General features: G+C 32.4%; 5 protein-coding genes and 1 long non-coding RNA gene across 7 annotated transcripts; 3 read left to right on the top strand and 3 right to left on the bottom strand.

The window, feature by feature from the left end:
• Positions 1 to 21,152: 21,152 nt before the first annotated feature.
• Positions 21,153 to 23,531, bottom strand: LOC139898424 (uncharacterized). 2 transcript variants are annotated; one of them, XR_011777009.1, is made up of 4 exons: positions 23,221 to 23,531; positions 22,796 to 22,903; positions 22,497 to 22,702; positions 21,153 to 21,665 (listed from the first exon to the last, which is right to left on the bottom strand). It is a non-coding gene; the product is annotated as an uncharacterized lncRNA (long non-coding RNA). The 2 variants fall into 2 exon arrangements; XR_011777008.1 differs by having other exon boundaries at positions 22,796 to 23,530.
• A 244-nt stretch (positions 23,532 to 23,775) lies between these two features.
• LOC139901970 (ninja-family protein mc410-like) lies at positions 23,776 to 26,806 on the top strand. Its single transcript, XM_071884630.1, has 3 exons — positions 23,776 to 23,903; positions 24,498 to 25,854; positions 26,114 to 26,806. Exons 2-3 carry the CDS (start codon positions 25,074 to 25,076, stop codon positions 26,563 to 26,565), a joined length of 1,233 nt encoding a protein of 410 aa, XP_071740731.1. The 5' UTR covers positions 23,776 to 23,903; positions 24,498 to 25,073; the 3' UTR covers positions 26,566 to 26,806.
• Positions 26,807 to 29,517: 2,711 nt separating this feature from the next.
• On the top strand, positions 29,518 to 33,583 carry LOC139898422 (probable lactoylglutathione lyase, chloroplastic). The gene is made up of 9 exons (XM_071881154.1): positions 29,518 to 29,713; positions 30,578 to 30,782; positions 30,875 to 30,999; positions 31,337 to 31,401; positions 31,674 to 31,886; positions 32,031 to 32,078; positions 32,591 to 32,698; positions 32,791 to 32,931; positions 33,136 to 33,583. The coding sequence occupies exons 1-9, from the start codon at positions 29,575 to 29,577 to the stop codon at positions 33,175 to 33,177; spliced, it is 1,086 nt and encodes a 361-aa protein (XP_071737255.1). The 5' UTR covers positions 29,518 to 29,574; the 3' UTR covers positions 33,178 to 33,583.
• A 1,903-nt stretch (positions 33,584 to 35,486) lies between these two features.
• LOC139898421 (probable RNA methyltransferase At5g51130) lies at positions 35,487 to 38,449 on the top strand. Its single transcript, XM_071881153.1, has 8 exons — positions 35,487 to 35,648; positions 36,085 to 36,199; positions 36,306 to 36,353; positions 36,874 to 37,129; positions 37,246 to 37,333; positions 37,437 to 37,502; positions 37,594 to 37,662; positions 38,135 to 38,449. Exons 1-8 carry the CDS (start codon positions 35,514 to 35,516, stop codon positions 38,222 to 38,224), a joined length of 867 nt encoding a protein of 288 aa, XP_071737254.1. The 5' UTR covers positions 35,487 to 35,513; the 3' UTR covers positions 38,225 to 38,449.
• A 277-nt stretch (positions 38,450 to 38,726) lies between these two features.
• Positions 38,727 to 41,264, bottom strand: LOC139898420 (putative aldehyde oxidase Art an 7). Its single transcript, XM_071881152.1, has 3 exons — positions 40,719 to 41,264; positions 40,131 to 40,294; positions 38,727 to 39,915 (listed from the first exon to the last, which is right to left on the bottom strand). The coding sequence occupies exons 1-3, from the start codon at positions 41,262 to 41,264 to the stop codon at positions 38,727 to 38,729; spliced, it is 1,899 nt and encodes a 632-aa protein (XP_071737253.1).
• Positions 41,265 to 61,092: 19,828 nt separating this feature from the next.
• LOC139901969 (uncharacterized) lies at positions 61,093 to 62,280 on the bottom strand. The gene is made up of 2 exons (XM_071884629.1): positions 61,485 to 62,280; positions 61,093 to 61,253 (listed from the first exon to the last, which is right to left on the bottom strand). Exons 1-2 carry the CDS (start codon positions 62,278 to 62,280, stop codon positions 61,093 to 61,095), a joined length of 957 nt encoding a protein of 318 aa, XP_071740730.1.
• Between the last annotated feature and the right edge of the window lie 9,809 nt (positions 62,281 to 72,089).

The raw sequence follows: 72,089 nt of genomic DNA, 5'->3' as shown, positions 1-72,089 counted from the left end.
ACCTTTCGGACCGACTTACTACATGCATACGTTTCGTATCGACTTTTACTGCTTATTCACTGTGAGTTATAGCTTCCCTCTTTACTTATACTATTTTTGGGACTGAGAATACATGCACTTTTTATGTTTTACTTACTTGACACGAGTACTTAAACTTTACATATGTGTAGGTTATATAACGGCATAAAGATTCTCCTTAGCACGGTAACGTTTAATCATTGGTTTTGAACTGGTGAACGTGAATATTAGATATGGATCCATAGGGTTTAACATCCCCACTCGGGCTAGTCGCGCTAGCATTTAACGGGTGTTTGATACTTCGAGGACATACGCACTCGCCAAGTGTACTTTTAGGGGGTATCACTATTACGTTAAGTTAGTTACCGGGTGCCCACGGATAAGCATATACTTTTCATACTGTTTTGAATACGATAACTCGTGGTCTATACTACTTTACTGATTACAAACTATATGTGACGACCCCGTCAAAACACTTAACGGATCCGTCAGTTGGTCCCATAGCTTGATCGGACTTAAATGAATTAAATAAACAAAGTTGCATTCTTTTATTTCAAAATGTTCCCCAAAAAGGAAACAAACCAAATTAAGTAGTTTGAAAACCAACCAACCATAATATTAAACCAAAAGTTGACACAAAACATTGCCAACAAACCCACAATTTAAATTATCCAAAATAGAATGCAAACTTAAGTTTCATAAATTGTTTCATAAAATCTGCCCAAATGCATGCAGACTCTTCTAACGACAGCGGAAGCATCAAATAACTCAAGTACCTGTGAAAACATGCAAGTAAACTGTCAACACAAAGGTTGAGTGAATTATAGGTTTAAATAAATAAGTAAACTTTAGACCACAAGATTTAAAAATGTTAGAAAACATTAAACATTATTCCATTATCAATGAGCCACCTGGTAACCACTTAACCCTTTATTTACCCTTGCCAAACACAATAAAAATATACACTTGGACAGTGTATCTACAACAAATTACGAAGTACTAAACATTCCGATTATAAATTGCTAGCGCGACTAGCTCGAAATGGGGTTGTCAAACCCGATAGATCTATCCGTAGGATTCGCGTTCACCGGTAGAAACCAATGATTACAGTTACCAGACTAGGGAATATTTTTGTCCAACTCACAATGAATAATTAAATTTAACTGTTACTTGTGTCTAAACGTAAATAAAAATCTGCATGTAATCACATCCCAAAAATATACTTTGAAAAGTATGTAAAAACGGGACTATAACTCACCTTAAATAGCAACTGAAGAAATCTCACAAACACGCGAACAGCAAGTAAAGTAATGTGATCAAGAAAGATCACAACGCCGACCTATAAATAAAGCAGGTCGAAATAAATAACTAACTTAGGCCAAGTCTTAGTATGATAGCTATTGTACATGTTGCAAGTAGGCATAGAACATTACTCAGCAAGCATCGGTTTGATTGGAACAGCATAAGGACACACACTTTCTATTTTTAGAAAGTTTCTATTTTTAGCAGGTTTCCATTTTTGGAAAGTTTTCTATTTTAGGAAAGTTTCTATTTTTGGAAAGTTTCTATTTTTGGAAAGTTTCTATTTTTGGAAAGTTTCTATTTTTGGAAAGTTTCCAAATTTAGAAAGTTCTATTTTTAGAAAGTTTTGAAGTTAGGAAAGTTTCCTTATTTAGAAAGTCAACAGAAGTCAACTGAAAGTCAAAGTCAACCGAAAGTCAACTCAAAAGTCAACCTTGGTCAAACATAGTCAACATTAATTTTAAAAGTGTAAGTTATAATAATAACATAGGTTATAATGTTATTTAAAGTCAAATGTGTATAATAATGTCTTAACATAAGTTTAATTAAATAAAATGAATTATTAAAGTTAATATAAGTTGAAATGTTATAATTAGTATAACATAAGTATTTAATTAATTAATTGAATATCCATCATAATATAAATATTATTAATTTATAATAAATTTTAAATCATATCATAAGTATTATTAATTAATAATGAATTATTAATCATATCATAAGTTTCTAATTAAAATTATTAAATCATAAGTATTTAATAATTAAGTCATAATTAAATAATAATTAAGTCTTATAATAATTAAATAATTATTTAATCTTTATTATAAGTCTTATAATAATTTCTCATAATTAAATTTAATACTTATCATAAGTATTTTCCTTTAACAAATAAAAGTGTTATTAATCATAAGTTTAATTAAAATATTAATTAAATCATAATTAATAATTAATTAATATAATAAATAATTATATTAAAACTCTTAAAATAAAATAATTACTTCTTTAACATAAGTAATTTATTTAATAATGAAATCCATAAATTTTTATCATAAGTTAAATCATTAACCATAAGTTTAAATTTTAAAAGTTCGCCGGGTCGTATCTTGAGCCCCGGGTGTCGGTTTCGGGCAAGCCACATATGTAACTTCACCTACTCAAACCACCCGACACATTTATGAACTCAAGAACACTCCAAGAACAGTCCCTAGGTCGTGGATATCAGCCATGACATCAATTGGGAAAATCATTTTACTCAAACAGTAATTCGGGCAAAACGGGTGAACCGTGGCTCGGATTTAGGTGACCCGAACATGAATATTCGTCTCACCATCAGTACTAACCAAATGAGGCACCCTAAAGACACCAAGGATGGTCACAAAGTCGGACCCAACCTTGTTCATGCCAAGAACACCTTTCAATCTTTAACAAAAACCAAATTAAGCATATCTAGGGCTCCGGGAATCGAAACGACATGAATCCGGAGTCTAAAATTAATGTCTTGATGAGAGGAACTCATTTATGTACTTTATTTTAACATTCATATCAGTTATATAGTCAGAATATACGAATCAAACTGCTGTCCAAAATTTACAAACCGAAAACATGTACAAACGAGTAATTCTACGCATTCAAACAACAATACAATAACTTATACACATCATACTAATCATATAACATATAAAATCAGTAAAATAATTGAAAATTCAAAAAGCTAGGGTTAGGGTTTATACCCTAATCGAGAAACAAAGTAGATGATCGCGTAGAGAACGAAACAAGGAACGCGTTGGTGTTAATTGATTTATGATCCAAGCTTTAATTTTGATTGATGAAGATGATGAATGGTGGTGGTGGTGGCGTCAACTAGGGCAAGGGAGGAAGAGAGAAAAATTGCAAATTAAGTTTAGGTGGAAAAATAAAAGAGATAATTACAAAAATAAGGAAATAAATTAGGAAATGGGAGTATTACTCCCTCCCCCCCCTTGGGTCGGCCGAACATGGCATGGGGGTGGGCCCCATGGGTCCAAAATTGTTAAATGTTAATTTCCTTGTGGCCCGGAATCCCGAACGAAGCCCGAAACGCGAAAACACGCTTACGCGATTAAAAATCCGGAAAGATAACAAACGCGCGACGAAAAATAAATATAAATACACCTATTAATAATATGACCTTAAAATATCATATTTAAAATATTTAGGATTTAAAAATCCCGAAAGCTCGACCGTTGGTTTAAAAACCGAAAAGATTCGTCGGATGGAAATCCGCGGAACGTAGAAACGTATAATTTAAAACATGAATACATATATCCACATAACACATAATAATTATTATATATATATATTATTACAAAAATAATAATATAGGTTATGGAAATGACGTGGCACACTAACAGTTAACGGTCGTTAAATAATTAACGGAAAAAGATAACGGAAAAAGTAGGGTCGTGACAGTACCTCCCCGTTACGGAAATTTCGTCCCGAAATTTAAGCAGGCGCAGGGGTTGACTCGGCATCTGAGAACAAATGCGGATACTTCTGCTTCATTTGGTCTTCACGCTCCCAAGTGAACTCGGGACCGCGTCTAGCGTTCCATCGGACCCGAACAATAGGAATTCTGCTCTGTTTAAGAGTCTTAATCTCTCGGTCCATGATCTCAACTGGCTCCTCAATAAAATGCAATTGCTTGTCAACTTGAAGTTCCTCCAACGGAATAGTCTGATCAAAATCAGCCAAACACTTCTTTAAGTTCGAAATATGGAAAACATCGTGAACAGCACTGAGTTCTTGTGGCAACTTCAAACGATAAGCCACCGGTCCAACTCTTTCAATGATCTCAAACGGTCCCACGAAACGAGGACTTAACTTCCCTCTTTTACCAAAACGAATAACACCCTTCCAAGGCGAAACTTTTAACATAACACGATCACCAACTTGAAATTCAACATCTTTCCTTCCTCTGTCGGCATAACTCTTTTGCCGACTTCTAGCAGTTCTCAACCTTTCTTTAATTTGAACAATCTTCTCAGTAGTCTCGTGAATAATCTCTGGACCTGTAAGTTGAGCATCCCCAACCTCATTCCAACAAATAGGAGATCTACACTTCCTACCGTACAAAGCTTCAAACGGTGCGGCTTTAATACTTGCGTGGTAGCTGTTGTTATAAGAAAACTCAGCTAACGGCAAATACTTATCCCACCCATTTCCAAAATCAATCACACAAGCTCGCAACATATCTTCTAATGTCTGAATGGTCCTCTCACTTTGACCATCCGTTTGAGGATGATAAGCGGTGCTCATATCTAATCTAGTGCCCAAGGCTTCTTGCAACGATTGCCAAAATCTCGATACAAATCGACTATCTCTGTCGGAAATTATAGAAACGGGAACACCATGCCTCGAAACAATCTCTTTCAAATACAAACGGGTGAGTTTCTCCATGGAATCGGTTTCCCTAATCGGCAAAAAGTGAGCCGACTTAGTGAGTCGATCTACAATCACCCAAATCGCATCGTAGCCACCCGAAACTCTTGGTAACTTAGTGATAAAATCCATAGTGATACCTTCCCACTTCCACTCGGGAATTTCTGGTTGTACCAACAATCCGGACGGTTTTTGATGTTCAGCTTTGACCTTAGAACAGGTCAAACACTTAGCCACATACGTAGCCACATCACCTTTCAAATTTGGCCACCAATACAGCTCCTTAAGATCATGATACATCTTTCCTGAACCAGGATGAATAGAGTACCTAGACTTATGAGCCTCATCCAAAACAAGTTGTCGCAGTTCACCAAACTTCGGAACCCAAAGACGTCCTACAAAGTACCTAGTACCATCTGCTCGAATCTCAAATTTCTTAGCCATACCTCTTACGTTCTCTTTCACTAAATTCTCTTCCTTTAAGGCTTCTTGTTGTGCCTCAAGAATCTGCCTTGCGAGGTTTGATCTAACTGTCATATTCAAGGCCCTAACCCTGCGAGGTTCAGTCCTTTCTTTACGACTCAATGCATCAGCCACAACATTGGCCTTACCCGGGTGATACAAAAGGTCACAATCGTAATCATTCAACGTCTCAATCCATCTTCGTTGTCTCATGTTCAACTGTTTCTGATCGAGGATATGTTGAAGACTTTTGTGATCTGTGTACACAGTACTCTTGACCCCATACAAATAATGTCTCCAAATCTTAAGTGCAAAAACAACGGCCCCCAACTCTAAATCATGAGTTGTATAGTTCTGCTCGTGAATCTTCAACTGACGTGATGCGTACGCAATAACCTTCTTTCGTTGCATCAAAACGCAACCATAGCCTTGTCGTGATGCGTCACAATAAACAACAAAATCATCATTACCCTCCGGTAGAGACAATATCGGAGCGGTAGTCAGTTTCTTCTTCAAAATCTGAAAAGCATTCTCCTGTTCATCCTTCCACTCATACTTTTTCCCTTTATGCGTTAAAGCAGTCAGAGGTTTCGCTATACGAGAGAAATCCTGGATGAACCTTCGATAGTAACCTGCCAATCCTAAGAACTGACGAATTTGAGTAGGAGTTTTCGGGGTTTCCCACTTTTCAATCGCCTCAATTTTAGCAGGATCAACCTGTATTCCTTGTTTGCTAACAATGTGACCAAGGAACTGAACTTCTCTTAACCAAAAAGCACACTTAGAGAACTTAGCGTACAACTCTTCTTTCTTTAACAAATCAAGCACTAACCTCAAGTGTTCTTCGTGCTCTTCATCACTCTTAGAATAGATAAGAATGTCGTCGATGAAAACAATAACGAACTTGTCCAGATAGGGTCTACACACACGGTTCATGAGGTCCATGAACACAGCAGGTGCATTTGTCAATCCGAACGGCATAACAAGAAATTCAAAGTGACCGTAACGGGTGCGAAAAGCAGTTTTTGAAACATCAGATTCTTTAACACGCAACTGATGATAGCCAGAACGAAGATCAATTTTTGAATAAACAGAAGAACCCTGAAGCTGATCGAACAGATCATCAATTCTCGGAAGAGGATAACGATTTTTAACAGTGAGCTTATTCAGTTCACGATAATCAATGCATAAACGAAAAGAACCATCCTTCTTCTTAACAAACAGAACAGGAGCTCCCCAAGGGGACGAACTAGGACGAATAAAACCTTTGTCTATCAACTCACGGAGTTGACTTGACAATTCTTGAAGTTCAGAAGGCGCAAGACGATAAGGAGCACGTGCTACAGGAGCAGCACCGGGAACAAGATCAATTTGAAATTCTACCGCGCGTTGCGGCGGAAGGCCAGGTAAGTCATCGGGAAACACCTCGGGAAAATCCCTGACAATATGAACGTCATCAACGTTCTTTACTTCCTTACTAGGATCAACAACATGAGCAAGAATAGCATGACAGCCTTTGCGAAGATGTTTTCGAACTTTCATACAGCTAATAAGGTTTAACTGTGTGCATTTCTTATCTCCAAAGACCATCAGTGGCTCTCCAATCACATCAGTAATACGAATAGCCTTATCATAACAGACGATCTCGGCACGGTTCGCGGACAACCAATCCATACCAATAACAATATCAAAACTACCAAGTTCAATCGGTATCAAATCTATCTCGAAATCCCTACCACCCAGATTAATGTTACACTTACGATGTACAGTCTTAGCAGTAAGTTCCTTACCATTAGCTACTTCAATAACATAAGTATTGTCTAAGAGAGTTAACGGCGTTTTGATTCTCGGACTTAATTTACTCGACACGAAACTTAAATCAGCCCCTGAATCAAATAGAACATAAACTGATAAATCGTTGACTGAGAACGTACCAGTAACAAGCTTAGGATCTTCCTCCGCATCCTTAGCATTAATGTTGAACGCTCGGCCGCGTGCAGTCTCTGCAGTCTTCTTGTTGGGACAAGCATCTCGGAAATGCCCCGGCTTCCCACACTCATAACAAACCCTTGGATTACCTCCATTATTCGATTTCCCATTACCGTTACCGTTACCACCTCTATTACCAACATTATTATTATTACCACCAGTCGCGGGAGTAGCAGACCCCGGCAAAAGCACTGTACAATCTTTAGCAATGTGCCCTTGCTTAGAGCACCTCTTACAAGTAACTGTGCAGTAACCATCATGAACTTTATAGCAACGAGGACACACACGCTGATTTCTGTTGTTAGAACCTGAGATATCCTGTTTCTTCTGCTGATTTTGGTTTTGATTGCGGTTGTTATCCCACTTTCGTTTCCCATTATCAGCCTTCTTGACAACCTCCTCACTACTTTCGACAACTGTAGTCTTGCTTCTTCTCAACACCTTGTCATTAAGTTTGTGGGCCATAGTCATAGCTGCCTCAATAGTCTGGGGTTCACTGGACTCAACCCCGTGTTCAATCTTCTCGGACAAACCATCAATGTAAGCCTCAATTTTGCGGTCCTCATCCGCATAAACCCTAGGACACAGCAAAGTTAACTCGAAAAACCTTCGTTCATAGGCATCTAACTCGGTGCCATGCATTTTCAAATTCTTGAGCTCAACCTCTAGCTTCTTAAGCTCACCCCGAGGTCTATAGCGGGTGATCAATCTTTCCTTAAAATCATTCCAGGCCAAACCATAAGCTACATCGCTTCCCAAACTACTAACCAGATTGTTCCACCATGTCAAGGCACTATCCTTGAGAGTGCAACTAGCGAAACTAACTTTGTCCTCTTCACGGACCCGACTGACCCTGAAAATAGATTCGATTTTCTCGAACCAACGAGTAAGCCCTATTGGTCCTTCCGTACCACTGAATTCTTGAGGTCGTCCAGCCATAAAAGTTTTGTGGGAGCATCCCACGTTGTTGTTCGCATTGGCGTTAACATTAGCATTTGCTGCCATAGCAGCAGCAATTCCTTCATTGATCAGACGTTGCATACGCGCTTCAGTGGACTCTCTTGGAGGCATGATCTTCAAAATAGAATAACACATCCGTTAGTACCAAGAATAATACTAGTGTCATAAAGGAATAGATCAAAACACGAAAAGACTAACCATTAAGATATTAGTCAACTAACACTATGAGTAATAACATGACAGTTATGATTGTTATAGAAATAACCATCACATGCATACATATTTTATGATAACATCATACAACATACATAGCACCTAACATACATGAACATATATTACGCATAATATAACATGCCAAGAGCCACAACATCAGAAATAAAACATGATAATGATAATAGATGTCATAAAAATAACCATCCATACATAATGAAAAATATCCCATAACAAAATCTTAATAAAATCCTCGGCAAAACGCCGTACATAACCCAAAATGTATGTATAAAAAGGACATTAAGTCTGATGAAATAGATAATCAATATGAATAATCACATCACATTCGCTTAGAGCGGGTGTGATAAGCTGGTCCAGCATGAGTCTCAGCAGGATCCTCATACTTACGCAACTTCCCTTTCACAACATCCAACTCTTCCTTCAACACACGAACAGTGCTCTCGAGAGCCTCGAACTTAGCATTAACTTCTCGATCACGCTTGCGGTTCGCATCCTCAACCCTATGCTTGAAAGTGATAAAGTTACCCATGTCGGCACGGATCTCGTCCATAACTTCATTATGTGGCAAGGTGCGCAAACAATCACTAAGGGCGTTAATACGTGTCACCTCATTATAAGCCCGGTTCATATGAGTAATGGTAGAAAAATAGTAATGAACAGGATCATCGATCTCCGGTTGATTAGCACGACGTCTAGCAGGAGACGGTGGAGCAGGAGCAGCAACAGAGTTATCGCTCGAAGTCGACATCTGCAAACAGCAAAACCGCAAACCATATACCAAAAGATATGAAAGCTAATAATATAACTTATACGAAATGAAATGCATAATAATGCTATAGCAAAATGGTCGGGCTGTAGACTAGACTCTAATGCACCCTAATAACCACGGGTTGACCACATTAAGACCGCCTAGTTCCCTACAACCAGAGCTCTGATACCACATGTGACGACCCCGTCAAAACACTTAACGGATCCGTCAGTTGGTCCCATAGCTTGATCGGACTTAAATGAATTAAATAAACAAAGTTGCATTCTTTTATTTCAAAATGTTCCCCAAAAAGGAAACAAACCAAATTAAGTAGTTTGAAAACCAACCAACCATAATATTAAACCAAAAGTTGACACAAAACATTGCCAACAAACCCACAATTTAAATTATCCAAAATAGAATGCAAACTTAAGTTTCATAAATTGTTTCATAAAATCTGCCCAAATGCATGCAGACTCTTCTAACGACAGCGGAAGCATCAAATAACTCAAGTACCTGTGAAAACATGCAAGTAAACTGTCAACACAAAGGTTGAGTGAATTATAGGTTTAAATAAATAAGTAAACTTTAGACCACAAGATTTAAAAATGTTAGAAAACATTAAACATTATTCCATTATCAATGAGCCACCTGGTAACCACTTAACCCTTTATTTACCCTTGCCAAACACAATAAAAATATACACTTGGACAGTGTATCTACAACAAATTACGAAGTACTAAACATTCCGATTATAAATTGCTAGCGCGACTAGCTCGAAATGGGGTTGTCAAACCCGATAGATCTATCCGTAGGATTCGCGTTCACCGGTAGAAACCAATGATTACAGTTACCAGACTAGGGAATATTTTTGTCCAACTCACAATGAATAATTAAATTTAACTGTTACTTGTGTCTAAACGTAAATAAAAATCTGCATGTAATCACATCCCAAAAATATACTTTGAAAAGTATGTAAAAACGGGACTATAACTCACCTTAAATAGCAACTGAAGAAATCTCACAAACACGCGAACAGCAAGTAAAGTAATGTGATCAAGAAAGATCACAACGCCGACCTATAAATAAAGCAGGTCGAAATAAATAACTAACTTAGGCCAAGTCTTAGTATGATAGCTATTGTACATGTTGCAAGTAGGCATAGAACATTACTCAGCAAGCATCGGTTTGATTGGAACAGCATAAGGACACACACTTTCTATTTTTAGAAAGTTTCTATTTTTAGCAGGTTTCCATTTTTGGAAAGTTTTCTATTTTAGGAAAGTTTCTATTTTTGGAAAGTTTCTATTTTTGGAAAGTTTCTATTTTTGGAAAGTTTCTATTTTTGGAAAGTTTCCAAATTTAGAAAGTTCTATTTTTAGAAAGTTTTGAAGTTAGGAAAGTTTCCTTATTTAGAAAGTCAACAGAAGTCAACTGAAAGTCAAAGTCAACCGAAAGTCAACTCAAAAGTCAACCTTGGTCAAACATAGTCAACATTAATTTTAAAAGTGTAAGTTATAATAATAACATAGGTTATAATGTTATTTAAAGTCAAATGTGTATAATAATGTCTTAACATAAGTTTAATTAAATAAAATGAATTATTAAAGTTAATATAAGTTGAAATGTTATAATTAGTATAACATAAGTATTTAATTAATTAATTGAATATCCATCATAATATAAATATTATTAATTTATAATAAATTTTAAATCATATCATAAGTATTATTAATTAATAATGAATTATTAATCATATCATAAGTTTCTAATTAAAATTATTAAATCATAAGTATTTAATAATTAAGTCATAATTAAATAATAATTAAGTCTTATAATAATTAAATAATTATTTAATCTTTATTATAAGTCTTATAATAATTTCTCATAATTAAATTTAATACTTATCATAAGTATTTTCCTTTAACAAATAAAAGTGTTATTAATCATAAGTTTAATTAAAATATTAATTAAATCATAATTAATAATTAATTAATATAATAAATAATTATATTAAAACTCTTAAAATAAAATAATTACTTCTTTAACATAAGTAATTTATTTAATAATGAAATCCATAAATTTTTATCATAAGTTAAATCATTAACCATAAGTTTAAATTTTAAAAGTTCGTCGGGTCGTATCTTGAGCCCCGGGTGTCGGTTTCGGGCAAGCCACATATGTAACTTCACCTACTCAAACCACCCGACACATTTATGAACTCAAGAACACTCCAAGAACAGTCCCTAGGTCGTGGATATCAGCCATGACATCAATTGGGAAAATCATTTTACTCAAACAGTAATTCGGGCAAAACGGGTGAACCGTGGCTCGGATTTAGGTGACCCGAACATGAATATTCGTCTCACCATCAGTCCTAACCAAATGAGGCACCCTAAAGACACCAAGGATGGTCACAAAGTCGGACCCAACCTTGTTCATGCCAAGAACACCTTTCAATCTTTAACAAAAACCAAATTAAGCATATCTAGGGCTCCGGGAATCGAAACGACATGAATCCGGAGTCTAAAATTAATGTCTTGATGAGAGGAACTCATTTATGTACTTTATTTTAACATTCATATCAGTTATATAGTCAGAATATACGAATCAAACTGCTGTCCAAAATTTACAAACCGAAAACATGTACAAACGAGTAATTCTACGCATTCAAACAACAATACAATAACTTATACACATCATACTAATCATATAACATATAAAATCAGTAAAATAATTGAAAATTCAAAAAGCTAGGGTTAGGGTTTATACCCTAATCGAGAAACAAAGTAGATGATCGCGTAGAGAACGAAACAAGGAACGCGTTGGTGTTAATTGATTTATGATCCAAGCTTTAATTTTGATTGATGAAGATGATGAATGGTGGTGGTGGTGGCGTCAACTAGGGCAAGGGAGGAAGAGAGAAAAATTGCAAATTAAGTTTAGGTGGAAAAATAAAAGAGATAATTACAAAAATAAGGAAATAAATTAGGAAATGGGAGTATTACTCCCTCCCCCCCCTTGGGTCGGCCGAACATGGCATGGGGGTGGGCCCCATGGGTCCAAAATTGTTAAATGTTAATTTCCTTGTGGCCCGGAATCCCGAACGAAGCCCGAAACGCGAAAACACGCTTACGCGATTAAAAATCCGGAAAGATAACAAACGCGCGACGAAAAATAAATATAAATACACCTATTAATAATATGACCTTAAAATATCATATTTAAAATATTTAGGATTTAAAAATCCCGAAAGCTCGACCGTTGGTTTAAAAACCGAAAAGATTCGCCGGATGGAAATCCGCGGAACGTAGAAACGTATAATTTAAAACATGAATACATATATCCACATAACACATAATAATTATTATATATATATATTATTACAAAAATAATAATATAGGTTATGGAAATGACGTGGCACACTAACAGTTAACGGTCGTTAAATAATTAACGGAAAAAGATAACGGAAAAAGTAGGGTCGTGACACTATAGCTCATCAACATTCGTGTTGACTTTTAAGCGTGTATTTCTCAGGTGCTTAGACGATGTTGCTTCCGATGTTAGACTTGCTGTCTTGGTGTTATAGACTTGCTGTTATGGACCTGCTGTGTTAGATTTCCGCTGCATTACTTAGAGATGTCTCAATCATGGAACTTTTATCTTGCATTCGTAACTTATGTTATTTTCAAATAATGACTTTGTAACGACCTTTGTGTCACTTTATCTTTTGTAAACGCTATCTTTTTATGAATGCAAAACTGGTTTTCAAACAGCATGTAGTATTTGACCGTGTAAAGATCATGTTGTGACGAATCATACACGATCGTTTTGTACGGGGCATCACAGATGATGTTCGCGGTGATTATGGATCTGGCGGAGCTTGTGATGTTGGAGGTGCTGTTGATACTGACGATGTTGATGGCACTGACAGTGCTGGTGATGTTGACGGTACTGTTGATACTGTTTGCATAACAAGTATAGTTTGTAAATCACGTACCATTCCTGACAGGGTTTCTACTCTACCGTCTCTGTTCACTCATCTGATTTACGATCAGAATAAATAATCTCTAAGACTTTGGAGATTACATAATCGCCGCAAAATATTTCTTCAATGAAGTTATGAAACAATACTTCATCGTTTGTTGTTGTTGTTATTCCTTGGTATCTATAGGGCGTATAACATTGGTGCTTATGGGACAGATTGTAAAGTTGAGGTTTACGACGTGGTTGTGGTTGGTGGTGGTAATGATACTGCTGGCGTTGATGATGGTGGTACCGTTGATGCCAGTAATGCTGATGGCGCTTGTGGTATTGAGGCTTGTGATGTGGATGTTGTTGGTGGTACTGGTGTTGTTGCTGTAGACGTAAGTCTACCTTCCAAATTGTGTACTGTATTTTCCAGAAATTCCATTCTTTCTTTAAGCCTAGCACGAAGCTCTCTAACTTCTTCCACTAATCCTACTTGATTAGTAGTCGGGAGTAGGGGCTGGATTACCAACATAATTCTATGAATGCGTTCTTCGAGACGGAATATTCGGGCAAAAAGTGTGAAAACAGTATTGTGAATTGGTTGACCAGTGAGCGCGTCAAGTTCTCCGATATCGGGAGGTAAATTTGGTTCGTGGTAGGGTTCTCCCTCTTCATTTCTCCAGCAAGTGAGTATGTCTCGAACCCATCCCCATCTCCTCCAGAAAGAAGTGTAGTCAACCAGTTGGGGTACTTCGGTCACACTACCTTCAGAGTCTTTAGAATCGCCTTCAGAATTATATGAATTCGAATTTGGTACAGGATCCATCTTACACGATCAGCTAAAGGATTTTCGATATGGAATGATTTTTGAATTCGGATGATATTCTAATTACATAGAATACCTATATATAGTCCAAAAGATTCCGTAGATTACGGAGAAACTTTCGGAAGTTGTTAGGCAGAGTTTATAGTAATATATATGCTAAGATGTGAGTTTTTGTCTATACACTATATATGCAATAATTGCACTAAAATGTGTCTAGACTTAAGATGATAAGCAGGTAATTTTCGACAAAAATGATAAGCAAAACTTTTGTTATGCAGACACGGTCGAAGTCCAGACTTACTAATGCATCTTATCAACTATCAGTTAGACACACTAATGCAAGACCTGGTTCGCTAAGACCACCGCTCTGATACCACATGAGACGACCCGTCCTATTCCATAAGGACGAATACAATAACATATAATTACATTGTGAGGTATTTGACCTCTATATGATACATTTTACAAACATTGCATTCATTTTTAAAGACAAACTTTCATTACATCGAAAGTTGATAGGCATGCATACCATTTTATAATATCCAACTATAAATGACCTATCTGATATTTGCTTAATCATAATCTTTAATGAACTTAACGACTTGAATGCAACATTTTTTGAAATATGCCATGAATGACTCCAAGTAATATCTTTAAAATGAGCAAATGCACAGCGGAAGATTTCTTTCAATCCTGAGAATAAACATGCTTTAAAGTGTCAACCAAAAGGTTAGTGACTTCATTAGTTTATCATCAATATTCATTTCCATCATTTTTAAGAGACCACAAGATTTCATATTTTCATTTCTCATAAACATCATGCATGCATATAGCCATCTGCATAAAAATCATTCATATGGATTGAACACCTGGTAACTGACATTAACCATAATGCATACAATATCCCCACAGATATCGATGTCTGTATAATAATAATCTCAAAGTACTAAAGCCATCCATAGACATGAATGGGGGTTGTTAGGCCCAATAGATCTATCTTTAGGATTCGCGTCAATTAGGGGCCATTTCCCTAATTCTTAGGTTACCAGACTTGAAGGGCGATATTCGATTTCGATAATCCAACCATAGAATGTAGTTTCGATTACTTGTGTCTATTTCCTAAAACACTTATAAAAGCAGCGCATGTATTCTCAGTCCCAAAAATATATATTGCAAAAGCATTTAAAAAGGGAGCAAATGAAACTCACGATACTGTATTTCGTAGTAAAAATACATATGACGGCATTAAACAAATGCAAGGTTGGCCTCGGATTCACGAACCTATATTAATTATATATTTATATGTTGGTCAATATATGTCTAACAATTTAGGTCAAGTCATAGTGTATCACAATCCTAATGCTCGAGCTTATCATGCAAAAGTCAACTTGACTCAAAATGATTTCCAAAATCTATACGTGTTTATTATATAACCTAAATATAGTCGTTTTATTTATTTAAATATATTTATCAAATTTTATTAAAGTAAATAATAAAAGTCATTTATTAATAAAATTTTATATTAAAATATATGTATGATAAAAATATACTTTTATATATCTTAAGTAATAAAATTTATAAAGTTCACTTAATATCATAAAAATATAGTGGTATGTATTATTAATGTAATTATGTTACGCGTGGTAAAAATATCTTTGTATTACATATTTATTTGATAAAATAATATTGATAATAATAACAACAGTTGTATTATTTTGTAATAATAATAATAATTATTATTATTATTCTACTAATAATAATAATGACAATATTTATACTTACTAATGATGATATTAATTATAATAAATGATTATTCTAATCATGATAATTTTAATAATAACGATATTTTTTTATTATTAACTGTAATAATAATAATATTTTATAAAAATAATAATTTTATTCAAAATGATAATTTTTAATAATAATAATACAAAAATGATAATAATAATAATGATATTTTATAATAACAATGATATTTCTATTAAAATGATAATTTTAATAAAAATGATAGTTTTAATATTAATGATACTTTTAATAATAATAATAATAATAACGATAAAAAAAATAATAAAATGATAGTTTTGATAAAAATATTAATTATTTTAGTAATAATAATAATAATAATAATAATAATAATAATAATAATAATAATAATAATAATAATAGTAATATTGATAATATTAATAATAACCTTAATGATAATAACGATAGTAATAACAATAACAATTTTTAATGATAATACATATATTAATAACGATAATGATAATAATAATAATAATATTAATTATTAGATAATAATAATAATAATGACGATAATAATGACGATAACGGTAACGATAACGATGATCGTAATAATAATAATAATAATATTAGAGTTAACAATAATTCAGTTGACCATATTTTTAAATCCGTTCATCGAAAGCACACGACTTCTAAATGAAAAGTTAATAATTTTTCGACAGCTTTCCAACGACATGCATAACATAAACCTTACATCAGTATTATATGTATTAAATTCGTGATTCACCATATACTAGTTAACGACGAAATAAAACATACAAGCATGCATAATCATATATACTCGAGTACTAGTCAGGGATACATTATTAATATCTAAAAGATAGGATATGAATGCTCACGTATCAATATTGTGATTCAATATTGCAGGAAAGTACATAGACACGACGGAGATGATAAACACTAGTTTTACTCACGAGCTATACCCCTGAACAATACCCATCACCTCCTTAGCTATAACCCATAATTTCCTTAGCTCTATCCCACTCAAAAACTTGTTTTGAAATTGCTCGTTCATAATATCGTCGTAGTATTTTAGGTATAATAATATTACTACTAATAATAATAATACGATTAATAATAATAATATTAATCTTAATAATAATAATAATATTAATAATTATCATAAATATAATATCTATATAGAGAGATTTGAGAGACTGAAGAATAAGATGAAATGAATTCGAATGAAAACGTCGAGCTTTATAGACCTGGCCTATCCATCACTGCCATGCGATCGCATTGCTGTACAGGGCAAACTCCATGCGATCGCATGGACACCCTGTCCAGTACTCGACCATTTTAACTTTTACTTGCCGACGGTTTTTATTATAATTTATATATAATATATTTAATTTATATAATTATTTATATATTATATAATATTTACGTGCATAGTTAGTTCATAATTTTTGTTCCGACGACTCGTACGTTGTCACTCGACTTATGTCCCGGTTTCGGTTTCTCAAAAGTATTTTCGTACGCTAAGAAAACTAGTACTTTACCTTTCGCGACTAGTACCTTTATTAATAATTAAACTTAATTCGCCAATAACTAAATCACTCGAAGTGTAACTTAATCATTTAAGTGTTTTGGTCATTTGCTTCTATAAATCGTCTTCTCGATATTTATTAAAATATATCAAATAATATTATTTAGGATCTTTATTATAAGAAAGATAAATATAATCAAATAGTTATATAATTAAATAAATATTATATTTTGTCACATATATAATATATATATATATTATCGTTTAGAAATATGTATAACAAATATGTATATACTTGAAATGATATAATCCATAGTTTTTCAAGACTAATTATATTTAGAGTTTATAAAGAAAATATAAATTCTAAATCTTTTAAATAATAGAAAATATTATATTAAATAACGTTTATACTTTAAAACTATAGCTAGCGTTATTTTAACTTCTCAAACGTTCTAATTATCTTACTTACTATCAATCGAACAATTGAATGCTACCATCGTTTACTAACTAATTTGAACTATAATATATATAAACACATTTCAAATACACGTTGCAAGTTATTCATATATTTAATTGAATCACAGATCGTTATCATTTATAATTCGTCAAAAGGTTTCTCGAAAGATTCTAAATTTTAAGATGACGTTAAAACCTTTATTCATATTAAAATGACTCGGTAATAATTTGTCAAAAGTGGTTCCAGATATTTATAAAGTTATATTCCTTTTTAAAGAAGACGTGACACTCAAACCATTGTATATAATTTTTAAAATTTATAACAGTAAAAGATAATGATAATAACTTTAATAATTTACTCCTTGACATGTTGTAAAAAGTACAAATCTTTCGAAATATATCGTAGTATGCTTTATATCTTTGAAACCATAATTATATGTACTTTATAGCATAAAACTTTAATTAGAGTTTATATACATATTACATTATAAAACGTTTTAATAATAGAATTCTTTTAGGCTGAAAACGTTTTCGTACATTTGAAAAGTAATCAAATAACTATTATAAAATTTATTCTTCTAAAACTAATTATATTCAGATCACATAATCTATTACTAGAACTTATGTTTATTATAAATCCGTATAAGTTTGTATTAATTTGGTTAATAAATCAAGTGTTACTATATCTATTAATTGTATTCGAAACCACCTACATATAAGCTCAATATACTTTGTCTATATATATATATATATATATATATATATATATATATATATATATATATATATATATATATATATATATATATATATATATTGTGTGTGTGTATGTGTGTGTGTGTGTGTATGTATATATATATATATATATATATATATACACGTTTCACATAACACGTTTTATTACGTAAATGTTTATCTATAACGAATAAGTATAACGTCATACGTTTAATATTTTGCTAACGTTTACAAGTCATAAAATAGATTTCCTAATATATTTACATGTCAATCAGACCGTTTAATGTTTTGTTAATATTTCTCAATTTAATAATCACACATATGTAAATATTCATACATGTCTATTTACACATAATTGTTCGTGAATCGTCAAGAGCAGACGAAGGGTAATTGAATACATAAACATATTTCAAAGTTTTTGAGATTTTAACATTACAGACTTTGCTTATCGTGTCGGAACATATAAAGATCAACTTTAAATTTGGTTGGAAATTTCCGGGTTGTCACAGCTTGAGGGATTCTTAGTTAATTAAGGAACTGTTTGTTTAGACACATAAAGGATTGGACCGTTAGGATAACCGAACGTGTTCATGGAAGTCAGCTTGACTTGGCCATGGTGTTCTTCATGGTTGAACTCTTTTTAAGGGCCTAACTATCTTTCAAACCCAATCATTAACGAAAGCATTGAAACACATCACGTCTCTCGGATATGGTAAACCATATATTCTATTATACTTAAGAAAGTTTAGACCATTGTGGAATGTCAATACGTCACCCAACTGAATCACTCAATTGGATGAGCCGTCTGAACGTGTATGCCTGTAGTCAGACTGCACGGGCGTCGGGGGTAAGGGACGTTGCTGTCTATTCAGAATCTTCAAGCCTAACGCAGTACCCAGTGACATGTCTTATGACAGGGGCGTTTAGGACCAGTGTAATGAATACAAGGTCTCTGCCTGTTCATGAGCCAACATTCCATAATCTCGGCAGAATAACTGATGAAGTCATAGTATGCACTCACTTTAACCTTATCTGAATTACAAATTTTATCGCATTTACTTTATATATCTTATAAATTAGTAAATCCCAAAATTAAGTAACCACTACTCCTTCCTAACTATCTTAGGCTTAAATATAGGTTCGATTCTACTTATATCTCAAAAATACGACTCTAGGTCATACTTCCCTTACTCAGACTAAGGAGTAGTACGATTTAGGTCCCGCTAAATATAAATTTAAAACAGTACCTCCCCCTTGGGTGGCTGATCCTGGCGTGTTGCGGCCCGACGACACCGCACGAATAAAACCGTCTGTTTCGGCCATATCAACCCCAAACATGAACAAGAATCATAAACAACGAAATTCGGAGTTAGAACTTACCAACACTACCACAACGTAGCCGTGAACGAGGTGAACAACTTTAACTCTTGAGACCCGACCCGAATCACTCTTCTTCTTCCCCAAATCCCCAATTCTCTCTCTAGAACCCCCTCTCTCTATAGGGTTTGATGTGTGTGAGGGTGAAGAAAAGAGGAATAAATGAAGTTGGGATAAGGTTTGGATCAGTTTTGTGGTTATAAAACTGTCCATACGCGAAAAGACTAAATTGCCCTTCATTTAACCCTTTTAAAAAAATGCTGAAAAATCATCTGCTGCAGTTATAGCCCGCGGCGCAGCTTAAAACTAGAAAATGACCCCGACACTTTTCAATACCCAGACCTTCAACTCATGTTTTAGCCCGCTGCACGGCTTAGTGCTGTATCTGATTCTGATTCTAAAGTGCAGGGACTGAAATTGTCTGACTCTGATTCTGATGTAAATTCTAAAAATGCATAAGTATAAGTAGACTTTTAGTGGCAGTTTCTGATACACACATTTACCGACACTTTCATGAACATTTTCTGATGTACAAAATTCATGATCTTACATTATTGAAAGTATTGGTTAAATGTATTTGTAATGAACTACGTTTTGGTTCTGTAAGAGGTGTTAAATTGGGTACTTTGAAAACGAGTCACAAAGTGTTAATTGGGTAAAAATTACTCCTTCAGGGTTTGATCCCGGAATGGGATTGGAAGATCCCGGAATGGGATCGAGGGTGATTTTCATGAATTTTGATTAGAACAGGATCCTATAGTAGGACAGTTGAGATCTCATAGTGGGATCTAAAAAAAGAAAAAAAAAATATCGTTTTTAGAGTAAACTAGCTTAAAGCCTGCGAATTCGCGGAACTTTTTTATGGGTTCAATCGAGAATAAATTTGATAAAGTTAAAAGATACTCATAGTATATATTATTTGAAGGGTTGGTAAAAAGTTATTATTGATAACGATAAGCTGTATGATTTAATTACAATGACAACACTCTTCATTATTAATGATTTAGTGACTCGTGAGTTAATGGGTTTGACAAAGAAATATATATATATACGGAATGAATAAAAGTGTCTTCATTTATATTCAAAGATATTACTAATATTTATTTTTTGCTTAAAGGTGTTAGTATTTACTATTTTTATAGTATTAAAAAGTTATTATTATAGTATTATCATAGTATTAATCAATTTAACTATTCAAACATATATCAAAGGTTGAAAAAAATATAAACTTGTAAAAGTTCAGTGAACATGTGAGGTCGGATAAAACTCAGATTGACCCCCTAAGATCAGTTTGATACCACCCATGTTCCAAGCATGTTGGTTCTGACAGATTTTTCTTCAAACCAACTCCTACGGATTATAAACATTTTTTTATGTCAAGCTATAATTAATCTTAATAAAACCTTAGGCTTTAAGCCAAATACAAATAAGTGGCTTCAAGCCACATAGAGATACACACCGAAATGGTTCACCAGAGGCGTACCGTTACACAATACATCTAAATTCTCCACTATAAAATTCATTGCATCTAATGCTATTACATTGACTCGAAGAAAATCTTCAGGATAATTTCACAACACCCATTGGATTTAATTTACAATCTTCCAGACATAAATTATTCCACCTGCTTCGGTTAGATAATCTTTTAGATGTGAAATTACCTTTTGTGCTCATAAGAATGTTTTCCTTTAAAATCGATTTTCGCGAGTCTGAAAGATGCCATATTTTCCATAATAACACGTATCTAGTCGCCAAGCCCATCTTGTTGACTTTTGACTTTCTCTGATTCCATTTGATAACTTATCGCATTCATTACACCATTTGGTATTGAGCCCGGACAATTCCACCAACATATATACATTCTCCAAAGTGGCATTTAAAATCTGCACCATGTAAAAATGTGATCCAAGCTTTATGTATCGTTTATGCAGAAGGGGCATAAGATTGACTCTAAAGTGATTCCACGCTATGCGCAATTTAAATATGTCCATAAACCAAACACACCAAACCTTAAACTCTAAACTCTAAACCGTTCGTGTTAAAAACTCGATCTAAATCCTAAATCTAAACCCTTAACCCTAAATTTCTAAACCCTAATATCTAAAACCTCAACATACGCTCGAAAAACACGATAATTGTTATATATTAATTCTTCGAGCGTTTTTCCGCCAAAATAAAAACATTTATCACAGAGTGTTTTTATTAAATGTTCATATTTTCATCCAATCTATAATGTTCGTGAACAATGTTTTTTCAAAAAAAACGGAAAAAAAAATTGCTTCCCCCCGCTTCCCCCCGATTGGTTACTTCCCTCTTGATCCTACCAATATATATATATATATATATATATATATATATATATATATATATATATACCTGATGGAAGCAATATGAATAATAGCAAAACAACCTAAGTCAGGTTAACTCACCATGCAAGCTAAATAGAAAGATCTTTTCTGTATACTCATTATTCGAGCTGAATCAAATGAAACTTATTGTAATTCATATAAGCAAGCTGGGGTAGTTACATTAGTACCCAGTTTTTGGATTTGTTTTCATATCCCTTGAATGGTTGTACAATTTACCAACATTCACATTTTAATATGCATTAAAGACCATAATAATGTGACCCTTGTGACCATACCATGTGTGTTTTCATTAAGTAAAAGACCCATAAATGAAGATATTGAGTTCGAATCGTAACAAAAACTAACCTGATTTGAAAAACGTGTAACACATGTGCTCTAGCCGAATGCCCAACAAAAAAAATCAAATGATCTTAATCCCATCGAGACTAAAACACAACCATCGGTTTGGTCCTTATAGAATGGCACAGAGGTTGCAATACCGGCACAGTTGATACATATATCCAAACCCCCGTAAATCTCCACATGTTTTTCGAATGCAGTAGCCACTTCTACTGTTTGATTGAACAAATTCAAACAAAATTTAATGAACAACTACTGATAAAACATATGTTCAATTATCTCATTATATATATTAAAAAACTCACCTTTTTTACTTGGATAACATTTTACAAAGATAGCATATGGAACTATTAACCCAGATTCAGACTTGATATTGTCTTTTTGTAAAAGTGATGAAACTTCCTTTCGGATCTCTTCAGAAAAATTGACAGCCGAATTTCAAATTCAAAATTCAAAATGGATAAGAGACAAAAATAACACAAAAAACCTCTCTTTGTAACATTCAGATAAATTTTTCTGTAAAATTTGTAAAATGAAATTGGTGGGAACTTTGGATTCTTTGCACGCCATTAAAGCTCCCCCAAGTAAAATATGTACAACAATCCAGTAAAAATTAAAATCAAACAGAAATAGGAGAAAAGTAAGATCTCACCATATGTCCAAACCAAATCCTACTGCCCATCAGTTAAAAATAATAATAATACTTCGTATATGGTAATCGAAAGCTTACATGAAAACAATGAAAAATAGATTTTAAACCCTAGTCGATCTTCACAGCCTTTGTTCACCACCAGAAACCAATCATCATAGCCTTCGTTACATGTGTATGAAGAGATGATGATGAAGACGGCGTACAAAACCCTTTAAAATGTTACACCTGCAATTACTCAAAGATATATACGATAATATCATTAATTTTGGATGTTTTTCAATAATCAATAATTTTATTGATTGTTAGGATATCTATAAACCCTAAAGAGTTCAAAAGAGAAGATATCGTGAACAGATAATTTTGGTAAAAAATTAGATAATGATAAAAAAAAAGAATGAGGATGATAATTTTGGGGAAAGGTGGGAACTTTGGATCAACACGTGGGTTGGATAAGGGTAATTTGGTAATTAAATATACTATGTCCAGGTCATAATGAAATTTAAGAAAAATGTTGTGGTTAACCATCTATTTTTATTTTTATTTTTGTTATTATAAATATAAAGAGAAAGAGATGGTTCGTGGTCGTTTCAAGTTATAGTGGGAAGAGTATTTTTTTTAAATAATAACACGTGACAAGTATAATACGGAGTAAGTATATAATTCCTATCTTCACCCACGACATCTACTCCCCCGATTGGCACACACAAAACCAGCTTCACCTAGGGTTTGTATTTTCATCCTCAATCCATCATCTATTTCCGGTAACTTCATTTTATATATACTTATATTTAGTAATATTTAATCTCTTTAGTAAAGCTTAATCGCTCATAAGTTATGAGCAGAAACAATTACTGTATTAATTTCTCAATTTGTGGCAATCTTCACTAGTTTAGAACTTTAGATCGCATATTAAACCAATTACTCTTATGTTTTTAGTTAGTGATTACTTTGAAGTATGTTAGTTAATACATATGCGTTTTGTTGTATCATCCGATTAGATAGTAAATTAATATCTTTTAGATTTTCTATGCTCTGTAATTTATTTATATCACTGAGTTATTTAGATTCGCTAAAATTGAATGGAATAGATTATAGATTATACAGTTAAAAGGAAATATAGTTACAAAGTGTTTCTAGTAGGTTTGAAATTTTAATTAGTGTTATAAGTTCAATTTAATTGTATATATCATATGTATATCATATTAACTATAGATAGATGCTAATATACAACTTATTGCATATTGTTACTGTTTGTAGCATACTTCCAAGCTGTGTACTTTTCGAGTGTATTAAACTCACAGTTCTCAGTTATTTTTACTGTATGTAAATGACCTTTTATAACCTATTGTGGTTAGTTTGATGTGGCAGGTCACTTCAGTGAATAAAAAAAACATTGCTGTTTCGATTATGCTACATATAATAACAATACAAGATAAGTTGGATCATGCACCAAGCTTTATTAAGTATAATACACAGTGACTTATCTTATATAGCATGATGTTACTGTCTAGCAGTTTTATGATTTAATAATATCCCTATTGAAGTGTTCCAACATTTCGAAGCGTTAAAGTCAACAAAATCTCAATTTTGAATTGTGCATTTATTCCGAGTGCATAGATGCTGAATCTATGCATCATGTAGATTTAACTTAGGTGAAAATTTGCATCCATGTGTCAAATTTAAATTAAACTGAGTGTTTGTACTGTTCTTGCTTACAGGATCCTTATCCTATAGACATATGTACAAGTATGTGCTATGATCTTTTATAACTTTTATGTAGGTGAATCAGAAGGAGTTGATGATTTGAAGATTGAGGAGTCTGTTTTTATATTTAAAATTGGTTGAAAAGAGACGTGCTGAGCGTTAGGAGTGTGATTGATAAGGGAGATTATTATATTTGGCATATATTATATTATTAATTTTTAAACCATATGGAGGGTGATAATAGGCTTGACCTCAGTTTATCACTACCTTGTGGTGGGCCATCTAGTGATGTAAAATGTAAGACCAGCGGCGGTTCGGAGGTGAGGGTGGAGGAAGCTGATAGGGGCAGCAAATTGATCAATGACTTTAAGAACTTTCTAGATGGTTCTAATCATAAGGAAGAAACGATTGTGGGATCTCAGAGGAGTAGTCAGTCGAAACCAGACGAGAATATTTTTTACGATCTTTCTAGTGGACCCGCTAATGTTGATAATGCTGGCTTATGGACTAATAAGGAGGGAGTTAGCAAGCGTAAAAATGTGTTTGACGAAATGAACAATCAGAAACGACATGATAGAGACGTTTATCTTGCTGGTTTACATGTCAAGGCAACAAGGACACCACACGTTTCCATTACCACTGATGAAGGTTCAACGGCCGAAAACGAGGATGTGGCAGATTCTGAAGCCGAGGGGTCGACCTCAAAGCTTGCTCACCACCGTGATGATCCACCGAAAAGTGTTACCGCGAGTGTTGGTTTATCTGAAGGCTGTAATGAAGTTAGAGTTTCAGAACCGAGTGGTCTTGACTTGCAAGGTCACGGGAAATTTACTATTTCGTCTGGCAAAGAATATAACGTTGGGCATGTGTCACACGGTGTCCTGTTTTCGGGACAACCAGCAAATATCTTGAATATGCCTTACTCTTTGTCAGTCAATGAGTCAAACTCTATCCCTGTCACTCAAAACAATCAAGTCATGGCTTCTGGAAGTAACAATAGGTCGAGAAACTAGCAGCCTGTGATTCCTGCAAACGTGCCGTTGATGTTTGCTTACTCTTCTGCCCAGTTGCGGGCCGTAGAGGCAGGTAAATCTTAGGGTCTTGTTATTAAAACACGTAACGTTTGGCTTGATGGGATGACAGAAGGAATTTGTCAATTAAAAAACTCTGCATTTATCTAAATGATGAAATGAACGTTAATACTTGTCTTATTCCTTCTTAACTTTGTTTTAATGTTTTTTCTGCTACTTTTTCCAAATTATTGTAGCTGCGACTCCAGCAAATGTGCGCAACTCATATGAGCGAGCAAAGGGCGACAGTATACACGCGAAAGAAGTGTCATCTACAGATACAGAAGGGGGCTCGAAGGGTACAAATGGAATTGACCATTCAAAAGAAGAAGCCTTTACTCCCGAATATCCAGCTATAAAGCCTGGTATAGCTGCAGAACTAAAATTTGGTGGAAGTGGATCGTCTCCAAATTTACCATGGGTTTCCACAACGGGTCCTGGGCCTAATGGGAAAACTATATCAGGCGTTACTTATAAATACACCGGGACCCAAATTCAGATTGTTTGTGCTTGCCATGGGTCCCACATGTCACCTGAGGAATTTGTTCAGCATGCTAGCGAAAAACAACCTAATGTATATGGTGGTGGTGATAGCTCCAGTATAGCAGTGTTTCCTAATGGCAACCCTACTGCTTCTGCTCAAAATTGATTGGCATAGTAAATTGGTAAAACCAACTTTTTACTTTAATAGTCTAGTAGGCTAAAAGTGGCATATATAATGCAAAACGATTGCCTATTATTTTGTTACACTGTGTTAAATACTCGCATATCTTAACATTATCTATATGTATAGTATAGTATATCTATTTCTTTTCTTTTTCTAACAGCAGTATCGGAAATTGTATGTAACTTATTGGTATGGTAGTAGCATTTATGTATGGAATGTAATTTTTTTTACTTTGTTAACATCAGGATCTCCTTCTCGATACATCCTCAACAGTCAACAGAGCCACTACGGAGTATATCAGAAGCGAATGAGATTGCTATTTATTTATATTTATTTTGAAATTTTAAAAAGTAGAAGTTACGGAGTAGTAAATAAATTATAAATTATGAGCTTAGAAATTAGTCTGGAAATCTGAAGTACAAATTTAGTTCAGTACCTGTGATAAGGAAAAAAGGCAAAGGCATTTACATATGTAAGAGTGTAAGACCACAGATAACGCAGCGGCATTAGCCGTTTTGCCATCCACATGTCACCACAAATGCTACCACAAACGCCGGGTATGGGCGTTTGTGGCCCGGCGTTTGTCGGCCGATCATGGGGGGAGGGAGGGGCGGTTTGGGGAGGTGTCGAGCTGTGATTGGTGGATGAATTCTAGCCGTTGGAGACTAGCCGTTGGGCCGTTTAATTATCCTATAAATACATACACATTTAACCTTAATTTTCACTATTCATTTCACACTTTCCTCGTACTTTATAAATATCAATCCAATTTATATAAACATAAACATTTTAGTTTTTATCAACAAAAATTTGAGTTTTTAGCCACAAGTCTATATTTGTTATTTGATAGCACCTCGTCCGGCGAAGAGGAAGAAAACCCACCTAGAAGAACTCGGCTGCAACGAAACCCACGACGTTTTATTAATAGACAGGGTCTGTCCCGTGAATTTAGGGGCCCTGAACGAGGTGAAAGAGGGCCATGGCCCTAACAAATATTATAAACTATTTGAAAAGACTCTTTCGACTTTGCTAGAATGCTAGTGGACTTTGATTTCTTTTATTTCTGGGACCTTTGATTGCTGTTTTTGAGTCTATTGTGCTTTGTCTTCGTTGCTTCATTTGAGTCTTCCTAGTTTTCATACTTCTCAAATCTCCGATTATATCTGTATATATAAAAAATGGGCTCTACAAAATCATGGGCCATGAGCGGTCGATCACTTTGCTCCCCCTCCAGACCTCCCTTGTTAATAGAGATCGTGAACAAGCGGGTATTAATTTGTGGAACGACTATTTGGAACCTCCCACCAAACTTTCGTTCTACAAACTAGTCTTTTATTTTTTTAATTAATGTAACGCTTTTTTTTAATGTAACGTTTTTTTTTATTAATGTAACTTTTTTTATATAGTGTTATATTTTATCTTATTTAATAAATAAAAACTAATTAAAATAACCACACATAAAATAAAAAATAAAAATGCTACGTCATTGTCATCCTTTAACAAAAGTCTCCCATAACAACTCATCATTTTCCCTGTCATGGTCCAGTCACTGACTTGCCCCAAAAAGTGTACCTCATCCACTCCACATCACAATCACCATTATCCGTGGTCTAAGAATGCTAAGACCACGAGATTGTTGCAACATCAAATTATTTAGAAATAATCTAAAACCCTATATATCAATTAGAAAGAAGTCTAGGCCAGATATTTGTTGATTTTTAATTATTCGTATGTTTCATGCAAGTTAAGAGTGAAGCTTTTTGGTTGTTTGTATATCTCTTTTGACAAGGCTCTTGTTGAGGAGGTCACTGATCGAGTTAAAAAAGGTTCGGAGCCTCTGAACCTTATTCTTACGGATTGTGTGTGAGGGTGTCTTGCCTCCCGTCATTAACTATTTTAGTTGGTTCCACTTCGTCAAACATTTTAACGTATAGGATTGACAATCGAGTGGGTAAGGGGCTAAGTTGTGACACGGTTGACAGCAACTTGGACAAACCGGCTCAGTAGTTATTTCTTTTCGTTGATTTTTTTTTCTTTTGTTATGTGTTGGCATCTTGATGTGGTTTTGCTTTTTGTCATAGTTTAGTTTAGAAGATGTTAGTTTAATATGTTTTCGTTGGTTTTTGTTAGTGGATGCTATTTTGTTCTTTTTTAGTTTGATTCGGCGTAACTCGTTTGTAGATAGAGGATATGTTCATGTTTTCTAGTTTCGAACTCATCTGTTACACCGTTGCGACTTTGTTCCGTTTTTTCATGTTTCATTGAAATAACCTTTGTTGTATTGTTTTTTAGTCAAAAACTAAAAAATAAAATAAAGACATGTTTCATCATGACACCAAGCAAGGGGTGTGTTTGGGTGACGAGCTTGTTGGAGCTTATGGGAGCTTATAAGCTTTTAAGCTTATGATTTTAATAAGTTCCAAGTCATAAGCTTCGTTTGGTAGATCAAAAAAGTAGAACTTATGAAAATCATAAGCTATGGAAAAATAAGCTACTTCTAGTAGCTTATGAAAAAAAAAGTAGAGCTTATGAATTGGAAAATAAGCTCCAGCTAGTTTACCAAACACTTATGAAAAATAATAAGCTCCAGCTACCAATTTTAAGGATAAGCTCCAGCTTCCATAAGCTCCAGCTCTTAAGGATAAGCTCCAGCTTCTATAAGCTCTAGCTCTAACTACAGCTACAAGCTCCAGCTAGTTTAATCCAAACACACCTAAGTATGATTCTATAGAGCATTGACTAGCAAACAATCATACCCAAACAGTCCATAAATAAGGATACTCCCGATTAAAAGCACCGATACTCCTATAACCAAACACTCCTTAAATAACGATAAACCTTCGCCATACGTCGCACCTTTTTACAACGAATCAATCCTTTCTCCGAAGTCCCAACAAAAAACAAATTCCCTCTCATATCATAATATACATACACACAGCTGTATATTCGTGTGTTTATTTATATTATATTATATGTGTGTAATATTGTGAGATGGTACGGATATTACCGATGGCGTCAACAATTCGTCCTTCGATTTCATCCTTCGCTGCTACTACTAAGCGGTTTACTGGTAGCATATCCGTGGTTAATTCTTCTTCACGGTTCAATTCGCTTCAATTTAATTCCACTGGTATGTATATTTAGCAACTAGGGTTTTGCTGTTTTTTGATGAAATTTGAGCTGTCGAACTGTTTGTCTGTGTTTATGTGGATAGATTATAGATAGGGTTGATATATCATACATATATGTGTATATTTATATCTGGATTGATTTTGTTTAGTTAGGTAAAGTTTCTGTTTCATAGTCGATGATGAGTAGTGCTTTTGTGGTATATATGGATTAAAATTTTGTATAATTGGATTTTGTTTGTTTTACTTATAAGGTTGAGGATATTGTGTCTATGTGGATTGATAGGGCTCTTTGTGTATATTTAGTTTATTGGATAATATGTTTAATTAGGTTAGTTTCTGTTTAAATGCTGAGGATATTCAATATATTCGTGACATATTGTTCTTTGATTTGTGGTTAAGATAATGTGACGTATTCGAGTGAAGTTTTAGGTTGTTTGTGAAGGTAATGATTTGGACAATGAACAAGTTAGAATTTAAGAAAGTGTTTTTCGAATGAAAATTATCTGGATTTGGGCATTGAGAGTCTTGCTACTATTTAAAAACAACTAGAGTATGTGAAATTGCGGGCTGTAAGGCTAAAACTGAACTTGACTTAAACCCCCTAACCAGTGACGAATTCCCCATTAAAAGACCAGATATCTCAATATACTGGTCTTTATCTGAATATTTTTTGTTATGTGAAATAGACTAGGAGAACAGGGCATTACGTAATGTGGTTCCCGTGTACTTCTTTTGATCTTTATTTGTATTTGAACGTGTTTATCATGTTTTAACTCATTTACATGGTAGGATATATTAACACCTATGGGGATCATATGGTTCTAGTATGATCTCTAACTTTATGTCTTTGTATATATGTTCAGCGGGATCAGAGTCTCAACATTTTGGTCTTAAGGCTTCTAAGTTATTTAGACGAGATGGGTGCAGTAAGTCGGCCAGAACAATTGTGAACATGGCCCAAGGAAGCACTGCTACTACACCAGAAAATGCCTTAGAGTGGGTAAAAAGTGACAAGAGAAGAATGCTTCATGTTGTTTACCGTGTCGGTGACTTAGACAGAACGATAAAGTAACTTTTTAAATTATATAGTGAAAAATTTATTAATTTTCAGTTTTTAGTTTTTCATCAATATGTGAATTCTATTTAAAATATGTGTGCAGGTTCTATACAGAGTGTCTGGGGATGAAGCTGTTGCGTAAAAGAGACATACCTGAGGAGAGATACACCAATGCGTTTCTTGGATATGGCCCAGAAGACTCTCACTTCGTGATTGAACTCACATACAGTAATTTATCTTGAGCCTACTTTTTATAATCTATAAATCTGTAACTGTTGTCAATGTTACCACCGAACGCACCACTATATCTATGAAAATGCTAGTGCTTTAGTACGCGTTCTTATCCTTAGAATTCACATATTCTTCACGAACAAAGGAAAGAAGTGGTATTCATAGTTGTGGATTACCTGTTCGTTAATAGTAACATTAGTGATAGTTGTAAATTACCTATATATGGTGTTGACTTTTAGTGCCTGATGCTAAATGTTTGGCACATTGGTTGTTTTTTAGTTCATTGGTAATATATATTTATTGGCTGTTAACTTTTTTGAATTCATGCTACCAGATTATGGAGTCGACAAGTACGATATTGGAACTGCATTTGGTCATTTTGGCATTGCAGTTGATGATGTGAGTGAAATTGATACAGTTTGAGTTCTCTAGGCCCTTTCATATACTTCCCGAACTTCTTTAATGTTCAAACTCAGCATGAATCAGGCTTTCATCTTTTAATGAGTCGAGCTCGATTAGCTCGCAAGTAGTCCGACTCGTTTACAAACCTAGTTTTTCCAATTATTAATAACTGATTATTGCTACCTCTTGGTATCAGATATTCAGCTCCTGAATGCAAATCGAACACCCGTGTTACCCTTGACTTTAATACGATTATGGGGTTTTTGCAGGTTGCTAAGACTGTTGATCTCATAAAGGCTAAAGGTGGCACTGTAACCAGGGAACCTGGTCCGGTCAAAGGTGGAAAATCAGTTATTGCATTTATTGAAGATCCTGACGGTTATAAGTTTGAACTTATAGAAAGAGGTCCTACACCTGAACCACTTTGTCAAGTAATGCTTCGCGTAGGAGATCTTGATCGTTCTATTGCTTTTCATGAGAAGGTGTGAGGTTTGCTTGAACATAAGAATATTTTGGTTATCACATTCAATATGTTGTTTTTTTTTTTAATCACAATTCATGGTCTACATTTTCTTTTTGCACTTAATTTGTATTTTTTTTCTTCTTATCATGTACATATATTTTAGGCTTATGGTATGGAGCTCCTGCGCCGAAGAGATAACCCTGAATACAAGGTAAACTGACAAAAAGTGTATGTGTAATATAAGAGAAAATTAGGTTAGTGTCATCATTTGTAATCAAGCAAAATGCATGCTAGATTCTCTCCAAAGATATGTAAATTTATATCGTTTCTGAGTTTTTACTTTTTTTCCGGATAAAGATCAGTTTTAAATTTGAATAAATCTTAAACTGGTCAAATAAAGACATCTAGCAAACGTTGGAAAGTAGTCTGAGTATAGTTTCGACCTGCGTAGTAAAAGATGACTCATTTTGATCTATACTCGTTTTGACCCATTACCCAACCTGCCCATCCCGCTACCCTAGTTCTGACCGTACATTGCTCATTGATTACAGACAATATCTAGGTTCTTCGACGTATGTCAGGCTGAATTGTCTATATCTATCAAGTTGTGGACGTTCCATTTTCATTATTTTTTGTCTTCTTATAAGAGCATGTGGCAATTATTTATTAATTCCATTCCAATTCCATTCCAATGTGATTAAAAACAATTGGTTAATTATGCAGTACACCATTGCAATGATGGGTTATGGACCAGAAGACAAAAATGCTGTGCTGGAGTTGACTTACAACTACGGGGTCACAGAATACGACAAAGGAAATGCTTATGCTCAGGTCAATAAAGATATGATTTGTCCTTTTTACGTGTTATGGAATATTCAAATAATTTAGCAAATGGGTAATTATAAGTTTATGCTTAATAACAGATAGCGATAGGCACAGACGATGTTTATAAAACTGCAGAAGCGGTTAGACTTTTTGGTGGGAAGATCACTAGAGAACCCGGACCCCTACCTGGTATCAGCACCAAAATTACAGCATGTTTGGATCCTGATGGTTGGAAGACGGTAAACTCACTTACTCATTTTTTATACAAGATTTACAGCATTTATTTAATAATAATTATTTGGAATTGGAATAAGCTCAACTAGGATATAAGTAACTAAATTGTTTGGAAATAATCAATTTACTAGTGGTTGTAAGTGTTTAATACTTTTGACATCCTTAGATGCATCCAGTTTTAACATATTTATTATGCCAATATTCTACAGGTATTTGTTGATAACATTGATTTTATCAAAGAATTAGAATGATGTTCCGGAAGTTCTACACGTTCTGGCCCCAAGTTCAGCAATCGCCATAGGCTTCAAATTCAATCAAAAAGGGCTGTTAAAGGAGTCGGAACCCACCTAAGCGTAGCAAAACCCCCCCATTTTGTAGATAATTAAAAGATGGTTGTAACATGTCATAGATCGAAATCTTTGTAGAATGGCTAATAATGTATCGACCATTTTGTTTTTGGTGAAATTAGTTTGTGAGCAGCCAAAGAAAAGTGAAAATAGCATCATAGAGTTGTGGATATCACTATCAGTTGATTCAAATTACTTTTCATTATTTTTGGGGTGTAACGAGTAGGCACAAAACTATTTCATATTTACATTTTCTTATTTTTTGACACTGATTGACAAAATCTGTCAGTAGCAGTTTTGTTGCAAGGAAATTTATTCGTGATATTCTGTCACGCAATAAGGTACTCGTTTAAATAACTAAGATCACATCGTTTACAACTTTACAAGTTTACATGATGTTAAAATCATAGAGCATTGTATCGGAGCGTTGAGGCATGAGGTCACGACGCTAGAACTCTTCTAGTGGGACTTTTTCGGTGAGTTTTGGCTGGGGTGTCCATGGGCAAAAATTATGCGTGCATGGTGAATGTGTGTATGTTCATATCATCTATCTATTTATAGTTTCTATTATATTGCTAAAATGATGATTTCATTATTAGGCTAATTCCTTTATTAAGAAAAATCAAAAAGAAAAAGGAAAAAAATCTAAGCATAGTAGGTGATGTCATTAATCTAAATAATTTTAAATTAAAATTAAACCTTATTAATTGATTATTATTATTATTAAATCTTATTAATAATTATTTTAATTATTAAAATTAAATAACTTTAAATTATTTTAATTAATTATTTTGAATTGAGTACCAGAAGGTATAAAAGTTAGGCAGAAGGAAACTAATTCTACATTTATATTTTGATTTACACTTTTAAAATAAAATGACAACCAATATTATCTCTTATGATTAGATGTGGATTGTTAAATATGAATTTTAGGTGTTTGATGAAATGTTCAGCTGACGAATTTCTTAGTCGGACTATGTGGTTCCACGGGTCATAAAACTAAATAACTTTAGCATTTACGTTCACTTAATACCTATCATTAAACTGTTTCGTTTAAAGAAACCCGTGGTTCCACGGGTCATTTCACTAGTACTCATAATTCACTTACGGCTACTTTATATTGAAATTTGTGACGTTACGAACACCTTTCATCCTTAATTATAATCTTCTCAAAATTTTGTCACTTCATGGGGTTCACTTTTACATTATGATCTTAAACGAAACTCATTTACAAAACAAATGCACATTCCACTTTTATATGTAGCTATAAAAAGTTAATTACTCATATACGTTAACTTACTACGATAATTTTAATATTAAATTTTTTTGGCATAAAACTAAAAACTTGTATAAAACTTAGACGTTGTGAAAGAGCAATGCAAATACAAGAAACAAAACATTCCGTAATCACTACACACCTGAAGAGCAAACAAATGATTAACCTATCAACTAAAAAAGCAACTAATCTAAATTAGAGGCAAAACAATCCGCAACAGTCAACGGGATAGCAACTGTACAAACATAAACACCAAAACAATCCGACATAGCATAATACACAACAAAAAGACCAAAACGGCACAACATAACATATAAAACCATATACAAACCAATAAGGTCAATCGACGCCTTGGAAGCCTTCTTACCCCTCAAATCTGACTTAAAAAACTTGCTCTCAACTTATGGATAATTGACCGCATTGCCCGTCCTTAACTCAAAATCGTTAAAACGATTTGAAGATCCGTTAGCGTTATAAGAAGAACCCGCCACATACTTTTCTATGACAACATAACAATATTTTTGTGGCGGTCGTGTGGCACATTTAAAGGTATAGAAACAGCGCGATATTCCAACCACCGTTGAAGAAAATCTACTGTTTGATTTAATTTGTTTTACGTCTTTTGTTTGGTATAGTAGTAGAATTACAAAGATTGTAAACCGGAACGAGTAGCTCATTAAGCCATTATAATTATTTGGCCTTTACTAGCTCCTTATTAGGAGGGGTTTTTTTTTTTTTAATTGTAATTTGAGTTGTTATAAAAAAAACACCTAACCGTCTTTTCTTTTCTGTGATATACAAAACGATTCAACAAATAATCAGGAAATTTTACATAATCGGTCCTTGTACTTACACTATATTACACTTTGCCACCGCCACCCTGCCACTTTTTATAAAGGCAGGGCTAATTTTGTTACGGTTGAAACCCTAGAAAGCTTGCATTGAACCCTGGGGAGAGGTGGCCATGGAAGACGAAAAAAAAATTAAGAACAACGACGTACAATCAAATGACACCAATAATCAACAATCCGGCAAGAAGAGAAAAAAGTCTAAGGAAGTTGCAATTTTTGGCAACTACAGAAACTATTATAGTTATCGAGTAAACCCTAATTCCTCAATTATTTTCAATTGTCTTCTTAACTCATAACTCTAAGATATTATGTATGTATGTATGTATGAATTTTTATATGCTTAGGGCTTACTATATGAAATATATAAGGTGTAAATTGTAGCTAACATTAATATTTTTGGTTGTTATAAGGCGTGATTACTTAATACTCAATAGACCTTTTTTTGGATTAACTGTATACAATTTAAGTTAATCTTATTGCTGATTCTGAACTATTTTGAATTATTATTTAAGATGCCTAACTTCATACGTCAGCAATGAGCTTAATTCAAACCATTCTCTTACTCAAACAAAAAAAATGTCTTTTAAAATGTCAAACCCTAAAATATTCAAAGATCATTGAATTATTTGTGAATTGTTGATTTTTTGGCTTCTTACCTTTTTTATCCTGTTGCTGGAGCTGCAGATTGATCAAGGGTTGGAAGAAGATCCTAGAATAAAAGTTTTGAGGAAAGAATGGTTTGAAGGGAAAAAGTGTCTTGATATTGGTTGCAATAGTGGATTGATAACTATTAATATTGGTAACACGATTTTTATACTAATATATATACATATTTTCCACCTCTAGACACCCATAACTAATATAGGTTTTGGATTTGGTCTGTTTGTGATATTTATTGATTGCAGCAAAAAAGTTCTGTTGCGAGAAAATCGTTGGAGTTGACATTGATTCAGGTTAGTGGTTTTGGTCTTGAAGAAAATCAGTACTTAAAATTGGAATCTTGATCCATCAAGTAATGAATGGTTTGATTTGGATTATGATTATTTCAAATGGGTTACCTAAAAACTTTAGGTAAAATGGGAATGTGTTGACAGTCACCTAAAGTCTACATTTACTGTATACTAGTTTTTTTCTATAAAAACATTAAGTGCTACTGTAATACTCGTAATATTGTTTTGTTTAAATAACTAACGCATTAATTTATTTAAAAGAAATTTGGACAAAGCTGGTTATAGGTCAACCCAACCTGAATCAGCCTGTTTAAACCCCCGATATAAATAACCTCCGTTTTGACCTATTACCTGACCCGCCCATCTTTCCTCCTTTACTTAAACATGATGTTATTCTTCATGATATCTTTATTAAAATTATGTTGTAGATAGTGTAGACGAGGGTCATAATTTTACAAACAATTCTTTGAGTCGATAAGGTTGTTTTTAACGTACCAGAGGTTTGTCTGTCTCTGCTTTCCAGCTCGAATTGCAGACGCAAATTGGAATCTTAGGAGAATTGTAAAGTTGAGTGAACTTAAGAAGAATACAGAGGCGGAGGATTCAAAAAATGATGCCAGAACGAATGATAAAACCAGTTCACCAGATAAAACAACGAACACTGTAATATCAGGGGACTCACCTGCTTCACACCTCTTTGACAGAGTCTCTTTCCATAAAGATAATTTCGTTCAGAGTTGGTCCATGCCTGGAGACAAGCTGTACGATACCATTCTTTGGTAAGCTTGTTTTGCTTTATTTTATTTTATATTATCTATTTATCTATTATTATTATTTTATTTTTTAATTTCTTGTGAGCTTTTGGCGTTGAGCATATGTTTTTGCTACCATGCAGCCTAAGTGTTTCAAAGTGGGTCCATTTGAACTGGGGTGATGAAGGTTTGATAACACTTTTCTCGAAGGTGTGGCGGCTTCTTAAACCTGTAAGTGTTTAAATGGCTACAAAATCATCATATTCTTTATTGACATTTCTGTTTTTTTACATCGTCCGTATTTAATGTTTAATGTGTAAATGATTCTAAACAGGGTGGAGTTTTTATTTTGGAACCTCAGCCGTGGAAATCATATGTCAGTAACCGTCAAGTGTCTGAGGTAGATTCAATTATTAAAAAGTGTGTTCCAGCTTGTTTCGCATTTGTTTAGATCAGGCTTGGCATCAAAAGTTCAATATTTATATATGCAGGTAGCATCAACTAACTACAAGAATCTTGAAATATTCCCGAATCGATTCCAGGATATTCTTCTAGACAAGGTTCATTTTTTTCTCTTTTTTTATCACTTTTTTAAATAGAAGGTTTAAAGGAAGTCATCATATTAGTCAGAGTAAGATGATCATATGGTCAGTTTATAGTAACTTCTCATACTTGAGTTATTTCAGACTTTACTCAAAATTTATTTTTTTTATTACTACAAGATAACATATTTCTATAAATCTGGTTATTTTTACCCTAAATGACGAGAATCAGTATTTGACACACACACTCGGAAATGATTATCGCCACCTAAACTTGTAATAATCACTGTAGATGTACACTCAACACCAATTTAACTTGTCCGAAATATCCCCTGAAAGTTTAGAGATTGAAGGATCTAGTGAACCTAAATAGAGTTTTGAGGAGTAACATGTTTAACCTTGAATAGTATAACTGTAACTTTATTTGATAGATGAATTTTCGCGTGCTTTTATAGCTTCATGTTTCAACTGGCAATGTTTTTGATTGCAGATTGGATTTAGGAGAATCGAGAACTTGAGTTCAAACTTATCAGGAAGTAAAACTGGATTTAACAGGCCGATATTAGCTTTATGGAAGTGAATAGCCTTGGCTTTCGGGGATCCGTTTTTGAAGTCTCTTGGATACCCTGGTAATTTTTTGAGTATGAATTATGAATTAATATGGTTCATAGAAAAGGTCATTCATATAATGCCAATATCAATCCTTCTAATTGTTACTTAATACTTATACATTGGATGTTTCTCACGCGTCTTTTAGTGACCTACAACATGAATTTTCGGTGTTTGATGTACCAAGTTTTTTAAGCACAACAATTGTATATAATATAATATAGATTATAGATTATAGATACAACTCAATTGCTTATTGAATACTTCGTGTAATTCTCAATTTCAATACAGTATTCTTAAGGCTTTGGACCGTAATATCACATCTCAACATGCCTAAATATCAGAAAAACTCTAGCTGTTACACTTCTTACGTAAATACTTTAGGTTACATGATATAAGTAAGACTAATGTATATGGTTAACTTTACTGGTTAAGCATACTTCTTTGTAAATACTTGGGGGAAAAAGCGTTTCTTAGTCAATGTGAACCCAAATACCTTTTCCGGGAACCCCTCGGAAATTCACAAATAAAATATAGTACCCTGGCGGAGCAATCTTTCCGGATGGCGGTGCAACGGCGGTCACCATCTCATTAGTCACCGTCTTCAATGGCAAAATCAACAATCTTTGATTCATCGAGAACCCATGTGTCGTAAACGGTGGATAATACATCGTCACCTTCACATCTTGAGGCGTTACTGGACCACCGTTAAATTTCACTACAATCTTGAATTCTTTCCCGTACTTCAACACTTTATCTGAAGGCGCCGGTGCAATCACCGGCCGAACATTATTAAGTGCCGGGTCAAGATAATGAGGGGAAAATTTCTCCACCCGAAGCTCTGTTGGATACTCTGCCTTCAAAAGGTATTTCGAATGTGGGTTACTTCCCGCCACCAAAATTTTCCCGTCAGGTATCAACGCCGCCACCGAATGGTACATTCTGGCGATGTTTGTTGGAGTCATTTCTTTAAATCTTTGACCCATTGGTTTATTGGGTTGATATAATATTGGAGTGAAATTCGGGTCAATCGCGTTTTCCCATCCCGCGACACCCTTATGTGCGCCGTTTAACATTAAAAGATCTCCATTAGGAAGGTGTAAAAGGTCACCCATGCATCTACCCGACGGCATATCTTGTTCCTTGACCCATGCCGAGTTACGATCCGTCAATGTCAGTCTGTGGCAGTCACGAAGGGCCGGCATGAACACCTTGTTTTTCGTATGTTTGCTGTCAACTGATTGGTAAGCTTCCTGTGCGTTTCCACCACAAATCACGACCTCTGCGTGTATGTTCCCTGGGGTGACGGTTAACGGGAGGAGGGCCGCCATACCGGAAGGCGGGTAGTTTCGGGCCCCGCCCGGGAGTTTAGGAAATTGGCGTACAATGGCGCCTGTACGTGGCTGGAAAATGATCCCGCGGTCATTGGCGAAAAGGAAAATGTTGCCATCGGGGATGAGAAACATGAACGGGTACAGGTTGTTTTCTATGAACATTCCCGGTCCCGGTTTTTTAGGTACCGTCGTTTCTTGAAGGAAACGGAGGGTGAATTTCTTTGGTGGGAATTCAAGTTTATTTGGCGGCACAATTTCATAGCTGAACGCGTTTCGGCCGCCAGCTATCACCGCACTTCCGTCTTCTAGAACTTGATTGCTTGAATACCTGCAATAAGTAAAAACAGACTCATTATATATATATATATATATATATATATATATATATATATACACATATATATATACACACATATATATATACACACATATATATATACACATATATATATATATACACATATATATATATATATATATATATATATATATATACATATTTTCTGAATAATTATCTTCTGCGATGATAACAGTTCTACGTACCATCTTTTATCAGCGAGAACGTCTTTCTTTTCAACGAAGTTGGCCTTTGGGTCACTCATAGACAACATTCTAACGGATCTGGTGCCGCCTCTAGTACCACCCGTTGCCACCAAGTCCCCGTTGGGCCACAAGTTTCCCGACGAGCACCATGGTTCTCCATCCATCTGCCACACACATATATACATATATTATGCATTGACTATATATATAATGCATATAACTTTTAGGAATTCCAAAATAGTATTAGTGTGTGCATAATTTTATTATTTTTGTGTCATTATTTGTTTAATTTGCTGAAACTTTCTCTATTCTAGTAATCAAGAGGTCACAGGTTTGCACATTCATGTTTTTTGGTTGTTATGAAGCAACAGACCCAAGTTCGAATCTTGGTAACGCCCAACATCGAACTAAAAATGGGCTCTTGACGGGAGGGGGCGCCAATGTGCGCAATTCACCCTCTGTTACGGGTCTCGTTACCCGGAGTTTTACTCGCTAGTGGGAACCCAATGTGGTTGTCGCTAGGGAGGTTTTTTCTTCACGAACCCAAAAAATCTCTATAATGAGAGAAATGATTGAAGGATTACACACATAAATGGTCCGACTTTGTCCCGTCTCAACATCGTAAGCAATGGCATGTGCAAAGCAATCAGGTTTACCGCCCATCTCTGCGTTTTTCGGGCAGTTGCCAGGTGGACCAAGTTCCCGGGCAGATGGGCCAAGGGACGTTGTATCAAACCACACCGCCTTGTTATTAGGCATCAACTGAAATTGCATGGCAGCAACACCCACATTCGGGTTATCGATAGCCCATGAACCCTTAAAATTAGTCTGTATGTCATTTCCCCCAGTTGCCGGAATTCCTGCCGCCACAGGCGTTGCATTTGCACCACCTTTTTTGCCTCCAGTTGCCGGAATACCTCCGCCGACGGGCATTGCAATTGCACCACCTTTTTTGCCACCTTGGCCCTTGCCCTTACCTAAGGCGATTGTACCGCCTTTTTTGCCGCCTTGGGTGTTGCCCTTGCCGGATTTTCTAGGACCATTACCGCGGTTTGGACCAGCCGCGATGACCGCAAATGCAAGGAATAGAAGGAGGAGGAAGAGTTGGAGGGAGGTGGAGGATCGTGAACCCATTTTTTCAACTTTTTTACGGTAATAAAATTGTGGCCTTTAATAGATGATTTATTAGTCCAAAAATCAGGGAAATCCGTACACAAATCGGTTGGTGGTTGGTTAGATTTTGCGGTTAATGATTGCAAATCTTGGTTTCGTGTGATTTGTTGGAAAATAATAAGACTGAGATTATGTTTTTATTAAAATAAAATAAAATAAAATAATTTTCTTTTAGCTTTTCAAAAAAATAATTTTCTTTTAGCAAGTGTGGAATAATAAAAATAGATATACATATAGTAATAAATTATACGGAGTAGTTTGTTACTTGTTAGATGGTCTAATTTGGTTGTCTATTTTCAAAAGTAGATAGAATAATAAAGTAAGGCTTTTTTTTTATTGCTTTCAAAACGTAAGTTGTCACTAGTTGTTCTTAGTTACTATTTGTGAATGGTGCAATAATAAATATCAGGCATTTGGGCTAGCGGAATCAAAATTTAAACAAAACTTCATTCTATTATTCGTATTTATCAAAACAATTACTATACGTATGTAGTAGTGCTTTATATATATACACGGCAAAAGTACAAGCTCTAATGAATATAGTTCATAATCAAAACAATTACTATACGTATGTAGTAGTGCTTTCGAAACAACTACGTAGTCTTTTGTAATGAGCAATCATATAACGTATGGATTCATGATGAATGATCACCACTCATTATGTCCATAACGATTCCCAAAATTATAAATCGTTTAATCCTTAAGTTGACGGATTGTGTTCAAGAGAACAACACTTAGAAAAATCCACACTATAGCTCCGGGGTTTGTCCTATACACAAATTAAAACATAAGTTTGCTCTACATATTATGCGATATCAACGTAAATAATCAAGAGCTACATTTTTCATGGCAAATTTCGTGTTGAAACTGATTTACAAAACAAAATTACCTTATGCAAACCTACCATATGGAAACGCTCTGTATCATCCTACATGTTACACAAAGAAAGTGCGAAGTACTATAGTTTATCAAAGTCAAGAAAATAAATGATCAAAAACTCAAATAGTCGTAAAGCCTTTTAATTTCCCTCTAACTCCTTGCTAGAGTTTTTGTTAATAATATATATTCCCTTTGCCTTGTAATACTTTTTTTGGTGACTTGCGTTTCGAGAACTTCTGTCAACATCTTCAACTCGTTTTGCGACTATATTCTTGATTTTCACAAGCCTTAAAGAACGTTTTTGTGAATGCTATTGGTGCATATAACAATATACAACTTATTGGACCTTTTCATGATCTAAGATCAAAAAGTTTCCTTACAAGTTTTGCGTATAAATGGAGGGGTTCCCCACCCCATTTATAACAGATTATCGAACACTTTATCACTCACACACACACTTTCTCCCTCTAGACTGTCTCCAGGCCTCAAGCCTTCCTCCTTCTAGAAGCTAGACATTCAGCCGTCTAAGCCTTAAGACTTCATGACTTCAAGACACAGGACGCAGGATACAAGACGCAAGACGCATGACTCAAGACATACTTTTTCATACATGACACGGGCAATACATACATAAGCCCTCCCCGAGATTGACTTAAGCCACCTCGTGGTTTTAAACCATGATCCGGGTCTGCAGGGACTTTGTCTCGAGGGTAAACATCAATCGGCAAACTACCCCTCTTGTAGTACATTCTACTTTGTATTCGTATATATATATATATATATATATATATATATATATATATATATATATATATATATATATATATATATATATATATATATATATATATATATATACTACTTACGTATCACAATTACGTTTCCCGATTTTCGCAAACCTCAAAGAACGTTTTCTCACGCATTTGCTTGTGTTTTACAAATTACAAATTTGCTACTTGCTTGAGGCTTCATGAAACTAATTAAAACGCCTATTATTTTGTATGAGGAATGTTATTATTAATATTAATATATTAATATTAATTGAAAGGAAAATTTATGTATTTAGAGGCATTCCAATCCCTATTTATATACCAGACTAGACTAGATATGTTTTTGCATGTCACATGTTCCATACATCTATGCTTCACATGTTACATTCATACGGAGTATATTGCAAGTTACTCCTATAATAATATATACTACTATCTTTCGTCACATGTCCTTTGTGGTACAATTATTCTCTTATACTCCGTAAGACTGTTTCTAACCCTGCCTGTGACATCATAGGCAGATTTATACTTTTTAGCTCAAAAAGTGCATTTGCATGTGACATGCAGTGTCAGATTTTGACCCCCCAATAACCCCAAATGTCAAATGCCAGTGTCAAATTCAATAGGGTCCATCAGTTTTGTTTTTTTTTTTCAAATGAATTAAAATGGTAAATAAATACAACAAAATAAAATAAATTACATTAAAATGGTAAATAAATACAACAAAATAAAATAAATAACATTATAAATAAAAGATACATAATTAATTTTTGATAAGAATTTAAAAATACATAAATTGACGATTACATAGATTAAAAAAAAATAACTAATTCGCATTGCGAAAAGTCAGTGGAAGGTTCCAAATATGCTCGACTATGTGACAACCCGAAAATTTCCGACCAAATTTAAACTTTATCTTTATATTATTCCGACACGATAAGCAAAGTTTGTTAATTTGAATCTCAACATTTTTAAACTGTGTTCATACATTCATTTAACCTCGACCAATTTCCGACGATTCACGAACCACTATATAAATTAATATGATTATATATGTATATATATGTGTACATATTATAACTTGAAAATGTTAACAAAGTATTAAATGTATAATACTTTACATGAACGTATTTGTTACAATATGTTTATCGATGGAATTAAAAGATAATATCAAATGATTGAATTAACAGATACATTATGATATGATTAAGGTCTCTGTTGTGAGGTCCACTGTGATTTGAGAAATCTATTCTTTTTAACGATATTCAGAATATTTGGTAAAGTGGTTTACAAGTAAGAACAAAAGTGTCATTAACGAAAGTTAGTCAAAAGTTAATGGAGATTCTCGTTTAATTTTCAAAAGCATAGTTTACAGTGATTGTCTCGTGTCCCTTGGTAAATTAATTATTTAATTTTCATATTATTAGAAACTTTATTTGATATAATAACTTCTATTATTGAAACGAGTTTAAGTTATATAAAATGGACTTTGAAATATAATTAGTTTTGCAAAACTAAATATTATATTAAATAAATATTTCAATTATATATATAAATTATATTCCTAAATGAAGATATATATATATATATACACACACACACACACACACACACACACACACATATATATATATATATATATATATATATATATATATATACATTTTACAATGTAATATTAATGCAGTTATAAAACGTTTTGATTTAAGTAATATTTTAAATATATTATTAAATATATTTTAATAAACAATGAGAAGTTGAATTATAAAGAAAAAATTTCATGGTTAGTCCACAAACTTTGTATCAAAAATCAGATTAGGACCTAAAGTTTAAATCGATCATGGTTGGTCCCAAGTTTTAAGCATCATACACATTTGGTCCCAGATTTAACTGAGCACTAATTGAGCGTTTATTAAGTGTTAAAGTTAGCTAGATGGTATTAACACTCATCTTTATCATTACAAATGTAAACCCCGACAAATCAATAGGCAAATCTAGAAAAACAATCAAACACAAAGAGAGAACCTAATCAAATAATAAACAAATCCAGATACAGATACAAGATACATATCTCTTGAAATCCAAAAAAATAATAATAGAGAAATTGATTGAAATCCAAAAAAAATAATAATAGAGAAATTGATGGTGCCGACAATCTCACGAACATATACACAAATCCTTTATAAACAAACCTAAACCTGGTGACAAATCATTTCAGTTTCATTCTAAACTACCAAGTCGTTTAAAAACAAATTCAAGCTAAATCTAAACGACTTTGGCAATTTTAATGGTTCTACATCAACAACTCGGTACCGATTTACAAGGAACAAACTAGATCCACCTATGTTCATAATTAATTTGACGGAGACATTGGCGGTACTTAGTGGAACCCAAAGGGGGTATCCGCCCCACCTGAATTTTACGGAACAAAAAATTTTACATTAAAATTTTTCTTTTTACAAAAAATAAGGTTTTTTTAGTGTTTACCTCCTGCTGACAATGAAAAAATTTATTAAATTTTTACACCGCCCCGTCTGTATCCGAGTTCAAGTTCCGCCACTGTCATGGACGGAGATGATAGTTGCATCGGGGTCGGGGTCCTCGTCCTCGTCGTTGGCACTAAATTTTGAATAGCTACACGATTGTTAACTGGATAATGTTGGAGCTCGTTACGAGTTTAAAGGTTATGATTTTATTTACAGGTTATAATAGGTTAATACTGTAAGCACTCCGATGATGACGAACTTGCGATTGCTACAATTCGTGGTGTATCTGATACAGGGCCGGTCCCGAGAATTTGAGTGCCCTGAGCGAGGCGAAAAAAAGGCCCTAGTGAACAATATAAACTATTTAAAAAAACGCAGTGAACTTGTAAGGATTTATATTTATATTTGGATCGGGAAAAGTCAAGCACTTGTGTAAGGATTTATTTAAAAAAAAAAAAAAGGCCCTAGTGAGCTTGTAGCCTGTGATCCAACCTCAAAACACTTAAAAATCATGTACGTAACAGTGTTGTAGAGCTTTGATTACCCAAAAGAGCATATTAGATCAAACATAAATTATAATAATTATTGTAAAAGTGTACTTATATGTATGTGGTAGTAAGTAGAGGTTTATACATCTGATTTCAAGCTTATTGGACACCAAATAGCTTAACAGGAGTAGACCTAATGATACAAGCATGAAGATAACCCACATCCAGGCTAACAAATATATATTTATACAATACGTATACTCTTAACATAAATAAATATCATTGAGTTGAAGAAATTGGGATTGGTTAGCGTGAATTTAATTGCTTTAGTTTGCCTCAAATTAAAGCCACGAAAATAAATATGAATGTAGATAGATAAGTGAAGAGAAAAGGTGATACAGTAATATATGAGTTTCATTCCCACATCGGTGACCATATAATGTTTTCAGTGGTATTTAATCATTAGTCTGATGGTATTTTGATAATATTACAATGTTGGGCTAGAGTGTTTAAGATCTTAGCCTATTTCAAAGCATGGGCTATTACGTTGTTTGGAAAAAATAGTCCAAACAACAGTCAGGGCTGTTGTTGGGCTTTAAATTATTTTGGACCCCTTAAAAATTTGAGCCCTGTGCAAATGTACAACTTGTACTACCTCAGGGCCGGGCCGGGCCTGATCTGATATAATGAAAAACGAAGGTTCGATTTCCAGTACGAAAAAATACGTATGATTGACGCGTATGGGTGGAATGGAATTGATTTGAATATCGTGTAAATAAAAATTAAAGATCTGGAATTGAATTATGGTGTTATGAACTTCGGAGTATAGATCTAGAGCTTTTAAGAATCCATTGAACAAAAGTGTTCCTTTACTTGTGAAATCAATTAAATGATAATAATCCTATGATTTGGAATTTAATAATCTTGTTTTTAATTATGTTTTTGCTAATTGTGAAATCAGTTGTATGATGTTGTTTTTATTAATAATCTTGATCTTGATGTTCGATGTTACTTGTACTACCTCAGGGCCGGGCCTGATCTGATATAATGAAAAACGAAGGTTCGATTTCCAGTACGAAAAAATACGTATGATTGACGCGTATGGGTGGAATGGAATTGATTTGAATATCGTGTAAATAAAAATTAAAGATCTGGAATTGAATTATGGTGTTATGAACTTCGGAGTATAGATCTAGAGCTTTTAAGAATCCATTGAACAAAAGTGTTCCTTTACTTGTGAAATCAATTAAATGATAATAATCCTATGATTTGGAATTTAATAATCTTGTTTTTAATTATGTTTTTGCTAATTGTGAAATTAGTTGTATGATGTTGTTGTTATTAATAATCTTGATCTTGATGTTCGATGTTATGATGATGATGATAACTTAATTGCGAAATCACTTTCAAGATAACTTATGGTTGGTCCCAAGTTTTAAGAACAATACACGTTTGGTCCTTAATTTAACTGAGCGTTAATACCATCTAGTTAACTTTAACACGTGATAAATGCCCAGTTAAATCTGGGACCAAACGTGTATTATGCTTAAAACATGGGACTAACCATGATCGATTTAAACTTTAGGTCCCAATCTGATTTTTGATACAAAGTTCGTGGACCAACCATGAAATTTTTTCAATTACAAAAGCAAATGACCAAAACACTCAAATGTATAAGTTACACTTCGTATGATATAGTTTATTAATGATTTAAGGCTATATTTTGACAAGGGTACGAGTCACGAATTGTAAAGTACAAGATTTTAAAGCGTACGATGTAACGTTCGAGAAACCGGAACCGAGACACAAGTCGAGCGATAAAGTACAAGTTTTCGAAACTAAAGTTACATGTCATCTATGCTTGTAGATATAATATAATATATATATATTTATAAATTAAATTAAATATATAAATATATATATAATAATACTGTCGGCACAAGAAATCAAAAACGTACGAGTGCAGTCCAGCTAGGCCATGCGATCGCACGGCCATTGCACCTCTGACCCATGCGATCGCATGACAGGGGAAACCAGGCCAAGTCTTTAAAGCTCGAACGTTTTCTCAATTCTGATTCATTCTATCTCTCTCACACTCTTTATATTATTATTATTATTATTATTATTATTATTATTATTATTATTATTATTATTATTATTATTATTATTATTATTATTATTATTACTATTATTATTATTATTATTAATATTAATCATATGAATATTAATATTAGTATTAGTATTAGTATACATAAAATACTACGACGAGGTTATGAGCGAGTTATTTCAAAACGGGTTTTACAAGCGTGGCAGAGCTAAGAAAATTATGGGTTATAGCTATGGAGGTTATGGGTATGATTCGGGGATATGCTCGTGAGTCAAATCTAGTATTTATCATCTCCGTTGCGTCTACGTATTTTCCTGCAATATTGAATCTCAATATTGATACGTGAGCACTCATATCTTATCTTTTATATATTAATAGTGTATCCCTGACTAGTGCTCGAGTATATATGATTATGCATGCTTGTATATTTAATTTCTTCGTTATATAGTGTATGTTGAATCACGAGTTTATTACATATATTACTGATATAAGGTATATGATATGCATGTCGTTGGAAAGCTGTCGAAAAATTAATAACTTTTCATTTAGAAGTCGTGTGATTTCGATGGACGGATTAAAAGATATAGCCAACTGAATGATTATTAATTCTAATATTATTATTATTATTATTATTATTATTATTATTATTATTATTATTATTATTATTATTATTATTATTATTATTATTATTATTATTATTATCATCGTCGTTATTATTATCGTCGTTATTATTATCGTCGTTATTATTATTATCTAATAGTTATTATTGTTATTATCATTATCGTTATCAATATAAGTATTATCATTAAAATTGTTATTGTTAATACTATCGTTATTATCACTAAAGGTTATTATTAATATTAATTATTAATATTAGTTATTAACATTGATTTTATGACTGAAATTATCGTTATTATTAAAAATTAACATTGTATAAAAACTATCATTTTATTATTTTTATCATTATTGTTACTATTAAAAGTATCATTAATATTAAAATTAGCACTTTTATTAAAATTATCATTTTTAATAGAAATATCATTTTTACTACAAAATATTATCATTATTATCATATTAGGATTAATATTATTAAAAATTAGCATTTTTGATAGGAATATTATTATTACTATTCTTATTATGATAATTATTATATATAGTAAATATTATTATTAAGATAATTTATATTAAAGTATCGATAGTATCAATTATCATTTATCATTGTTATTAAAACTATCATTCTATTAAAAATTATTATTATTATTATTAAAAATTATTATTTTTATTAGAATATAATATCATTAAAAAGTATAGAATTTAAAACTTTCGTTTTATTTAAAATTATCGTTACTATCAATTTTATTAGTATTATTAATATCATCAATATTATTACCATTATTATTTATATTAAAGTACTTTTAATAACATTATCGTTATTATTATTATCATTATTATTATTACAAAATAATATAACTTTTACTTATTATTATTATTATTATCAATATTATTTTATCAAATAAATAGGTGATACAAAGATATTTTTACCACACGTAATATAATTACATTAATAATACATACCACTATATTTTTATGATTTTTAGTTAACTATATAAATTTCATTACTCGAGATATATAAAAGTATATTTTTTATCATATATAAATTTTAAAATAAATTTTTATTTATTAATATATGACTTGTATTATTTACTCTAATAAAATCTGATAAATATATTTAAATATATAAAATGACTATATTTAAGGTATATAATAAACATGTATAGATTTCGAAAGTCATTTTGGGTCAAACTGATTTTTTGTTAACTTTTGCATATCGGTCTCGAGCATTAGGATTGTGGTACACTATGACTCGACCTTAATTGTTAGACAGATATTGACCATTATATAAATATATATATACTTAATATAGGTTCGTGAATCCGAGGCCAACCTTGCATTTGTCAATAGCGTCATATGTATTTTTACTACGAAATACAGTATTGTGAGTTTCATTACTCCCTTTTATTATATTTTTGGGACTGAGAATACATGCGCTTTTATAAATGTTTAACAAAATAGACACGAGTACTTGAACTACAATCTATGATGAATTATTATACCGCGTATCCCTTTTTGTTTAGCTTGGTAACCTAAGAATTAGTGAAGCAGTCCACTAATTGACGTGAATCCTAAAGATAGATCTATGGGCCTTGACAAGCCCCAGTCAGAGAATTTGAACTGCTTTAGTACTTCGAGGTTTATATGTTTAGGGATATGCTAGATGCATTTTTGTTAATGTCGGTTACCAGGTGATCATCATATGAATGGATTTTACAGCAGTGAGCAGACCTGCACTTTATTATGAAAATGAAATCTTGTGGTCTATTCAAGTAATGGAAATGATTGTTTATGATAAACTAATGAACTCACCAACCTTTTGGTTGACACTTGTGTAACGACCCGGATTTTTTCAATCGTTTTATACTTATGAGATTAATATTTACATAAATTAAACCTTACTAACATGATAAGCAATCCAAATTGTTGAGACTTGTGTTTTTGAAAAGAGTTTTACACAACGTTTGACCGTCCAATTTAACCGATGATATCACGAACTATATAACATACGATAATTATACGTTTGTGTATATATATGTATTTATATATATTTAACATGATCTAAGGATAGTTTAACATCTCATTGTGTACTAATGACAATGAGTTATAAGTATATTTTGAAACTACTAACTTAAGTTTTCAAAACGATAACTATACGTAACATTCTTTGATATATATACTTATAACCTATAATGCTTATACATGTATCATATATATAATATATTTAATCACTTTTTAAGGACTTAAATACATAAAACAATATAAGTATATTCACAAAAGATAGCTATATTTGAATTCTCATTCCGTTTCCTCAAGATTTCTATACGTATATCTAGGATATATGTACCCGTATCATACCCAGCTTCTATATGTATTTACTATTGTTATATACACATCAAATCAACATCCTAATCAACATTATTACTGCCCTAGATATGAGGTAACTAGGATTTGTCAAGTAGCATGAATTATTAGTAAGAAAACAAAATTAGGAATCCTTTTCTTTCTTTATAAACTAAAAACGTTTTTATGAATGAACACCATTTCTTCACTCCATTTTCTCATACCTACACCCTAATTTCTCTCTCAAAATACTCCTAACTTCATACTTGATCATCTCCAAGCATTTTTCCCATCATTTAGCTTCAATTACAAGCCTTAAACACCATAAGAAAACTCTTTCAAGAACATATCAAAATAACCACCCATTTGAAGAAGTATACTTCCAACCTTTTGATCTAACTCCACCACTCTTTGATTCCAAGATTTTTTCTTATCTCTTACAGTAACTTTGTCCAAGTAACTTGAGGTAGTAACCTTGTTCATAATCTTGTTCGATTCATAATTATATAGCTATCTTATTTTATGTTGTAAAATTTTAACAACAAGAACATAGCTTGAATGATTTCAAACTTGTTTGCAAACTAAATAGATCCTTCTAACTTAACTTTTAAAATACTTCAAGACCTGTAATATATCATAATGATATGCTAACTTAACAAGATATAACTTGGTTTTACAAAGAACACCTTAAAAACTGAATCTACGTCGTCGGAGTGCAACCAGGGGCTGTTTTGGGTTGGATAATTAAAAACCATCTTGAACTTTGAATTGGAAGTTCGTGTTCTGGAAAAATGATATTTCTTATGAATATGTTAACACATAAAAATTTCATGGTTTAACTCAAAGTGTAAGTATTTTTAGAAAAATGATCATTAAATGTTGTTTTTATGATGGAAAATGATCACTTTCATAAGTTTTACCAAAGTTTGACCTATAACCTGTGATTTTGAATACAAACTAAGGTATTTTCAGTTCATATTCTTAAAATTTGACTCGATCCAAGGAAGTGGCAAGTTGAACCAACAAAAACGGAGTTGTAATGAAGAAACTACGACTAAAACAAGATTGGGTATCCGAAGCTAGTTTAGCTACGAAAATATTTGGAGATAAAGTAAATTAATCATATATTTTCTAATTAATATGATATTTTATATATAATTACTTATGATTTGATTTTATATATTTCAGGACCACCCGTAAACAACACGAGAAGATTAATCATAAGACCTCATGATTGTACGCAACACGGCATTTGACAACACGGTACTTTATGTACGCAACACGTCATTTGACAACATGGTACCATGGGTCAAGATTAATTTTGATCAATACGAATACGATGGGGTCTTTATTTATTTTATTGAGCAACTAATTGTGGACCACTAACATCGGACTGCTAACTACAGACTAAGAAAATATTAAAAGTATTATAAGTATATATATATATATATATATATATATATATATATATATATATATATATATATATATATGTAACGATTTCTTGAAAAGAAAATATGTTGATATATTATATATATATGGTTAGGTTCGTGATATCTATCGGAGACCAAGTCGAGTTAAATACCTTCAAGGCAAAAGTGAGTATATAGTCCCACTTTTAAACTCTAAATATTTCGGGATGAGAATACATGCATTTTATGATTTACGTTATGGACACAAGTGATAAAAAAAAAATATTCTACGTTGAGTTGTACCACTGGCATACTTCCCTGTAGCTTGGTAACTACTATTTACATGTGGTATTGTAAACGCGAATCCTGTTGATAGATCTATCGGGCCTGACAACCCCAACCGAACTGGACGACCAGTATTCAACGGTTGCACAGTACTTCGTTTCGGTGACTACACTTGGTACAGTGTAGTGAGATTTCATAATAAAGGGAATATGCGACGTTGATTAAATGTTAAGTATGGTTATCAAGTGCTCAACCACTTAGAATATTTTTATTAAAACGTTTATGTATATGAAATCTTGTGGTCTATATTTATAACGCTGCTAGCATTAAACCTATATCTCACCAACTTTATGTTGACGTTTAAAGCATGTTTATTCTCAGGTTCCTAGAAGTCTTCCGCTGTTTGAATATATGTTAGAGAAACCATGTGCATGGAGTCATACATGTTTTATTCGAGGAAGCATTGCATTCACAAAATCATCACCGTGTATTTATTTTGACTGCATTGTCAACGGAAGTATTCTTGTAAACTGTTATTTACGGTGATTGTCTACATGTAGAAATCATCAGATGTCGAAAACATTGAATTTTAAATATTCATTTATGGTATATCTTTTCAAAAGAATGCAATGTTTATAAAATGTATCATATAGAGGTCAAATGCCTCGCGATGTAATCATATGTTATTGTATTCGTCCCTATGGATTGGGTCGGGTCGTTTCATGTGGTATCAGAGCGGTGGTCTTAGCGAACCAGGTCTGCATTAGTGTGTCTAACTGATAAGTCGTTAGGTTGCATTAGTGAGTCTGGACTTCGACCGTGTCTGCATGTCAAAATTTTGCTTATCATTTTGTGTCGAAAATCATCTACTTATCATATGTAGGAAATTACCTGCTTATCATCTTAAGTCTAAACGCGTCTTACTGCATTCATTGCATGAATGGTGTATAGACAAAATTCATATCTTAGCGTATTTGCTAATTCATATCTACGCGTATCTGTTACTGTAAACTTTGTCTGACATATTCTGTAAATCCCTCCGTAATCTATGAGATCTTTTGTTCTATATATGTGGATATTCTATATAATTAGAATACTACCCGATAGCCGGAAAATCATTTCATATCGAAAAATCCTTTATCCAATCATACGAAATGGAACTCGTCACTAGTTGAAGTTCCTCGGATTCCGATATGGAATACCACTCAAGCTCCAAAAGCAGTGTGAACGGAATGGATCAACCAATCAGTCATCATCTATTTTGGATGGATTGGGGATGGGTTCGTAGCCTCCTCAATCATTGGAGACAAGAAGAAGGTGATCCCTTCCATCCACCAAATTGCCCTCTTGACGATGAACCTGAAGCACTTACCAGCGAACCTGTTCGAGAAACCATTTTCTCTCTCATTTACAGAGTATCTCGTCACGATTATGTACTACATCAAATTCTAGATTTTATTTATCCGCTCGTCAGAACCGACAATCACCCCGGTGTAATAGAAGAAGTCAACGAGCTTCGCACTCGGGTAGTGGCTTTGGAGAATACGGTACGAAGGTTACAAACACCATCAGCAGCATCAGCAGCATAACCAGTGCCGTCAATAACATCAACATCGCAAGCCTCAATACCCTAAGCACCAACAGCATCACCAGCATCAACGTTATCACCATCATCAACATCAACAGGATCATTACCACCACCAACAATCACATCCGCATCACACGCCTCAATATCACCATCCGTACCTCGGATATCAACGTCACACGCACCATAGATACCAAGAAGTACCAACAACAACAAACGATGAAGTATTGATTCATAACTTCATCGGAGAAACATTCTATGGTGATTATGTAATCTCTAAAGACATAGAGATTACCTATTTCTGCCTTAACCATAAATCAGATGAGTGGACAGAAATGTTAAAAGGAAGAGTAGAAACCATGACAAGAATGATGCGTAAGGTACAAGCTAGACTTGTTTTACCAACATCATCAGCAGTACCCTTAGCCTCACCAACACAGTCAGTGCTGTCAACATCGTTAGAATCGTCAGCAACTTTAACATCACAAGCTCCACCAGTTCAAGAATCACCGTGGACATCATCAATAACGCGTATATTGCATCAACGAGTTATGAAGTATTAACTCATTCTTCTGAAGAATTTATATAAATATTTTATATATATATGAATTCGGAAACCAAAATAAATCTTTTCGTACTAAGCTATTAAGTATGAATTGAAAAAGGGTAGATACTACTCGTTTAAATTCATATTACAAATATGCAATGATGTACGTCCTTCATCAGCAACTTAATCATCGTTAACTACAATCCCTGTTTCAATTCAATGAATTTCGTTTTATAATAAACCAAGTGTATTATTCAATAATATGTTTGATTTTACACTTTCATCTTCAATGTACTCGAAGCTTACTGGGAAACAACATTCATATCTTGCGAAGTTAGCAAGAGTTCAATGAGTATCAGCATGATTCACTAAGGAAATATATATAAGAATAAATAATGAAGTATTGATCCATAACTTCATTAATATTCTGTGAAGAATATGTGGTTCCTAATCGTTTTAGAGATTACTTATTCTAGCTCAAACCGAAAATCAAATGAGTCTAATATTATATTGACTTATTAAATTCATGATTACATCTGAAGAAGATATATATGTACATATATTTTCATAAAGATTGTAATAAAATTCTCTGGTACAAAACATTACTTGTGAAATTTTTTTTAACGGGTAGGTAATACCCGAGAGATATATAAATTCACAATTAATATGATTATATTCTTCGACTCTGATTCAACAATCATCAACTATACTCACTACCTTCACAATAATATACATTCTTTCATAGAAATCAAAACAACCATTCTCATCCAAATTTGATTACGACAAAACGAAATCCAAGTCAAGACTTAACAGAAGACATCACTCTTAGGACTCTTACATCTTTCAAAACTATACTTTGACTTCAAAATTATGCTAGAACATCATTCGATTCTTGGAACCCAGAAAAATATTTGTATCATTCAAAGTCCTAAAACATCATATGTATATTAACGATTACAATCTATGATCAAACCCTTCGAAATTCCTGAAGACACTTCAAATAATGGACAATCGATATGATGATCCAACCACACATTACCCGCAGTCTTGCACCTGAAAAGCTCTCGAAACCAAGGACATAATTTAACACGTATCCGCGTTAAATCTTTTAGCATTTATTAGCAAAAATAACTTTGCGATTCCTTTTCAAAATAGAAAATTTTGTCACAGTTTCAGCAAGTCAACCTCGACTTTCCATTCGAAGTAGCCTTATTATAACCTGTAATACATACGATTACCCTTTTGTTACCAGGGAACCTTTTATATTCCACGACATTATCGGCAGATGTACCAGCAACTCGTTACCCCTTTGGCGGAATCAACAATTGGTATTTTGAAATCTTGCAGCATTTCTATTTTGGCAGTTATATATATATATATATATATATATATATATATATATATATATATATATATATATATATACATATATACAACGTCTATCCCCAAGAATTACATATTTCAAATGTGAAGTTTCTGAAAAATGCTCCAGTCTACAAATTAGTGCTATTAAGTTTTGGAAAAGACTGATAAAGTGGTAAAGACAGTAGACAACAATTACGGTCAGAAGTTTGACAATAAAGAATAATAGATTGGAAAAGCTCGAACGAAAAATTTTGTACTGGAAAACGAATTGAGCAAAGTATAAAGGAGGTCGTGGACAAATCACAATGATGAAATCTACCTTCAAAGGATTCAAATGATTCAGTGTCTGCTGAAACCGTTTGTAAACCTTACTCCTTATTCTAAACCTTCACAGACAGATTTTCCGCGTCATTCCCTGATCTTAGATATTCTAAGATATCATCGTATTTTTCATTATAAATATCTCCGATATTCCTGAAGATATATTCCCAACTATCCTCATCAAAAATCATTTATCTCTTCACAATATTTGCGTTACAACATAAAAGAAACTGTGTTAGTTTCTAAATTCTGAAAAATTCGAGTTTAAAATATGAATGTTTTGAAGTAGTGTTGGAAACTGAAGCATGAATTAGTATAATATAATGACACTTGATCAACGTGATTATATTACAGTAATTCATGCTGAGTTTCTAAATGGAACATAATGATTCACAGATCATAACGTCATCATGTGCCATGTTACACAACTCTTACATTCTACCCAATCTCCAAACATATTAAGAACATATCTCCTTGATAATTCTATCTTTTCGGACATTCTGGGAACTTACCAAATCAAGATCGTGCAATTACTATTTCCTTCTTAGAACATTAACTATGTTTATTTCAAAATCCATACCTACGAATTCCGGACCATTATTCGCTTGACTCGAAGTCGGGAAGAGGAAACAGAAGTATGGAACTGTTGAATATAAAAGAAAATATAAAGCTCGACAACAACAAATAAATTACAAACCGTGTATATCAATACATATTGCAACGTAAAGGCACGGGAGAATTAACAATACTATAACCCCAAGGTAATAGTAGAAATAAATAAAATCCTCCGGAGGTAGATGAAAAAGAAGAATGACAGAGATGAAAGTTAAGAGTATATCCAGGATCAGTACTGGATGAAGCATACTGATAAATGTTTTAAAGTATGAATTGAGGGAGGAAGAATAGAAGGTATGAGTTGTAAGGAAATGAAAGGAGGTGGAATTATAGTAAAAGATTCGACAGAGCAATCAAAATAGATGATCGCATTTAAAGCGGATTCTAATTTCCTTGATTATCGAAGAATCAAATCTCATTATGAAGAGTTTACTCCAAATCTCTTGAACTTGGAAATCAATCATATCTACGTCAAAAGATATGACGAATCTATACCTACTCATTTCACCCTTTGGTGATAGCCTCACTCGTACTCTTTACAAAAATCAAATTGCTTTATTAATATTACTTGATGATAATAAAACTCTAATTTCCAACTCGTATACGTCATGAAAACATACTTATCGTCAGCCATGACCATCCCATTCAAATTTCGGGACGAAATTTATTTAACGGGTAGGTACCGTAACGACCCGGATTTTTCCAATCGTTTTATACTTATGAGATTAATATTTACATAAATTAAATCTTACCAACATGATAAGCAATCCAAATTGTTGAGACTTGTGTTTTTGAAAAGAGTTTTACACAACGTTTGACCGTCCAATTTAACCGATGATATCACGAACTATATAACATACGATAATTATACGTTTGTGTATATATATGTATTTATATATATTTAACATGATCTAAGGATAGTTTAACATCTCATTGTGTACTAATGACAATGAGTTATAAGTATATTTTGAAACTACTAACTTAAGTTTTCAAAACGATAACTATACGTAACATTCTTTGATATATATACTTATAACCTATAATGCTTATACATGTATCGTATATATAATATATTTAATCACTTTTTAAGGACTTAAATACATAAAACAATATAAGTATATTCACAAAAGATAGCTATATTTGAATTCTCATTCCGTTTCCTCAAGATTTCTATACGTATATCTAGGGTATATGTACCCGTATCATACCCAGCTTCTATATGTATTTACTATTGTTATATACACATCAAATCAACATCCTAATCAACATTATTACTGCCCTATATATGAGGTAACTAGGATTTGTCAAGTAGCATGAATTATTAGTAAGAAAACAAAATTAGGAATCCTTTTCTTTCTTTATAAACTAAAAACGTTTTTATGAATGAACACCATTTCTTCACTCCATTTTCTCATAACTACACCCTAATTTCTCTCTCAAAATACTCCTAACTTCATACTTGATCATCTCCAAGCATTTTTCCCATCATTTAGCTTCAATTACAAGCCTTAAACACCATAAGAAAACTCTTTCAAGAACATATCAAAATAACCACCCATTTGAAGAAGTATACTTCCAACCTTTTGATCTAACTCCATCACTCTTTGATTCCAAGATTTTTTCTTATCTCTTACAGTAACTTTGTCCAAGTAACTTGAGGTAGTAACCTTATTCATAATCTTGTTCGATTCATAATTATATAGCTATCTTATTTTATGTTGTAAAATTTTAACAACAAGAACATAGCTTGAATGATTTCAAACTTGTTTGCAAACTAAATAGATCCTTCTAACTTAACTTTTAAAATACTTCAAGACCTGTAATATATCATAATGATATGCTAACTTAACAAGATATAACTTGGTTTTACAAAGAACACCTTAAAAACTGAATCTACGTCGTCGGAGTGCAACCAGGAGCTGTTTTGGGTTGGATAATTAAAAACCATCTTGAACTTTGAATTGGAAGTTCATGTTCTGGAAAAATGATATTTCTTATGAATATTTTAACACATAAAAATTTCATGGTTTAACTCAAAGTGTAAGTATTTTTAGAAAAATGATCATTAAATGTTGTTTTTATGATGGAAAATGATCACTTTCATAAGTTTTACCAAAGTTTGACCTATAACCTGTGATTTTGAATACAAACTAAGGTATTTTCAGTTCATATTCTTAAAATTTGACTCGATCCAAGGAAGTGGCAAGTTGAACCAACAAAAATGGAGTTGTAATGAAGAAACTACGACTAAAACAAGATTGGGTATCCGAAGCTAGTTTAGCTACGAAAATATTTGGAGATAAAGTAAATTAATCATATCTTTTCTAATTAATATAATATTTTATATATAATTACTTATGATTTGATTTTATATATTTCAGGACCACCCGTAAACAACACGAGAAGATTAATCATAAGACCTCATGATTGTACGCAACACGGCATTTGACAACACGGTACTTTATGTACGCAACACGTCATTTGACAACATGGTACCATGGGTCGAGATTAATTTTAATCAATACGAATACGATGGGGTCTTTATTTATTTTATTGAGCAACTAATTGTGGACCACTAACATCGGACTGCTAACTACGGACTAAGAAAATATTATAAGTATTATAAGTATATATATATATATATATATATATATATATATATATATATATATATATATATATATATATATATATATATATATATATATATATATATATATATATAACGATTACTTGAAAAGAAAATATGTTGATATATTATATATATATGGTTAGGTTCGTGATATCTATCGGAGACCAAGTCGAGTTAAATACCTTCAAGGCAAAAGTGAGTATATAGTCCCACTTTTAAACTCTAAATATTTCGGGATGAGAATACATGCATTTTATGATTTACGTTATGGACACAAGTGATAAAAAAAAATATATTCTACGTTGAGTTGTACCACTGGCATACTTCCCTGTAGCTTGGTAACTACTATTTACATGTGGTATTGTAAACGCGAATCCTGTTGATAGATCTATCGGGCCTGACAACCCCAACCGGACTGGACGACCAGTATTCAACGGTTGCACAGTACTTCGTTTCGGTGACTACACTTGGTACAGTGTAGTGAGATTTCATAATAAAGGGAATATGCGACGTTGATTAAATGTTAAGTATGGTTATCAAGTGCTCAACCACTTAGAATATTTTTATTAAAACGTTTATGTATATGAAATCTTGTGGTCTATATTTATAACACTGCTAGCATTAAACCTATATCTCACCAACTTTATGTTGACGTTTAAAGCATGTTTATTCTCAGGTTCCTAGAAGTCTTCCGCTGTTTGAATATATGTTAGAGAAACCATGTGCATGGAGTCATACATGTTTTATTCGAGGAAGCATTGCATTCACAAAATCATCACCGTGTATTTATTTTGACTGCATTGTCAACGGAAGTATTCTTGTAAACTGTTATTTACGGTGATTGTCTACATGTAGAAATCATCAGATGTCGAAAACATTGAATTTTAAATATTCATTTATGGTATATCTTTTCAAAAGAATGCAATGTTTATAAAACGTATCATATAGAGGTCAAATGCCTCGCGATGTAATCATATGTTATTGTATTCGTCCCTATGGATTGGGTCGGGTCGTTTCAACTTGAAAGCATGTTTATTCTCAGGTATTAAAGAAATCTTCCGCTGTGCATTTGCTCATTTTAGAGATATTACTTGGAGTCATTCATTGCATATTTCAAAAGACGTTGCATTCGAGTCGTTGAGTTCAACAAGATTATCATTAAGTCATTTATAGTTTGGATATATTATGAAATGGTATGCATACCCATCAAATTTCGATGTAATGAAAGGTTATCTTTTAAAAACGAATGCAATGTTTGTAAAATGTATCATTTAGAGGTCAAATACCTCACAATGTAACCATATGTTATTGTATTCGTCCTTATGGATTAGGACGGGTCGTCTCAGACTAAATCCTCGGTAAGTTGGTTGTGCAAATCTCGATCCCTTATTTCTCTTGCGATGATATCTCGATCCCGTCCTCTGTTTCGTAAACGTTCCATACCATTTTCCATTTCATCGGTAGTGAATCTTTCTTCCCATTTAGAAAGTGCAAAGCCGTTATCTTCAAGTATCATGTTATGTAATATGAGACAACATTCCATCACTCTTCGCATCCTGTTAACTGACATACTTCGTGAAGCTATGCGTATAATATGAAAACGACCTTGAAGAACCCCAAACGCCCTCTCTATATCCTTTCAGGCACTAGCTTGAAATCTTGTAAACTTAATCGTTGGTTCTTCAGTAGGACATGAATATCCTTTAACTAAAGTTGCCCAATCGGGATATATACCATCCGCAAGGTAATATCCTTTGCTATATTCATGCCCATTTACCTCAAATGGTGCGGATGTAAATGTTTCGTTCTTAAGTTTATCAAATGTAGGTGATTGGTTCAAAACGTTAATATCATTGTTGGAACCCGCCATCCCAAAAAAAGCATGCCAAATCCACAAGTCATATGAAGCAATAGCTTCAAGCATAAGGGTCGGTTTCTTGTGATCACCCCTAGTGTATTGTCCTTTTAAAGCAACTGGACAATTCCTCCACTCCCAGTGCATACAATCTATACTCCGGAGCATACCCCTAAACCCATGTCTCTCCTCGTGAGCACTATATAATCTAGCAACATCGTGTTCATTCAGAGATCGCATGTATTCCCTTTTGTACAATGTGATAATACACATACAAAAGTAATCTAGACATAGTATTGATGTTTGCTCACTCATTTTCAAATATTCATCCCACATATCGGGAGCGGTGCCATACGCCAATTGGCGTATAGCCGACGTACATTTTTGTAAAGTAGTAAATGTAGGCCTACCGATAGCATCAACTCGTTGAGAAAAGTAAGTAAAATATTCTGGCATATTATCACTTTGGAAAGTAGTTATACCTTGCACTATTCGGAGAAATAATTGTATTCGCATGCGAAAATGGCGGTTAAATTTTCTTTGTGGATATTTTGGCGTCTCACTAAAATAATCATCCCACAAACGTTGTGCAACCACCTCCCGTTCCCTAGGAATGTAACCTCTAACTCTCGGAATAGATGGTGCCGATTCGACTTCGGAATCATCATCTTCCATTTCTTGAATTAATTGAACAATCCGAAAATCTTCGGAGTCGGAATTAGACCCCCGTAACCTCGAACCCATTTACAAACTAATAAACTTTTGTAAAAAAAAAAGGTAGAAAGAAATAGAGTAAGAATGAATTGTGTGATAAATTCTAACGACCCGTCCTAATCCATCTGGATGAATACATTACAATTGATTACATCGCGAGGTACTTGACCTCTATATGATACATTTTACAAACATTGCATTCGTTTTTAAAAGACAAACTTTCAATACATCGAAAGTTGACGACATGCATACCATTGCATAATATATCCAACTATAATTGACTTAATAATAATCTTGATGAACTCGACGACTCGAATGCAACGTCTTTTGAAATATGTCATTAATGACTCCAAGTAATATCTTTAAAATGAGCAAATGCACAGTCAAAGATTTCTTTCGTACCTGAGAATAAACATGCTTTAAAGTGTCAACCAAAAGGTTGGTGAGTTCAATAGTTTATCATAAACGATCATTTTCATAATTTTAATAGACCACAAGATTTCATATTTCCATTTCTCATAAACATACGTCCATGCATAGAGACAAAAATCATTCATATGGAATGAACACCTGGTAACCGACGTTAACTTTAATGCATAGAATATCCCCAAACAGAACCTCTTGTCTGTATAATAATCTCGAAGTACTAAAGCATTCGTACCCCAAATGGGACTTGTCAAGGTCCATAGATCTATCTTTAGGATTCGCGTCAATCAGGGGCCATTTCTCTAAATTCTTAGGTTACCAGACTTGAAGGGCGATATTCGGTTAATAATCTAACCATAGAATGTAATTTTAAGTACTTGTGTCTATTTCGTAAAACATTTATAAAAGCAGCGCATGTATTCTCAGTCCCAAAAATATATATTGCAAAAGCATTTAAAAAGGGAGCAAATGAAACTCACCATACTGTATTTTGTGGTAAAAATACATATTACGACATTGAACAATTGTAGGGTTGGCCTCGGATTCACGAACCTATATCATTTGTATATATATTAACATATATAATCGTAATCGAATAAATATATATTATTATTAATAATATACCTATTAAATTATTTGTTATATAGATGTAGATATATTTAATTTACATATTTTATTTAACTAGTGTTTATCTTTCATTATAACATATTAATGTTAATATTTTATATTAGGGTTTATATGTGATAAAATATATAAGTATATATTAATTGATATATTTTATATATAGCTTAGTTACTATCTTTTTAATAATAAAATTATAGTGATATGTAATATTAATATTCTTGTAATGTATTTTTATGAAAATATCTATTTGTAATAATACTAATAATAAAATAATAACTATGAATATAACAATTTTACTACTAATGATAATAATGATAATATTAATAGTCATAATCATAATAATAATCATAATATATAATATATATATATATATATATATATTAATAGTAAAAATGATAAAATTAATAATAACCATATTAATAAGACTAATAATACTTTATGATATTACGTAGCAATAACAATAATAATAATAATATTAATTATGTTAAGGATGATAACAATAACTTATCTCTAATAACAATAGTTCATAATAATAATAATAATAATAATAATAATAATAATAATAATAATAATAATAATAATAATAATAATAATAATAATAATAATAATAATAATAATAAATAAAAGATACAGTTTTTAATAATCTCAATAATACTTATAAAAATAGAATGTAGTTTCATTTACTTGTGTCTATTTCGTAAAACAGTTATAAAAACAGCTCATGTATTCTCAGTCCCAAAAATATATATTGCAAAAGCATTTAAAAAGGGAGTAATGGAACTCACCTAATGTATTTTGTAGTAAAAATACATATGACTATATTGAACAACGCAGGGTTGGCCTCAGATTCACGAACCTATATCATTTGTATATTTATTAATATACATAATTGTAATCGAACAAATATATATAATTATTAATAATATACTTGTCATATTATATGTTATATAGATATAGATAATTTAATATATTTAATTCATATAGCTTATATAATTATTATTTATCATTCTTTACTATGTTAAAAATAAAAATCTATATTAGGGTTTATATAAGATATCAATATATATTTATGTATTAATTGGTACATTTTATATATATAGTTTAGTTAATATCATTTTTGTAATAAAAATATAGTGATTTGTAATATTAATATAATTGTAGTGTATCTTTATATAAAATATTTACTTGTAAAAATACTAAAAATGATAAGAGTTTTAGTCATAATATTGATAGTAATATTATTAATAATAATTTTAGTTTTAATAATGATAAACTTAAAAATATCAATTCTAATAATAATATTAATTTTAGTAAGAATAATGGTTTTAATAAAAGTGATATATTCCCTTAGTAATATAATGATAATAATAATAATAGTAGTGTTAATAATAGTAATAATCAGATTTATCATAAACTCCATATTTAGTTTCTAAGCCTATATCTATAGTTTCTATAACTTAAAATTATATCCATATTCATAATCTTGCCATATCAATTTTTATTATAAATCTTATAATATAAATGTTTTCAATATATTCATAATCCTGTTATTAATAATGGCAATACTAATAATGATAATGTTAGTAATAATACTGGTAGTTTTTAAATGATAATGCTAGTACCAATGATAACGCTAATAATAATAATAATAATCTTATTAATCACATTACTATGAATTATTATACTAATATTAATATTAATAGTAATAATAATATTAATATTTATAATACTTATTCTTGTAATATTAATAATAATTGTAACACTAATAATAATAATCCTAACAATAACAATAACAAATCAACAATAACAATAATAATAATAATAATAACAATAATAATAGTAATAATAACATACTTAAAAAATACTTGAAAGGCTACCTTAATGAGATGAGTCTAAAAAAAAATTAAACTGACAGAACTGAGTATCGAACTCGCGACCTCCCATAAACCCGAACCAACACTCAACCAGTTGGGCTGTTGCCCTCTTTCCGAAATATAACAGAAAACGTATATCTTTAACCCGTAATTTCCTGTTTCCATTTACCTTCTTCTTCATTACAAAAACAAAAGGCCAAAATCAATTTTCCAACCCATAACTCAAATACAAAGACAATATTAGATACTTAAAACTTGTTGGAAACCATCAACATTAAGTGATAAAAAAAAATAAAAAAAAATTAAAACAAGTGCTGCTGCTTCAGTGGTTTAACGAAAAAAAATAAAGAAATTGATTTATGGATCGTTTGAGACTAAACTTAAAACATGAAGTAGGTTTTAATCCACTCCTAAAAACTATTGGTAATATCAATTTAACTAAAATCGAACCAGAAAACTCGAATTTGTCTTAAGAACAAAAGTTTGACTTTTTAGAAAAATACCTTTGACTCCGAAATTCTCAATCAATAAAAGGATTTGGATTGTGAAACTTTGTAGATAGATTGAGTGAAAGATTTCGAACAAGACTGCATTATTACTTTTTTTAAAATATTTCGAATTCGAGTTTTCATCAAAAAGTTATACATACAGGGTGTTTGTTCTGTGTTCTTCAGTTTTTTTATAAAAATTAACAAAATTTAAAAGCTAAAAACATGTATTTGTAATTTAGTTGATAGTGTAAGGTTGTCTGATATCACTTATTGTTGAATTCGTTCGTTTATAGATAGGATTGCTGGTCGACAGTTTCTCCATCCGAAACAGAAATAAACAAAAAAAAATAATAAACAAAGTAAAGTTGATATCGATTTCTAACTGATTTTGGATTATAACTATTGTAATATTTGACCTATTAACTAGGTTAGAGATAGAAATAAAGATTGATTACAGCTCATGGATATTTCTAACAGAATCGTGCCTTTTTCTTAATTCATATATATATATATATATATATATATATATATATATATATATATATATATATATATATATATATATATATATATATATATATATATATATATATATAATTAATATTAATATTAATAATTATTATATAAATATATTACTAATAATAATACTTCTAATATTATAAATAATACTAAAATTAATAAGACAAATTTTAATATCAAGTGTATTGATAACTATTAGTAATAGTGTTAATAATAATAATGTGATAACATGATAATAATATTAATAACAATATTAATAATAATAATACAAATTTCAAACAACAAATTTCATATTATAATTTTAATGATAATGCCAATACAAATAATAAAAATTAAGGTATTAACTATATTTTAACTTATAATTTAAATTATATTAATATTAAAATTTATTAAATATATCCCATTTATAACATATACTTCTAATATTATAAATAATACTAAAATTAATAAGACAAATTTTAATATCAAGTGTATTGATAACTATTAGTAATAGTGTTAATAATAATAATGTGATAACATGATAATAATATTAATAACAATATTAATAATAATAATACAAATTTCAAACAACAAATTTCATATTATAATTTTAATGATAATGCCAATACAAATAATAAAAATTAAGGTATTAACTATATTTTAACTTATAATTTAAATTATATTAATATTAAAATTTATTAAATATATCCCATTTATAACATATATTATATAATAATATATATTGTATATTGAATATTTATAAATGTTAAAATATAATAGTTATTAGTAAAAATCTTTTATGTATATATGTATATATCTATATAATATATCTATTTATATATTTTCATTTTAATATTAACTTACTTGTTTTGTTTGTTGTTTTACATTTTCAATTCTAATTGATTAAAGTATATTTTATATATTTATATATATACATGATTAGTTGATCGTGAAACGTCGGGCATAGTCAAAGGGTTACATGAAAATAGTTCCAATATTTTGAAATTCAACATTACAGACTTTGCTCATCGTGTCAAAATAATATAAAGATTAAGTTTAAATTTGGTCAGAAATTTCCGGGTCATCACAGTACCTACCCGTTAAAGAAATTTCGTCCCGAAATTTGAGTGAGGTGGTCATGGCTAACAATAAAAATGTTTTCATGACGAATATGAGTTGATAAATAGAGTTTTATCATCATTGAGCAATATGGATAAAACAATTCGATTATTCGAAAAGTACGAATGAAGCTATCACCAAAGAGTGAAATAGGAAAGTAAAGATTCAGCTTAACTTTTGACAAGGTCAGGGTTGAATTTAGAAAATAAGGTTCGTCTTTACTTTTGACGTCGTCTTGGCTGAATTTTCGGAATTCAAGGGATTTAAAGAAAATCTTGAAGATCTATAAGATTTGATTCTTCGGCGATAAAGGAAATTAAGATCTCTATAATTAAATGTGATCATCTGTCTCGATTGCTTTGTCTGGTATTCCCACTATAAATGAACTTCTTCCGTTCCATTATTTTCATCATTCCTATACTTTCATTCTAAATTCTTACTTCTAGAAGATTGTGAAAATACTTCATCCAGTTCTAATCCTTGATATTTTTCTAATTAACATTTCTGTCATCCTTCTTTTTAATCTTCCACCAGAAGAATTTGTTTACTTCTACTATTATCTTGGGATGATATTATTCTTAATTCTACCGTGTCTTTATACAGTTATACACATTGATGTACACGGTTTGTAATTTCTGTGTTGTTGTCGAGTTTTATATCTTCCCCTATGTTTCGGAGCTCTTTGCCTTTTTATCCTCTTCTCGACCTCTAGGGAAGCGAGTAATGGTCCAGAATTCATAAGTATGGAGTTTCGAATTATCATAATATACAAGGTAGAAAGGAAAAATAGTAGCACGATGTGATTTGTCAAATTACCTGAATCACTGAGAATAGAACTATCAAGAATATATTTTCTTGATATGTTCAGAAGTTAAGCTAAATGAAAGAGTTATGTAACATGGCACATGATGACGTTAAGGTCTGTGAATCATCACGTTCCATTAGAAACTCAGCATGAATTACTGTAATATAATCACGTTGATCAAGTGTCATTATATTATACTAACTCATGCATCAGTTCCCAACATTACTTCAATAACATTCATATTTTAAGCTCAAAAGTTTACAGAATATAGAAACTAACAGTTTCTATATGATGTAACTCTGATATCATGAAGAGATTAATAATTTCAGATAAGATTAGTTATGAAAATATATTCAGAAATATCGAGGATATTTATAATGAAAGATACTATAATATCTCAGAATATCTAAGATCAGAGGATGATAGAAACTACTGTCCGCAAGGGTTTAGAGTAAAGAGCAAGATATTCGCTAAAGACTTTAGCAGGCATTGAATCATTTGGATTCTATGAAGTCAAACTTATTCTTTGTGATTTGTCCACGGCTTTCTTCATAGTTTCACATAATCTGCTTTTCGGTACTAAATTTTCTATTGAATATTTCCAATATAATGATACACAGGAAGCACGAAGAGGTATATAATTTTCGGACGAGATTATTTATGAAAATATCCTCAGAAATATTGAAGATATCGATGAGGATATTTTTGAAATTTCTAAGTTCGATAATTGATGGAGAAAGGTTTTCCGCAAGATGTTAACATGACTTCGGAGCAAGATATTCTCTAAAGATTTCAACGGATCCAGACTTATCGGGATTCTTTGAATATAGGGTATGGTCTTTGTATTTGGCTTTGGTCTCCTTCATAGTTTGCTCAATCTGTTTTTCAGTACCAAATTTTTTTATCGAGCGTTCCTAACATTCCCTTCTTTTTTTATCAAACTTTTGGCCGTTTAGGCTATCTACAATTTTTTTTTGTTTCCTCTGCATTTAATGTTATGATATTTGAGTCATCGATTATTAATCCGAGGTGGTTTCAGGAAAATTGTGTTTTTAGATGATTAAACGCTGATGGTAATATGGTGGAATATGAAAGGTTCCCTGATAACAATAAAAGAGCACGCGTATATATCAACGTTATAATAAGGTTGTTTCGTACGAAAAGTTGAAGTTGTCTTGCTGGAGCTGTGACAAAACTGGCTATCTCGAACAGCAGATGCAAAGTTATTTTCGGTGATAATAACGCTAAAGGAATTAGCACAGCTACGTGTTAAACGTTTACTCAGGTTCTGAGTGTTTTCAGGTGCATAACTATATGCGTAAATCTTTTCTCCCGTAAATGAAGTGCGGTTGGTTCATCCTCTCGATTGAGGTGTTTTCAAGAATCATGTAAGGTTTGAACGCAGAATGTAATCGTGAAGTTACAAATGATGTTTAAGACGAAATCAAGTGGCAACTTGAAGAATTGTTTAGTTTCATATGTTATAATCAATATTTTAATTCATTTTAATTGTCCAATGTTATTAATCCACAGTCGATAGTCCACTGTTGACAGTCCAATAATTCATATATAGTTTAATATATAATATTTGAATTAATTAATACGTGTCGTGACCCGTATATGTCTCAGACTCGATCACAAATCAAAGTATATATATTATTATAGAATCAACCTCAACCCTGTATAGAGAACTCGATCATTACTGCATATAGAGTGTCTATGGTGATTCCAAATAATATATATAGATGTGTCGATATGATATGTCAAAACTTTGTATACGTGTCCCGATATTTAAAGTGCGTAAAATAAATAACAGAAATTAAATGACGATAAATAAAGTGCGTAAAGTAAATAACAGAAATTAAATGACAATAAATAAAATTGCGAGAATATAAATTGCGATAAAATAAATTGCGATAATTAAATTGCGATAAATAAAATGTAATACGGAATTAACAGTTAGCTAAGAACAGTTAGCGTGGATTCTTAACAAAATTTCTCATAGTTAATTTGTTTGTTTGTAACAAATTTTATTTTGTTCAATGTTTTCTTCATTATGCCACTTGTTGAATTCTGATAAATCAAAATCCAAATATGAAATTGAATGAAAATGATTATTCTGTGATGAACGGATTTGTATCTCTGTAGATGTAAGTAGGATAGTAAATGGATGTTGAATCAGATTCGAATAATGTACAGTATAACATGTTAATATGAAAGTTAAATATTTCCTCGGGTATTACCTACCCGTTAAAATATTTTCACCATTAATAGTTTGTACAAAAGAATTTCTAATTACAATCTTTATGAAAACATATATACATATAGATTTTCTTCAGATGTAAATCGTGGATTTAATGAGTTAATATGATATTAATCTCATTTGATTTATCGTTAGAACTAGAATACATAATATCTAAAACATTAGAGATTACTTAATCGTCATGAAGGACGAAGATAATTGATATAGAACGATACGTAGAACGATGATTATACTCGAGGTACGGAATGAGATGTTGAGGCGTGTAATGTTGAAACTTGGGTTGTTGGTGGTACTGGTGCTGTTATTGATGGTACTGTTGGTGCCGGTGATGTTGCTGAAGCTGGTACATTTTGCACCATATTCTTCGAATTGATTATTCGAGCGCGAAGTTTGTTGACTTATTACTCCAGGATGATTGTCGGTCGGAACGAGCGGATGAATAAGGTTCAGAATTGTGGATAGAATATAATCTTGTCGAGTTACCCTGGAAATGAGACTGAAAATGGTGTCTCAAACAGGTTCGCCGGTAAACGCTTCAGGTTCATTGTCAAGAGGTGAATTCGGTTGGTGGAAGGGATTGCCTTCTGCGCATTTCCATTAATTAAGTCGACTACGAACCCATCAGATGAATTGATAATGGCTGATTGGTTGATTCATGCCGGTGACACTGTTTTCGGAGCTTAGGTGAACATCTATGTCGGAATAGTTGTCAGAATAACTATCGGAATAGCTATCAGAATCTGAGGGACTCGAACTGGTTGCAGGATTCATCTCGTATGATCAGATGAAGGATTTTCAATAAGAAATAGATTATAGGATGTAGATTAGTACCCTAAAATACATAATTTACATATGCATATATAATACTAAAATCCCATAAGTTACGGAGGAATCTACGGAAGTTGTCAGACAAAGTTAACAATAATATATACGCTAAGATATGAATTAGCAGATACGCTAAGATACGAATTTTGTCTATACACTATTCATGCAATCATTGCAGTAAGATGTGTCTAGACTAAGAATGATAAGCAGGTAATTTCCTAAGGATGATAAACAGATGTTTTCCGACAAAATGATAAGCAAAACTTTTGACATGCAGACACGGTCGAAGTCCAGACTCACTAATACACCTTAACAACTATCAGTTAGACACACTAATGCAAGACCTGGTTTGCTAAGACCAATCGCTCTGATACCAACTGAAAGGACCCGTCCTAATCCATCCGGACAAAGTCCACATCGATTACAAACGATTCACAATAGTTGGTTACAATCGCGAGGTACCTGACCTCTATATGATACATTTTACAAACATTGCATTCGTTTTGAAAAGACAACCTACCTTACATCGAAAGTTGACGATATGCATACCATTTCATAATATATCTAACTATAATTGACTTAATAATAATCTTGATGAACTCGACGACTCGAATGCAACGTCTTTTGAAATATGTCATGAATGACTCCAAGTAATGTCTCTTAAATGAACAAATGCACAGCGGAAGATTTCTTTCATACCTGAGAATAAAAATGCTTTCAAGTGTCAACCAAAAGGTTGGTGAGTTCATTAGTTTATCATAAATAATCATTTCATAATTTTAATAGACCACAAGATTTCATATTTCCATTTCTCATAAACATACGTCCCATGCATAGAGACAAAA

The sequence above is a fragment of the Rutidosis leptorrhynchoides genome, chromosome 3, assembly GCF_046630445.1.
Source record: "Rutidosis leptorrhynchoides isolate AG116_Rl617_1_P2 chromosome 3, CSIRO_AGI_Rlap_v1, whole genome shotgun sequence".
NCBI classification, from domain to species: domain Eukaryota; kingdom Viridiplantae; phylum Streptophyta; class Magnoliopsida; order Asterales; family Asteraceae; genus Rutidosis; species Rutidosis leptorrhynchoides.
This window is presented reverse-complemented; position numbering and strand designations above follow the sequence as displayed.

What these genes read in the sequence shown, in the direction of transcription:
- LOC139901970 (XM_071884630.1), top strand. Translation starts at nt 25,074, where the DNA reads ATGGAGGGTGATAATAGGCTTGACCTCAGTTTATCACTACCTTGTGGT. An exon ending in AAGTAACAATAGGTCGAGAA is followed by an intron (nt 25,855 to 26,113) that starts ACTAGCAGCCTG and finishes AAATTATTGTAG; the next exon opens with CTGCGACTCCAGCAAATGTG.
- LOC139898422 (XM_071881154.1), top strand. Translation starts at nt 29,575, where the DNA reads ATGGTACGGATATTACCGATGGCGTCAACAATTCGTCCTTCGATTTCA. An exon ending in CTATTGCTTTTCATGAGAAG is followed by an intron (nt 31,887 to 32,030) that starts GTGTGAGGTTTG and finishes CATATATTTTAG; the next exon opens with GCTTATGGTATGGAGCTCCT. An exon ending in GAGATAACCCTGAATACAAG is followed by an intron (nt 32,079 to 32,590) that starts GTAAACTGACAA and finishes TTAATTATGCAG; the next exon opens with TACACCATTGCAATGATGGG.
- LOC139898421 (XM_071881153.1), top strand. Translation starts at nt 35,514, where the DNA reads ATGGAAGACGAAAAAAAAATTAAGAACAACGACGTACAATCAAATGAC. An exon ending in ATTGATAACTATTAATATTG is followed by an intron (nt 36,200 to 36,305) that starts GTAACACGATTT and finishes TATTGATTGCAG; the next exon opens with CAAAAAAGTTCTGTTGCGAG. An exon ending in CTGTACGATACCATTCTTTG is followed by an intron (nt 37,130 to 37,245) that starts GTAAGCTTGTTT and finishes GCTACCATGCAG; the next exon opens with CCTAAGTGTTTCAAAGTGGG.
- LOC139898420 (XM_071881152.1), bottom strand. Translation starts at nt 41,264, where the DNA reads ATGGGTTCACGATCCTCCACCTCCCTCCAACTCTTCCTCCTCCTTCTA. An exon ending in GACAAAGTCGGACCATTTAT is followed by an intron (nt 40,295 to 40,718) that starts GTGTGTAATCCT and finishes TGTGTGTGGCAG; the next exon opens with ATGGATGGAGAACCATGGTG. An exon ending in GTTCTCGCTGATAAAAGATG is followed by an intron (nt 39,916 to 40,130) that starts GTACGTAGAACT and finishes TACTTATTGCAG; the next exon opens with GTATTCAAGCAATCAAGTTC.
- LOC139901969 (XM_071884629.1), bottom strand. Translation starts at nt 62,280, where the DNA reads ATGGAAGATGATGATTCCGAAGTCGAATCGGCACCATCTATTCCGAGA. An exon ending in AGGATATTACCTTGCGGATG is followed by an intron (nt 61,254 to 61,484) that starts GTATATATCCCG and finishes TGATACTTGAAG; the next exon opens with ATAACGGCTTTGCACTTTCT.